At 50.4% G+C, this 66,572-nt stretch overlaps 8 protein-coding genes across 15 annotated transcripts in view; 4 read left to right on the forward strand and 4 right to left on the reverse strand.

Annotated features, from left to right (window-relative positions):
* The first annotated feature begins 2,177 nt into the window (after positions 1-2,177).
* Positions 2,178-4,325, forward strand: Retn (resistin). Its single transcript, XM_070002391.1, has 4 exons — positions 2,178-2,261; positions 2,439-2,563; positions 3,488-3,565; positions 4,112-4,325. Exons 2-4 carry the CDS (start codon positions 2,440-2,442, stop codon positions 4,246-4,248), a joined length of 339 nt encoding a protein of 112 aa, XP_069858492.1. The 5' UTR covers positions 2,178-2,261; position 2,439; the 3' UTR covers positions 4,249-4,325.
* Positions 4,326-6,169: 1,844 nt separating this feature from the next.
* On the forward strand, positions 6,170-8,203 carry LOC138813861 (resistin-like). The gene is made up of 4 exons (XM_070002390.1): positions 6,170-6,405; positions 6,558-6,688; positions 7,351-7,428; positions 7,988-8,203. Exons 2-4 carry the CDS (start codon positions 6,565-6,567, stop codon positions 8,122-8,124), a joined length of 339 nt encoding a protein of 112 aa, XP_069858491.1. The 5' UTR covers positions 6,170-6,405; positions 6,558-6,564; the 3' UTR covers positions 8,125-8,203.
* Positions 8,204-10,971: 2,768 nt separating this feature from the next.
* Positions 10,972-16,002, forward strand: Mcemp1 (mast cell expressed membrane protein 1). 2 transcript variants are annotated; one of them, XM_070001861.1, is made up of 9 exons: positions 10,972-11,161; positions 11,240-11,325; positions 11,417-11,582; positions 11,999-12,082; positions 12,796-12,933; positions 13,092-13,142; positions 13,236-13,382; positions 14,936-14,992; positions 15,096-16,002. In XM_070001861.1, the coding sequence occupies exons 3-9, from the start codon at positions 11,489-11,491 to the stop codon at positions 15,110-15,112; spliced, it is 588 nt and encodes a 195-aa protein (XP_069857962.1). In that variant the 5' UTR covers positions 10,972-11,161; positions 11,240-11,325; positions 11,417-11,488; the 3' UTR covers positions 15,113-16,002. The 2 variants fall into 2 exon arrangements, with proteins under 2 accessions (XP_069857962.1, XP_069857963.1); XM_070001862.1 differs by lacking the exon at positions 10,972-11,161 and having other exon boundaries at positions 11,302-11,325; positions 11,522-11,582.
* A 1,244-nt stretch (positions 16,003-17,246) lies between these two features.
* On the forward strand, positions 17,247-19,484 carry Trappc5 (trafficking protein particle complex subunit 5). Its single transcript, XM_070001863.1, has 2 exons — positions 17,247-17,306; positions 18,861-19,484. Exon 2 carries the CDS (start codon positions 18,873-18,875, stop codon positions 19,437-19,439), a length of 567 nt encoding a protein of 188 aa, XP_069857964.1. The 5' UTR covers positions 17,247-17,306; positions 18,861-18,872; the 3' UTR covers positions 19,440-19,484.
* A 1,464-nt stretch (positions 19,485-20,948) lies between these two features.
* On the reverse strand, positions 20,949-33,868 carry Fcer2 (Fc epsilon receptor II). Of its 6 annotated transcripts, none has more exons than XM_070002396.1 (12): positions 33,661-33,868; positions 29,406-29,565; positions 28,493-28,549; positions 26,819-26,938; positions 26,528-26,581; positions 25,326-25,388; positions 25,106-25,168; positions 24,925-24,987; positions 24,731-24,820; positions 23,420-23,571; positions 23,220-23,323; positions 20,949-22,578 (listed from the first exon to the last, which is right to left on the reverse strand). In XM_070002396.1, exons 3-12 carry the CDS (start codon positions 28,518-28,520, stop codon positions 22,389-22,391), a joined length of 927 nt encoding a protein of 308 aa, XP_069858497.1. In that variant the 5' UTR covers positions 28,521-28,549; positions 29,406-29,565; positions 33,661-33,868; the 3' UTR covers positions 20,949-22,388. The 6 variants fall into 6 exon arrangements, with proteins under 6 accessions (XP_069858497.1, XP_069858496.1, XP_069858494.1 ...); XM_070002395.1 differs by having other exon boundaries at positions 28,493-28,571; XM_070002393.1 differs by having other exon boundaries at positions 28,493-28,613.
* A 4,495-nt stretch (positions 33,869-38,363) lies between these two features.
* On the reverse strand, positions 38,364-42,633 carry Clec4g (C-type lectin domain family 4 member G). 2 transcript variants are annotated; one of them, XM_070001865.1, is made up of 9 exons: positions 42,558-42,633; positions 42,176-42,286; positions 41,383-41,436; positions 41,161-41,223; positions 40,475-40,579; positions 40,125-40,214; positions 39,797-39,945; positions 39,585-39,700; positions 38,364-39,116 (listed from the first exon to the last, which is right to left on the reverse strand). In XM_070001865.1, the coding sequence occupies exons 1-9, from the start codon at positions 42,610-42,612 to the stop codon at positions 38,978-38,980; spliced, it is 882 nt and encodes a 293-aa protein (XP_069857966.1). In that variant the 5' UTR covers positions 42,613-42,633; the 3' UTR covers positions 38,364-38,977. The 2 variants fall into 2 exon arrangements, with proteins under 2 accessions (XP_069857966.1, XP_069857965.1); XM_070001864.1 differs by having other exon boundaries at positions 42,176-42,322; positions 42,558-42,631.
* Positions 42,634-50,821: 8,188 nt separating this feature from the next.
* Cd209 (CD209 molecule) lies at positions 50,822-56,142 on the reverse strand. Its single transcript, XM_070001867.1, has 6 exons — positions 56,052-56,142; positions 55,074-55,163; positions 54,506-54,586; positions 53,977-54,128; positions 52,885-52,994; positions 50,822-52,253 (listed from the first exon to the last, which is right to left on the reverse strand). Exons 1-6 carry the CDS (start codon positions 56,077-56,079, stop codon positions 52,103-52,105), a joined length of 612 nt encoding a protein of 203 aa, XP_069857968.1. The 5' UTR covers positions 56,080-56,142; the 3' UTR covers positions 50,822-52,102.
* Positions 56,143-62,373: 6,231 nt separating this feature from the next.
* Positions 62,374-66,572, reverse strand: part of LOC138813439 (CD209 antigen-like protein E) — a 7,053-nt gene continuing 2,854 nt past the window's right edge. The window contains exons 5-7 of the mRNA XM_070001868.1: positions 66,376-66,527; positions 64,314-64,423; positions 62,374-62,923 (exon numbers count right to left, since the gene is read on the reverse strand). Coding sequence (XP_069857969.1) covers positions 62,773-62,923; positions 64,314-64,423; positions 66,376-66,527 — 413 coding nt within the window. The 3' untranslated portion in view covers positions 62,374-62,772. The remainder of the gene's footprint in view (positions 62,924-64,313; positions 64,424-66,375; positions 66,528-66,572) is intronic.

Consider the following 66,572-nt stretch of genomic DNA (forward strand, 5'->3'; position numbering starts at 1 on the left):
GAGCACAGGGACAGTGCCCAGGCCCAGAGTTCAAGCCCCATGACCGACCAAAAAAAAAAAAAAAAAAGAAAGAAAGAAAGAAAAGAAAAATAAAAGATCTCAAACCAAAACACAGGCAGTTGTCTTATCTCACTAACTGCACAGGGCTGGCTGAAGGAATCTGAGCCTGGTGGATTTGTGCTGTTGTGGGCTGTGTGGTGGAGGCTGGGGAGATGGGGAATTTCCTTCATTCCAGGAAACTGTGACCAGATGGCCTCAGCATTCACACTTCCTCATTTCAGGAGGAGAAGGGTTGCTCCATAAACTCCCCTTTTCCCCCAGTCATTTCTCGATTTCTTCAGTGGCTTAGAAAGGCACGAACACTTTTCTTTTGTAAATTTCTATATGTTTTCCCCCCTTGGGGCAGGAGGAGGCAGTACTGGAGCTTGAACTCAGGACTAGGTGCTGCCCTGGAGCTTTACAATCAAGACTAGAGCTCTACCACTTGAGCCACAGCACCACTTCTGGCCTTTTCTATTTCTGTGGTACTGAGGAATCGAACCCAGGGCTTCATGCATGCTAAGCAAGCACTCTACCACCAAGCCACCTTCCCAGCCCAAGATCTTAGCCTCTTGAGTAGCTTGAATTGCCAGCCATGAGCCACCAGAATCTGATACACAGCTGTGGCCACCCAAGAAACATCCCTTAACCCCCCGTACCCCTCTCCAACACACCTTATAGTGAATGAAACCAGACTGGCCTGGTGCTAGACTCAGACATGGGTTCAAATGTGACTTCTCTCTACACTGGCTTTGTGATCCAGTACTAGTTAATCATTCTGTCTGGAAGCAGAGATGATTATCACAGCTAACTCAATGGCTATTTGTAGTGATTAAATAAGGTCATTAGTCCTACACCACAGGGTTAAACTTTCCCCAAATAGCAGATAGGGTGATCGCAATACTTGCAGGGGTGGGACCAAGAAGGAAAGGTCAATCAGCTGACTGGTCAGCCTCCCTTTTCCTGGAAGAGTCCTTGGGAGACAGGAGGGGTTTGCGAAAGGAAGAATATTAAGATCTTCGTCCCCTGTTCTCGAGGTTTTCACTGAGCCCTGCCCCTAAGTCCTGCCTGGCTCCTTCAGCCCCTCCCTAGACCTCCCGCCACTCATGCCACAGCTCTGACTTCTTCCCAGGGCAAATTAGATCTTTTATTATTTGCCTAAAGGGACGGAGGAGGCTCCCTGGGTCCTTGGTAAGGAAATCTGGCATCACCCAAGGCTTTTGTGTTTATTTCTGATCATTCTCATTGGAGACAAAGCAAGTGCCCAACACTCTTCCTGATTTCCTAGAGCCGCCCATCATCACAGCCTGGTTACCAAGGCAACGAGTCATCTTCTGGCAAGGCAGCCAATCAGAAGCCTGAAGTTCTTGGGAAGATGGCAACAGCCTTTCCAGTGACTTAAAACAAAAATCCTCTTTGTTCAAATAAGGCTTCAAAGACAGACAGACATATACTAACAGTGGGAAAGAAACGAGCTGATAACACTTGTATTCACAAAGGAAAGCTATCTTTGCCCACAAAAATTCTGCCTTCTCCACCTCTTCTGTCTTGGTCTCTGTCTTTTTTGTCTATTTCTCTAAATTGATCTCTTTGTGTCTGTCTCTCCTCTCCACCCGCACCCCCCATCTGGTGCCAGTCATTGGGCTTGGACTCAGGGCCTGGGCACTATCCTTGAGCTTTTCTGTTTAAGACTGATTCTCTACCATTTAAGCCACAAGTCAACTTCCTACGTTTTTGCTGGTTCATTGGCATCTCATGGACTCCATCCTCAGATCTCAGCCTCCTGAGTATCAAGGATAACAGGCATAACTGCTGGTGCCTCGCTGTTCCATCCTAAATACAATGGGCAAAGCTCACAAAGTAGCAGCTGTTTCAGTGGAGTGGGGTCTCCCCCACCTCTGCGAGCAAACTCCTATTCTCTGCTGCTCAAATGCCATCAACTGAAATGACCCTTGTGCTTGAGCTGACCCAAGTGTGGACATGGGGGCCCTGGAAGAGGAGGCCGTGGCAGGGAGATGGCAGTGTCTTCCCCTCTGAGACCTCTCCAATCTCCTCCTTGGATTTCCTGTTGGCCCCAGAAGTGGGAAGGAAGCTAGAATGAAAGGGGCCAAGGAACTTATTGGCCAAGGCAGGAAGGTCCCCACCCTGGGGCCTCAAAGACACAGCTGTGGCACAACAATTTGAGTCCTAGGTTTGATCTGTGTCCTGCCGAGTCTCGCTGGGTAAGTGATCTGCGTTTTTCACTCCCATTTTAAGGGGCCAGGGACAAACCTGGACTTCCATCTGCTTCTTCCATAAGAGAACCAGGATTGCAGGTTCTGGTGAGGCAAGCAAAATCCTCTCCTTCCTGTAAGAGGCTGACTGGACCTGAGTCTCTTGGTTCCTTCTTACGGCAACAGGATGAAGGCTGTGTCTCTCCTCCTCCTCCTCCTCTCTCTCCTGGGTCTGTTTGTGTCCAGCAAGTCTCTGTGTACCCTGGAAGAAGGCATCAATCAGAAGCTGAAGGATGGCGTCACATCTCTAAGTGAGGAACCCCTTCCCCACATCCAGGGAATTAGAGGCCTCTGGTCTTAGACACGAATGTGACCCTGCCCGGCCCCAACTCTAACCAAATGTCAACCACAGAGCCACCACGGCCACAACTTCTGCCCAGAGTCAATTCCCACCATGCCTAGCCCTGCCTTGAGCCACAGCTCCAAACTCAATCCCAGCTCCCATGCTTACCCTAAACCTTGTCTTACTCAGAAATATCCAACTCCAGGCAAAAGGAACTCATGGCCTGGCACTGTCCCTGAGCTTTTTCACTCCAGGCTGGTGTTCTAACACTTGACCCATAGCTTGACTTCCAACTTTTTGCTAGCGAGCTGGAGATAAAGAGTCTCAGAGGCTGGGCACTGGTGCCTCACACTTGTAGTTGTAGCTACTTGGGAGGCAGAAATCTGAGAATTGCAGTTCAGGGCAGGAAAGTCCATGAGACTCTTACCTCCAATTAACCATCAGAAACCCAGAAATGGTGCTGTGGCTCAAGTGGTAGAGCTCTGGGCTTGAGCTGAAGGAGTCATGGACAGTACCAAGGACAGCATCCAGGCCCAGAATTCAAGCCCCACAACAAAAAACCCAAAACAAACAAATAAAAAAACCACCCAACCAACAACAAAAAAAGAGTCTCAGAGATTTCCTGCCCAGGCTGGCCTTGATCTCCTCAGATCTCAGCCTCCTGAGTAGCGAGGATTATAAGTGTGAGCCACCTGGCTGTGTGGCCAGGTCTCATTCCATACTGGTCTTGAATTCTCAATCCTGTCTCAGTCTCCCAGGGCTTGGGATTACAGGCATGTGTTACCATCCTAGTGCTGGGGAATCTGTTGATGTAATTGGGAGGATCTCCCAGTGTGAGGACTGAGGCCAGCTGGCAGCTGGTCTAAAGCCCTCCCCATTGTCTCCCTTGCAGTTTTAGAGGCGCTCAAGGACATTGGACTGGATTGTAAGACTGTGACATCTAGGGGGGACCTGGCTTCCTGCCCTGCAGGTGAGTACAAACATGTGTCATGGAGCCTCTCCACTGTGTCCCAAGACCCCATATGTATCCGGGCACCGGTGGCTCATGTCAGCGATCTTAGCTACTCAAGAGACTGAGATTTGAGGATCACAATACAAAGCCAGCCCGGGCAGGAAAGTCTGAGAATGAACTACTCAGAAAAACAAAACAAAACAAAAACTGGGAGTAGTGCTGTGGCTCAAGTGGTAGAGTACTAGCTTTGAGCACAGAGAGGCTCAGGGACAGATAGCACCCAGGCTCAGAGTTCACGCCCCAGGCCCAGGAAAAAAAAAAGGCCCTGTATCTCCCTCCTTTCACTTCCTGCCTCTGTAGCCCCAGCCTGCTCCATGCAACCTCAGTTCCCCTGAATCCATTTCCTCACAATACTGGGGTCCAGAAATGCCTCCCCCGCCTTGCAATGGCACCCTGCTCTCATTCTTGTGTTGGAGTCTCCGGCCACCTGGACCCCTTCCTCACCCCTGCTTCAAGTCCCAGTTCAGTGGTCCAATCTCTCTTCTCTCTCCCTGACCCCTGCAGGTCACGTTGTCACGGGGTGCTCGTGTGGCATGGGCTGTGGCTCGTGGGATGTGCGTGCCGGGAACACGTGCCACTGTCAGTGTGCGGGCATGGACTGGACTGGAGCACGCTGCTGCCATCTGGGGGGAACGGCTTGAGGTGGTTTGAGCGGAAAGGGGGCACAGGGATGGGGGGGCGACTTGGAGGCTGGAAATAAACCAAATGATGATGATGATGGTGGTGGTGGTGATTATAAGGGTGAGGGTGATGACAGGGGTGAGGAGCCAGGTTCCCATGTCCCAGGTAGTCAGGAGGCTGAGGTCTGGGGACCACAGTTCAAAGCCAGCCTGGGCCAAGAAAGTTTGTGAGACTCTTATTTCCAATGGATCACCAAAAAGCTGTAGTGGACCAGTGGCTCAGTTAGTACAGTGCTAGCCTTGGGTAAAAACCCAAAACAACAACAACAAAAAAAAACAAAAGCACAAGGACAGCACTGAGGCCCTGAATTCAAGGGCTAAAACTCTCTTTCACACACACACAGACACACAGACACAGACACACACACACACACACACACACACACACACACACACACACAAATGATGATAATGATCCTGATGGCAATGGTCCTGGGGCTTGAACTCAGGGCCTGGGAACTGTCCCTGAGCTTCTTTTGCTCAATGTTAACACTCTAAACACTTGAGCCACAGCACCACTTCCTGCTTCTTGTGTTCATGTGGTACTGAGGAATGGAACTCAGGGCTTCATACATTCTAGGCAAGCACTCTACCATTATGCCACATTCCCAGTCCAAGAAAGCAATCTTTGCACCCAAAAAATCCTGTCTCCTCTATCTCTTCTTTCTGTGTCTTGCTCTCTTGTCTCTGTCTCTCCTTTTGTCTCTAAATCTACCTCTCTGTGTCTTTCTCTCTTTGACTTCTCTGTATGTTTGTATGTATGTATGTATGTATGTATGTATGTATGTATGTATGTATGTATGTATGTATGTATGTATGTATGTATGTATTTACCAGTCCTGGAGCTTGAAGTCAGGGCTGGGTACTGTCCCTGAGTTTTTCTATTTAAGACTGATGCTCTAACACTTGAGCCACAGCCTCACTTTCTACAGCGTTTCACTGTCTTTCCATTCTAGGTTGGCTTTTAACCTTCATTGTAAGGTGAATCATCCCAGAAGCCACATTTTGAAATATAGAATATCAGGAGTCTTTATTATACAGTTAGCACACTGCAGGCAGCCAGTTGTTACAAAGGCAGGCAGCATGAATTTACATGTAACACAGCTAGGAAACATGCTAAAGAGGAAAGAAAGAACAAAAACAATACCAACAAGCCAATTCAGCTCCAATGGAGAGCTGAGTTGGGACATCATGATGACCAGAGATGAGCCATTACCTAGGGGGTAGGGGGTTTCCTTCCCCCAGCCAGAAGACAAGATGCCAGACATTAACATATAACCATGTGCCCAATATGGAGCAGGCCAGACCTGACCTCCTTACTTCATTCTCAGTCTCCTGAGTGGCTAGAATTGCAGGTGTCACCCCTGGGGCCTGGCTGCCCCATCCTCCACTGGGCATAAATCTGATGGGCAAGGCTCCCAAAGTAACAGTTGCTCCAGTAGGGTGGGGTCCCCCACGTCTGCAAACAAACTCCTATTCTCTGCCACTCAGATGCCACCAACTGAAATGACCCCTGCTCTTGAGCTGACCCAAGTGTGGACATGGGGGTCCCCCTGGAAGAGGAGGCCACGGCAGGGAGGTGGCAGTGTCTCCCGCTGTGAGACCTTTCTGATTTCCATCTTGGGTTTCTTCTTGGTTCTAGAAGGAAGAAGGAAGGTGGGGGGAAAGGGCCAAGGGACTTCTTAGTAATGACAGGAAGGTCTCCACCCTGAGGTCTCCAAGACACAGCTGTGGCCCGAGAATTGGAGTCCTGCGTGTTGACTCGGGTGGAGTCTTCCTGTGGAGGCCCGCATTCCACCTGCTCAAGTTCCCCCTGGCTTTCCATAAGTCAGGTCACTCTGCCTTGTCTGACCTCCTGGCCTGACCACGAACTCCAATTAGCGCTCCCAAAATGCACTTTCCACTCCCACCTTCTGGCAGGTCTGCCCCTTTAAAATTGCCCTCCCCAGCATAAGGGCAGCTGCTGGTCCCCTCCCTGTGCAGGCAGTCTGTCTGTCTGTCTGTCTGTTTGTCTGTCTGACATTCAACCTTTCCTCCTCTCTCGGACCTGTGTGCTGTGTTTTACCTGACCTAGACATCTAACATTAGGTTTGATCTGTGTCCTGCCGAGTCTGATCGGTAAGTGATCTGCCCCCTGGAATCCCATTTTAAGGGGCCAGGGACAAACCTGCACTTTTGTCTTCCTCTCCCACAGGACACCCAGGATGGCTGGTGTCGCAAGTGAAATTCTCCCCCTGACTGGACCTGGGTCTCTTGGTTCTTTCTTACAGCAACAGGATGAAGGCTCCGTCTCTGCTCCTCTTTGTCCTCTCTGTCCTGGCTCTGTTGGTGTCCAGTGAGTCTCTGTGCCCCGTGGAAGATGCCATCAATCAGAAGATAAAGGATGGTGTCACACCGCAAAGTGAGGACCCCTCCTTCCCCCCACAAACATCCAGAGATTTAGAGGAATCTGGTCATAGACATTAGTGTAACCCACCTCAAGGCCCAGCTCCTACCAAATGTCAACTACAAAGCCACCACAGCCACAACTTCTGCCCATAGCCCATTCCCCACCAGGCCTCACCCTGCCTTGGAACCACAGCTCCAAACTCAACCCAGCTCCCATGCTCACCCCAAACCTAGTCTTACTCAGAAATACCCAAGTCCAGGCAAAAATGGAACTTGTGTCCTGGCGGTATCCCTGAGCTTTTTCAATCTAGGCTGGTGCTCTACCACTTGAGCCACAACTCTTCTTCCAGCTTTTTGCTAGTTAGTTGGGGATAAGGAGTCTCAGAGATTTCCTGGCCAGGCTGGCCTTGATCTCCTCAGATCTCAGCCTCCTGAGTGGCTAGGATTCCAAACGTGAGCCATGGGCACCTGGCTGTGTGGCCATGTCTCATTCCATAGCTCAGGCTGGTCTTGAATTCTCAATCCTGTCTCAGTCTCCCCAGTGCTTGGGATTACAGGCATGTGTTACCGTCCTAGTGCTGGGGAATCTGCTGATGTAATTGGGAGGATCTCCAGCTTGAGGACTGAGGCCAGCTGGCAGCTGGTCTAAAACCCTCCCCATTGTCCCCCTTGCAGTTTCAATGGCACTCAAGGGCATTGGACTGGATTGTAGGACTGTGAAATCCAATGGGAACCTGGCTTCCTGCCCTGCAGGTGAGTACAAACATGTGTCATGGAGCCTCTCCACTGTGTCCCAAGACCCCATATGTAGCTGGACACTGGTGGCTCATGTCTGTGATCGTAGCTACTCACTCAAGAGACTGAGATTTGATGATCATGGTTCAAAGCCAGCCTAGGCAGGAAAGTCTGTGAGACGCTTATCTCCAATAAAATCCTCAGGAAAAAAAATCTGGGAGTGGAGCTGTGGCTCAAGTGGTAGAGTGCTAGTCTTGAGCACAGAGAGGCTCAGGGACAGTGCTCAAGCCCTGAGTTCAAGCCTAAGGCTCCCAAAAAATAATAGTTAAAAAAAAGGTCCTGTATCTCCCTCCTTTCACTTCCTGCCTCTGTAGCCCCAGCCTGCTCCCTGCAACCTCAGTTCCCTGAATCCATTTCCTCACTATATTGGGGTCCAGAAATGCCTCCCCTGCCTTGCAATGGCACCCTGCTCTCATTCTTGTGTTGGAGTCTCCGGCCACCTGGACCCCTTCCTCACCCCTGCTTCGAATCCCAGTTCAATGGTCCAATCTCTCTTCTCTCTCCCCGACCCCTGCAGGTCACGTTGTCACGGGGTGCTCGTGTGGCATGGGCTGTGGCTCGTGGGATGTGCGTGCCGGGAACACGTGCCACTGTCAGTGCGCGGGCATGGACTGGACCGGAGCACGCTGCTGCCATCTGAGAGGCACGGCTTGAGGTCGTTTGAGCGGAAAGGGGGCACAGGGATGGGGGGGGGGGCGAGCTTGGAGGCTGGAAATAAACCAAATGATGGTGATGATGATGGTGGTGGTGGTGATTATAAGGGTGAGGGTAATGACAGGGGTGAGGAGCCAGGTTCCCATGTCCCAGGTAGTCAGGAGGCTGAGGTCTGGGGAACCACAGCTCAAAGCCAGCCTGGGCAAGGAAGTTTGTGAGACTCTTATTTCCAATGGATCACCAAAAAGCTGTTGTGGAGCTGTGTCTCAATTGGTACAGTGCTAGCCTTGGATTAAAAATAAGAAACAAAACAAAAATAAACCTGAAGGATAATTCTGAGGTTCTGAGTTCAAGGGCTAAAACGGTGGGCATGTGCGTGTGCACACACACACACACACACACACACACACACACAAAGGATGATAATGGGACTGGGAAGGTAGTTTAGTGGTAGAGTGCTTGCCTTGCATGCATGAGGCCCTGGGTTCAATTCTTCATCACCACATAAGCAGAAAAATCCAAACTTGGTGCTGTGGCTCAAGTGGTAGAGCACTAGCCTTGAGCTGAAGAGCTGAGGGACAGCGCCCAGGCCCAGAGTTCAGGCACACACACACAAAAAGATGATGATGATGATGATGATGATGATGATGATGATGATGATGATGATGATGATGACGACGACGACATTCTTGGCGATGGTGAAATGATGATGGTATGGGCAATAAGGAGGAGGATACGGTCCTTATATATTGTATACTGGGATGAGAATGCAGGGGTGAGGATATTGAGGGGGGGTCCCCAAAGGAGCTAAGCATACAGATGCTGGACCCCTGCCCCATATTCTCAGCAGGGGAGAGGGAGGGCTTCCAGACTTTTCTGCGCCATACTCTCCTTCCATGGTGTCTCCCAACTCTTCCTCCATGCACAGAGCCTCAGTTTCTTCTAAGGAGCCCCCTCTCTGCCCAGGCTCACGGCCGCCTTTTTGTGGGCCTCCACTTTAATAGCGTTTTCTCAAAGGAAAGCCAGAGACTTACAGGTCTTTCAAGCAAAAGGAATAGGCCCAACCAAAGCCCTGCCCCCTGCCTCTGTCAATCAAAGCAAGCCAGCTTTTAATTGGTCCATCTTCCCTGGTGCTGATCCATCTGTAAGCAATCCCATTGGTTAAGGGCTGACTTCTGAGATGTGATACGGAGTCATCATTACACTGATCTTCCCTGAGGAGACAGGACTTGGCAATCATTTGGAAACAGAAGGTTATCCTTACTAGATTGAGGAAGCCATTTTAATATTATCTTGAATTTAACCGTGTGTGGGGGTTGGGGGTGAGCCAGGACAGGCTCATGAACTTACGGCCTGGGTGCTGTCCCTTAGACTTGATCCTCAGATCTCAGCCTCTAGAGTAATTAAGAATACCGATGTGGGCCACCAACACATCTTACACCTTTTTCGTATGGCTGTTAAGTCTCTCTGTGTGTGTGTGTAAGTGTGTGTGAACTAGGAATTGCACTTAAGCCTCACACTTGCTAGGCTGGCACTCTACCATTGAGCCATGCCTCTAGTCTACGCTAGAAAATTTTAAATTAAACATTCATGGGGCTGAGCTGGAGTGTTTGCCCAGTACATTTGACATCCCAAGACCAATACCCCGCATGGCACAAATGAATACATTAAGTAAACACGTGGCTCACAGATGTATTTTGAGATGGGGTTCTTTTGTCCAGAAGTCAGCAGCTTAGACTTCTAATCCTTGCTGCTTATGAAGTTGGGATCTGAGGATTGCAGTCCAAAGCCAGCCCAGGGCAGGAAAGTCTGCGAGACTCTTATCTCCAGTGAACCATTAAAAAGCCAGAAGTGGAGGTTTGGCTCAAGTGGCAGAGCACCAACTTTGAGTGAAAAAGCTAAGGGACAGTGCCCAGGCTCTGAGTTCAAATCCCAATACAAGCACACACACACAAACATTGCATCTGTTTTTCCATCTTACCATGGTTAAGTCAAATAAATACTAAAAGTAGTTTAAGACTCTGTTAGAAGATTGGCCATGTGAGATATGCCAATGTGCAGATGTGTATTTGTGGGTGTCATGCATTCGGGAAAAATGAGTGTGTATCCACAAGCAGGCTTGTGACTAACAGGATTTGGAATTACATGTCTGTACATGGCCCTGTGTGTGTGTGCATGTGTAGACACAGGGCACAAACAGACATCTGTGCTCATGTCCAGAACATGCATCAACTCACAGTGCACATGCAGGTACACATCGATGCACACACACTTGCATCTGCACACATTTGCTTGTGCATACATGCTCTCACACGCACATGCTTGTGCACACAGACACACATGCACAGGTGTGATTGCACAGGCATATGCATGCACACCTGCATGTATGCATTTGTTGTGGATGTGTGTGTATGCAGGGGCACGTGTGCAAGGCAGGTAGGGAAGCATTGAATGGCTGAGATGCAGTGTGTCTCTTTGTCTGGGGTCCTCGGGCTAGGGACAGATAGACGTCAGTGGTCCAACCTCAGTCTCAGCAGGAGCATGGAACTCAGTGGTCAGCCCTCCTTGCCACACATTTGTTCCTCTTCTCCTAGGGGCCTTGGAGAAGTTGAATCTTTGAGGCTGGGTGAAGCTGTGGGGTGACCTATGGGATGGAAGCAGTGGGGAACTGTAGAGTTCTGCCTTCAGTGTGACAGCCCATACTCGGAACATGTGAGGCTTTGAGGTGCCTCTCCACTTCTCTTTTTCTTTATTTTTTGGGTCAGTCGTGGGACTTGAACTCTGGGCCTAGGCGCTGTCCCTGCACTCTTCAGCTCAAGGCTAGCACTCTACCACTTGAGCCATAGCACAACTTCTGGTTTTCTGGTGGTTTATTAGAGATAAGAGTCTCAGGAACTTTCATGCCCAGGCTGACTTTCAACTGCAATCCTCAGAGCTCAGCCTCCTCAGTAGCTAGGATTATAGGCATGAAACACCAGTCCCGGCTTCCACTTCTCTATTGAAACAAACGACAGAAAAGACAATGAGCTGCATCCAGGTACATTATCTGTCTGTCAGTCTGTCTGTCTGTCTGTTTCTCAGCCACACCCCTTCCACCCACATCTTCCTGTAAAAGTCCCTCTTCTGGCTCTAGGTCTAGTGTCTTCTTGGTCATCCTTGAGGTACCACCTGTCTATCTTAAGTGCCTTCTTCATTTAGAAGGTAAGCCTGTCCCCAAGATGGGAATGTTGTAACTCTTCCCCCATAGCGGAGGCAACTCTCCTCTCCACCTCCACTCCCACCCCACCCCTAGATTTCCTCATCTGCCCCAGCATCTTCCGGTGGGTTGGGGACATGTGAGGACAGACCAGCCAGCCCGGGGACTATGGAGGTGAGAGAAATCTCTATAAATCAGCAGAACGAGATGCAGACAGCGGCTTCCAAAGACAGGATGAGGAAGAGACCAGGCCATGAGCAAGGTCAGAAGCCTCTGGGTGGCCAGAGGCAGGTGGAGAAGGGGAGACTGAGGTGGGAGGGGATGGGGCTGGAGGTGGGGAAGAGCTTCTTTTGCTCAAGGCTCGTGCTCTAATGCTTGAGTCACAGCAGCACTTCCCACTGTTTTTCTGAGTAATTTATTGGAGATAAGAGTCTCATAGACTTTCCTGCCTAGAATGGCTTTGAACCTTGATCCTTAGATCTCAGCTTCCTGAGTAACTAGGATTACAGGTGTGAGCCACTGGTGCCCAGCACTGCTTTATCTTGCACTGCTGCAAATTTTGTTGTGTTCATGGGTGTGTGTGTGCAGGGGCTGGGCCGAGGGAGGGGAGAAAACACGATTTCCAAGCCCTCCACGCCATGCCCTCCATGTCTGAACAGGTCTCACCCTCTCACCCAGGTGCTGTTGACCCTGACTATGAGAATATCACCTTGACCCGAAGTTGGGACCAGCCCAAGGGTGCTCAGCCAGCACCCAAACAAGGTGAGCCTGGTGGACTGTCTGTCTATCTCCCCTGCCCACCCTGTGTTTGAGAGTGGGGTCTCCAGCAAGCCACTGCCGGGACAAGGACTACCAGGTAGGTGGCAGGGAGTGGTGTAAAGTATAGTGGCCTAAAGCATGGGAGAGATGGGGTAGCTGAGGAATTGCTGGTAGTTGTGCAGGAAAAAAAATTGGGTGCTGGCATCCGTGACTGAGTCAGAGTGACAAGTTGGTCGGAAAGGACAAAGTGACAGGAGGTGGCCTTGGCCCCAGGGCTCATAGCTGCCTGTACTCATAGCTACTGAGGAGGCTGAGATCTGATCGTTCAAAGCCAGCCAGGGCATATAAATCTGTGAAACTCTTTATCTCCAATGAAATCACCAAAAAGCCACAAGTGGAGCTGTGGCGCAAGTGGGCAAAATGCGAGCAAAAAAAAAAAAAAAAAAAGCCAAATGAAAGTGCCTAGATCTGAGTTCAACACACACACACACACACACACACACACACACACACACACACACACACACACACACACACACACAGAGCAGCCCGGGGTGTAGATGCAACTTGCTAATGGTGACAGTGCTGGCCCATCATAGGCTGGGTGTTGGATGACACCAATGCTCTCATGGTTGCTTTTGGTACCAAGAAGCATGAAGTTGCCCTCGGCGCCATATTGGACCCTGGAGGTCACGTGACCTGCCTTTCTGTCCCAGTCCCAGCCCAACCCATGTCATCTGGGGACAGGGCTCAGGTCCCTGCCTGGTTACACAGAGCCATCATGAGCCTGTACATCTTCCTGGCCCTGCTTTTCCTGTTGTGCATTGTGCTCTCCGCCTTGGTCTTGGTGAAGAGTGAGTCCTTATTTATTGTTTTTTTTTGGGGGTGGTGAGGGGAGGGTGCCAGTGTTTCTACTTGCTTGTCTCCCCACTTCCCCCGCTCTTCCCCCCCACCCTGTCTCCCAGCTCTCTGGGGGCAGAGTTCCAGGCTCTTCCTGCTCTCTCCTAAACAGATTCTAAGATGTCCACAGAGCTTCTAGGCTTGAAAAGAGAGCTTGGGAATGGTGAGTGGAAATCCCCAAAGGAGACCCCGGGAGTTGTAGTGGGCATCCAAGGGGGAGCATGATCACTCAGACGCCGCAACTCCACGCCCCCAGTCTCGGACTCCTTGCAGAACTTCCAGGATGAAGAGAGGAGGACCTGGACCACCATCCAGCAGTCCATCAACATAGCCAAGAGTACCATCATCTCCAAAGAAGACAGAGTATATGCCGAGGTTCAAAAGCTGAGGATGATGTCCACAGGTGCTCTTGCACATCTGCCCTTCATGGGGGGAGGGGTTGTTATTGTTGGGAGGGCTGGAGATTGAACCCGGGGCCTCACACTAGCTAAGCAGGTGCTTGACCATTTGAGGCATGCCTCCCATCCTTTTTTGTGTTGCTTATTTGAGGCAGGGTTTCTCTGCATGCTTAGGTGGTTCTGGGCTGCAGTCCCCACCCCTGTGTTTTCCTTGTGGCTGGGAACCACTGTACCAGCCATTGATTGAGATGGAGTCTTGGAAACTAAAAATTCCTATTCTGCCCTCAGTCTTTGCCTTCCAAGTAGCTAGGATTATGGGGTTTGAATCACTGTACTTTTTTTTTTTTTTGTCAGTTGTGGGATTTGAACTTAGTCAGGGCATTCTCCCTGAGCTCTTCAGCTCAAGCAAGCACTTCACCACTTGAGTCACAGCGCCACTTCCAGTTTTCTGGTGGTTAATTGGAGATAATAGTCTCACGGACTTTCCTGTCCAGGCTGGCTTTGAACCACTATCCTCAGATCTCAGCCTCCTGAGAAGCTAGGATTATAGGCATGAGCCACTAGCACCCAGCAAGGCTTATTTTTTTTTTTGGGGTCCGGTCGTGGGGCCTGAACTCTGGGCCTGGGTGCTGTCCCTCAGCTCTTCAGCTCAAGGCTAGCGCTCTACCACTTGAGCCACAGCGCCACTTCCGGCTTTTTCTTTTTGCTTATGTGGTGCTAAGGAATCGAACCCAGGGCCTCAGGCATGCAAGGCAAACTCTCTACCACTGAGCCACCTTCCCAGCCTTTTTTTAAAAAATTACATTAAAGCTGGGCACTGGTGGCTCACACCTGTAATCCTAGATACTCAGGCGGCTGAGATCTACAGATAGAAGTTCAAAGCCAGTCTAGGTAGGAAAGTCCGTGAGACTCTTATCTCTCATTGAGCACCAAAAAAGCTGGAAATGAAATTGTGGCTCAAGTGGTAGAACACTAGCCTTGAGCAAAAAAGCTCAGGAACAGCATCCAGGCTCTGAGTCTAAGTCCCAGGACCAGCACAAAAAAGTTTGATTATTATTATTGTTACTATTTTGATACTGGTACTGGAGCTTGAACTCGGGATCTCTCACTCTTATTTGGTGGTTTTGCTCAAGCCTGGTGTTTCCCCAATTGAGCTCACCACAGCTCCGCTTTGGCTTTTCTTTTGCTGGTTATTTGAGATGAGTGTCACAGACTTTCCTGCCTGAGCTGGAGATCCTCAGATCTCGTGCCTAAACTGAGATCCTCAGATCTCATTCTCCTGAGTAGCTAAGATTACAGGTGGGAGCCACTGGTGCCCAGCTCAATTATTTATTTTTGATGCTGAACACCAGACTGGGTATTGGAGTTTGAGGAAGAAGGTATCGGTGGGTGGGAGGAGTGTGTGGAGAGCCATTGGGTAGAGTTTCTGGGAGGTGTGGTATTAAGCACAAAGTATAGGGATACTTCTGCACCACAGGTTGATGGCCCAATAGGGAGGTGGCTTACCATGAACATAGGGGCTCTGTATGAAGCTCCTTCTCTGTTTCCCCTTTACCAGATATAACCAAAATCAAGGAACAGGTACAGAAAATCCTGGAAACACTGGAGAAGACAAGTAAGCCAGGGTGTGGGGGAGTGGTGGGCATGGCTGGAGCCTTGGGCCTGGCCTTGGTTCTAATCTGCCTGACCTTCACATCTCCACATCTCCCGTTCCCTAGAACCTAATCCTTCATAGAGGAGAGGACAGACACGCTGGCCACTGCATGAGATGGGAATCACTCCTGCCAGTGAAGATGAAAAATGGGGGTCCCCCAGCTGTGTATAGAGGATCATGTAACAGGGAGAATGAATGTTGTAGTGTGTGTGTGTGTGTGTGTGTGTGTGTGTGTGTGTGTGTGTGTGTGTGTGTGTGTGTGTGTGTATCTGTACTAGGACTTGAACTCAGGGCCTTGCACTATTTTTTAGCTTTTTTTTTTTTTTTTGCTCCAGGCTAGCACTTGACCATTGAAACCATAGCTCCACTTCTGGCTTTTTGATACTTCATTGGAGACAAGAGTCTCATGGACTTTCCTGCCCTGGGCTGGCTTTGAACTGCGATCCTCAGATATCAGCCTCCTGAGTTGCTGGGATGACGGGCGTGAGGAAATATTTTTCAGTGGATGGGGGTTTTCTTTTGTCCCATGGCAGGTGTTCTAGGCATGCTGGTGCACTCTACACACACACACACACACACACACACACACACACACACACACACACGTGTGTGTGTATGTGTGTAAGCAAGATTTACATGATTACAGACATGTCCCAGACAATGGCTCTCAATAAAGACCCCAAGAGCAGGTCACTGGGAGTGTTACTGACATGGGACCCATGTCTCCCTGTCAGGCAGGAGAATGGTCTCCTTGTGCTGGTGTGTGGGGACCTGTTGTGAGGGTGCATTTCTGTAAATGTGGGCATTGTGGTGCCATACCTGTGTCAGCACGGACAGGCGTGTGTCATGTTGAGTGTGCTCTCTCACGTTGTCTTGTGTGTTCACAGAACTGGCACCCACAGCACCCACTGGACTGTTTCTCTTTTTGGACTCATGTTTTGTGATTCATAATAAATACAGATGAGACAGCATGACTTTGTTTGTGTTATGATGATGATGATGGTGGCTTTCGGACCTGCAGGTCTGCAGGTGTTTTGGAGGTGGAATCACGTGTGATAAACTCAAGTAAAGGCTCCCGTGCAGGTCTTTGTGTGTCTGTGAATGTGTCCCCCCCAGACTGTGATTGAGGGCTGTGCCCTGGCATGCATGTACACCAGCACACATGATTTCTCAAGTCCATGTAGCCTGGTGTGTGTAATGTTTCTTAAGTGTACCTAGGTCATCTACATAATATATACAATAATTACATTATATATTATATATAAAAATATTTTATATATAGTATATTATATAATGTATAGTATATACACACACTGGTGGCTTACGCCCATAATCCTAACTATTCAGGAGGCTAAGATCTGAGGATCACAGTTCAAAGCCATCCAGGACACAAAAATTCGTGAGACTCTTGTCTCTAATTAATCGCCAAAAAGCCAAAAAAGTGGAACTGTGGCTTAAGTGGCAGAGTGCTAGCCTTGAGCAAAAAGGCTCAGGGAAAGTGGGTCAGTGTGGCTCATGCCTGTAATCCTAGCTACTCAGGAGACTGAGATCTGATGACTATGGTTTGAAGCCAGCCCCAGCAGGAAAGTCTATGAGACTCTAATCTCCAGTGAACCACTAGAAAACCGGAAGTGGAGCTGTGGCTCAAAGTGGTAGAGAGCTAGCCTAGAGCAAAAGAGCTCAGGGACAGTGCCTAGGTCCTGAGTTCAAGCCCCACAACCATCACCACCACTAAAAAGTTCGGGGACTGTGCCTAGGCACTGAGTTCAAGCTCCATGATTGACAATAAATAAATAAATAGAGTATAATAATAAAAAATACAATATAATGTGTAATAATGTATATATATATATATATATATATATATATATATATGAGTCCCCTACATATGAACTCACTGGTGTCACTGCACAGCTGAGCGTCTGTGAAGCCGAGTGCATATTATGCCCACGGTTAAGACACATGTGCCCGTCGTCAAATGTGTGCCCCTGAGCAGGCGATCGTGCGGGCTGCTGTCCCCCCACCCCGCCACCCTGTCCTCCATCAACCAAAGCCTTCAGTCGCCCGCCGGGCTGTTGTGCAGGTCTCAGCAGATCGTAGAGTGGACACGCGCGCCCCCTGGCGGCCGCTCTCCGGACCGACCGGGCTGCCGAACACGCCCACAACACAAGACCACGCCCACAACACCCGGCTCCAGTTGCGCTTGCGCGTGCGCAGCTTTTTTACGACGGCGCTGTAAAGCAACTGGGCTGCACCGACGCCTTGTTAATTCTCGGTGAGATTTCCCCGCCGCCCGCGACCCCTTCACGCGTCGGGCCGGGTCCGTGCGTCCTGAGCTGGGGTCTCGGAGTCCGCGGTTACCCCCGAGTGCCCCAGCTCTGTCTCCATGACCCCTCCCCGCCTCCTGGAAGGGGAGGGGCTCGGCCTCCGCGTTCGCTTGTGGCGCCCGGGGGCTGCCGGGGCCCCGGCCCCTGCCCTTACGCACACCTTTTGGGGAGGGCCTTTCCTCGTCCCCGATCCCTTCCGGCGTCCCGTTCCTTGCATGGTGGGAGCGGGGACCCCATTCCAGCCCTGCCCCTGCCCCTAGTCTTCACCCCCCTCCCCAGGCTGGTGACTTGGGTCTGGGGATCTCCAGCAGCCCCCCCGCTGCGCCATCTTGAGGCTCTGCCAGGCATCGGGCGGGCCCCCTCTTTCCAGTTTCCCAACCACCTTCCTGAAGAATTTAGGAGTTGGGGGGGAGCTCCCAGCACCTGCCTGGGGTCTCCTCTATTCTTTCGAACCCAGGCCCATTTAGGTCACCCCGAAGTGAGCTTCCCGCGGGATAGATCGGAACTGACCCAGACCTGTGGGGTCCCCCGCCCCTCCGGGCTTGGCCTGTGGACACCCCTCTTTACCCAACTCCCCCCACCATCAGAACCCCCCAGTGTATCAGATCTTTGGTCTAGATACAATCTCTCCCCCCCCCCCCCAAGTCACTCGCTTTCCCCGGGTGTGTGTGGGCAGGAACTGGAAAGTTCTGGGGGTCGGGGGAGTCAGTGCTGGAGGTCACAGCCCCTTGGCAGGCCTCGTCCTGACCCCCTCCCCGCCCCCCAGCCCCACAGGGGCTAGGTTTTTAAATTCTTATTTTCTTGCCAGTTTTGGAGCTTGAAGTCAAGGCTCTCGCTTGGCTTTCTCACTCAAGTCACTTTTACCACTTGAGCCACAGCTCCACTTCCAGCTTTTTGTCGGTTCATTGGCGATAAAAGTCTCATGGCTTTGAACCGTGATGCTCAGATCTCAGTCACCCGAGTAGCTAGGATTACTGGAGTGAGCCGCCAGAGCCTGGCCCCAGCGTTGTCTGGGTCTCTCTGGTGGGTGGTGCCCTTTTCTGGTCCCCCCTTATCTCTCTTTTCCTAAACTCATCCAGCTAAGGTTATAAGCCTAACCATCCCTTATTTGTCTGTGACTGGCTTGGCACAATGGAGACTTTGTGTGTGTGTGTGTGATTGCCCGACCTGGGCCTTGAACTCAGGTCCTGGGTGCAGTCCCTGAGCTTTTTCATTGGAGGTTAGCGCTCTAGTTACAGATCCACTGCCAGTTTTCTGGTGGTTAATTGCTGAAAAGAGTCTCTCGGACTTTCCTGCCCAGGCTGGCTTTGAACCGCTATCCTCAGATCTCAACCTCCTGAGTAGCAGGGATTACAGGCATGATCTCGTTGCCTGGCTTTGGAGAGTCCCCTTTCCTTCCCCCCTCATCCCTTCCCTCGGTGGGAAGTCCTTGGGGGTCCTTCCCCCCCTCCGGGCTCCGTCCCTGACCCCCGCATCCCTGGCGCTCCGGATCTCCCCCGCAGGCCCCCCTCGGCATGGAGGCGCGCTTCACGCGCGGGAAGTCGGCGCTGCTGGAGCGCGCGCTGGCGCGGCCGCGCACGGAGGTGAGCCTGAGCGCCTTTGCGCTGCTCTTCTCGGAGCTGGTGCAGCACTGCCAGAGCCGCGTGTTCTCGGTGGCCGAGCTGCAGGCGCGCCTGGCCGCGCTGGGCCGCCAGGTGGGCGCGCGCGTGCTGGACGCGCTGGTGGCGCGCGAGAAGGGCGCCCGGCGGGAGACCAAGGTGCTGGGCGCGCTGCTGTTCGTCAAGGGCGCCGTGTGGAAGGCGCTGTTCGGCAAGGAGGCCGACAAGCTGGAGCAGGCCAACGACGACGCGCGCACCTTCTACATCATCGAGCGCGAGCCGCTCATCAACACCTACATCTCGGTGCCCAAGGAGAACAGCACGCTCAACTGCGCCAGCTTCACGGCGGGCATCGTGGAGGCGGTGCTCACGCACAGCGGCTTCCCGGCCAAGGTCACGGCGCACTGGCACAAGGGCACCACGCTCATGATCAAGTTCGAGGAGGCGGTCATCGCGCGGGACCGGGCCCTGGAGGGCCGCTGACCACCCCACCCCACGCAGGAGATAAAGGCTGCAGAGAGCCCCTTCCCCCTCCGTGTGGCCGTGTCATGTGTGTGTGTGTGGGGGGGACAGTGGGGGGACCCCGCGCCCAGCTGGGGGGGAGGGGCGAGAGGGAGGATAGAGGGGTGGGGCCGGGCGCCGGTGGCTCACGCCTGTCATCCTAGCTACTCAGGAGGCTGAGATCTGAGAATCACGGTTCAAAGCCAGCCTGGGCAGGGAAGTCCGTGAGAGTCTTATCTCCAATGAACCACCAGGAGACTGGAAGTGGAGCTTTTGCTCCCAGTGGTAAAGTGCTAGCCTTGAGTGAAAAGGCTCAGGAATGGCACCCAGGCCCTGAGTTCAAGCCCCCCCCCCCAAAAAAAAAAAAGGCTGGAGAGTGAGCGAGCAGGGTAGAGGTGGGCGAGCAGGGTGACACTAAGATGGCCAGAGACCGGCAGGGGGTCATGGGAGAGTGGGGATGCACAGGGATGGAGTGGGGGTGCTGGTCGCCTGCCCCGACCCCGCAGTGCGCTCTGGGGACCATTGGCAGCAGCCTGGGCGCCACCTGGAAGCCGGGCGCACGTGCAGAATCTCTGCCCAGTGTGCCGGAGACTTCGTTGAACCCGAGTCCTACCATCTCCAGGTCCCATCTGGATGGACCCCAGACTCCCATTCTGCAGCACTGAGGGTCCGTCCTTGCATTTGCATTTCTGGGGACCCTCCTTTTGAGAAGGCTGGCTGGAGGGACCCACCTCACAAAGGGGGAACATCCGGGGCCGCCAGGAGGCTTCCTAGGGCAATGCATCAGGATTGGAGAACACGTTCCCCTTGTTGAAAGAGAACAGATCACAGGCCAGCTGGCCTCCACCCGTGCTCCCTTCTACCCACGCTCCCCACTGGTGCTCCCTTCCAGGAAAAGTCCCTCCAGATGCTCTGGGGGAAAATTCGTCCACCTCCCCCAGGACCAGGCATCCCTCCCCCCTGCTTAGGAAGAGGGTGGGAGGACCCCTAGCTGGCTGCCAGGGGGCCCAGTCACCCTGGGGTTCAGGGGGAGGGAGAAGGCGGTGTAATGGGATAAATAAAACCCTTTAGCACCTCCCCTGCTCCTCAGAAGCAGCCAGTAGCTGTGGTCTGTGAAGGCGGTGGTGGGCTCTGGAATCCCGATGGGGCAGGGTGGCACAAGGTGTAGGGCTTGGGGGGTTGGAGGTGAGGAGGATTTGGGGGTCAGCGAAGAGAGGAAGCTTGAGACCACGAAGGGGGGGGACAGGGAGGGAGGAGCTGGGGTCCCCAGAAGCTGGCTTTTTTTTTTTTGGCGGAGGGAGAGGTGTAGGAGTATCTGGGCCAGGGGGCTGCTGCCGTGGAGGTGGGTGGATGGCAGGGGAGAGGGGCAGGAGGTCGGGAGGGTTGGCAGGAGGGAGGAGGAGGAAGGGCTCTGGGAGAGCAGGCCAGCTGTGAGTAGAGGACTGGGGGTTTTCTTGGCACTAGGGACATGTTTGTGGAGGAAACAAAGCTGTTCTGCAGCTCACATTGACTGGGGAGGGGGAAGAAGGCAAATGGGTACATAGATTGATTTATTTATTTTAACACCGGGGATTGAACTCAGGGCTTGGACTTGCTAGACAAGTGCTCGACTCTTTGAGCCACACTTCCAGCCTCCTTTGCTTTTGTTTTTTTTTTTTAAGGTAGGGTCTTGGGATTATTGTCCAGGCTAGCTGTAGACTGTGTTCCTCCCACCTTTCACTCCCGAGTAGTATGAACCACCTTGCCTGGAGTTTTTTTAATTTTTTTTATTTTTTAAATTTTTGGCAGTCCTGGGGCTTGAACTCAGCTGTTTTTGCTCAGAGCTGAGCTCTACCACTTGAGCCATGCCTCCAGTTTCAGTATTTTGCTGGCTCTTTGGAGATAACGTCTGAGATCTGTCTGCCTGCACTAACCTTGAACTGAGATTCTCAGGTCTAGCTCCTGAGTGGCTGCAATTGTAGGCATGACCACTGGTAGCTGGACAGATTATTTGTTGAGCTAAGAGTTTTGTTAACTTTTTATCTTGGTGTGCCTTGAATTACCATCCTCCTATCTCTACCTCCTTCCTGTGCAGCTGATGTGAGCCACCAAACCCTGCTAGCAAATGGTTTTCCTTTGTTTTGAGGAGAAAAGTACCATAGTGAGAAAGTATGGGGGAAAGAGGATGAGGAGTTACTTGGCACTGATGGCAATGATGTACAGAGCAAGCCATGGGGGAGCATGTGCAAAGGTCCCAAGGAGCAAGTGTACACGTTCAAGGAGTGGCAAGGAAGTGAGACGGACTTGCAGAGGTGGGATTGAAGGTAATTCTGCAGTCACATAGGGGTTGTATAGGACGTTTTGGCCTTTTCTCTGAGCCAGAAGGAAACTTCTGGAAGGCTTGAGGCAGTGAAGAGAAGACCAATCAGTTCGGGTGGTGTGAGCATGGTAGGGAAACCAGGCCAATGGCAGCAGGTGGAGAAGTAAGAGGATTCTGGGTGCCATCCAACAGCTGTGCCCTGGCTGTTCCTAAGAACTTAGCTGTGTCATGGAAGGGGAGAAGAGGCAAGGATGGTTTGAGCAACGGCAAAAGAGGCCAACCAGGGCCTCCTGCGATCCTGACCTGCACCCCGCTTCCCTCCCAGTGCCTTAGGGCTGTGGGCTGGCTTGGAGCCCACCCAGCCTCTTCTCTCCCCTCAGGGCCTGAAGGGGGTCAGTGCCTCCAGACAAACTGGCTGCGGGCAACCAGAGCCTCAGCCTGCCAGCATCCATTGAGCCCTTGAAGATGGGGACGGGGGGGGGGGGGTGGTGAGAGCAAGGGACAGGCTGTGTGGGGCAGGGACAGGACAGGAGGGCAGGGGTGAAGAGGTGTCCAGGCCTTCATGGGGAATCCTCAGTGCCCTGCTCTAGGCCTGGCTGTACCCAGGACCAAGGAAGGGGCAGACAGGGAGGTCAGAGGGTGTGTCTGGGAGTGGGTGCCTCAGAGGTGGGGAGGGCAGGCGGTCCACATGTGGCCAGCCGTTCGCACACCCAGGTGTCCAGCTGGCTGCGGCAGAAGGCGTCGTTCCAGTGCCCAGAACCCCGCATCATCACACAGTCCTCGTCTGAACCTGCGTTGTTGGGTTCCCCCTGAAGCCAGTTGCTGGAATAAAAGTCTTGGGTCAAAGGACCAGGCAAGGAGCCTTTTCTCTGTGTCCTGGGCTCAGCCCTCAGAGCCTCAGCCCATCCACCGGCCCTTTAACTTTCTGTGTGTGTGTGTGTGTGTGTGTGTGTGTGTGTGTGTGTGTTGAGGATACTGGACACTGGGTCTTGAAATCAGGGCTATCATACTGTCCTTTAACTCTTTTGCTCAAGGCTAGCACTCTACCACTTGAGCCACACCTCCATTTCTGGCTTTTTGCTGGTTAATTGGAGATAAGATTCTCACTGACTTCTTTTTGCTGTCCAGACTGGCCTCAAACTGTGATCCTCTAGATCTCAGCCTCCTAAGGTGCTAGGATTTATAAGCCCGAATACCTGGCTCTTTTCCTTCTTTCTGAGTCTGCCTGGATCTCCCCCATTTCGGAACCACATGTCCCCCAAAGCCCAGGAGTCCCCTTTGGCGTGTGCTTGAAGCTTTCTGAACTCTGCCTCTACCTCCCCAGTGGTCCATACAGTTCTCCCTTTAAGGCCTCAACCCCAGTGTTCCCTGCAGCCTTGCTTCCTCAGACTTCTGAGCCCCAGACCCTCCTCTATGGGGTCTCTGCCTCCTCTGCCTCCCCCAGACATGACCCTCCTCCTCACCTATAGCTCACAGGGCTCCCATCCATCCAGATGAACTCGCCCTCCACATCCAGGTCCTGAAGGCCAATCCAGGCATCCTTGCTAACATGTTTGTTCAGGAAGTCCTGCAGGATGTGGGGGGGGGGGAGAGGGGGTCAGGGCTGAGTCCCTCCCATCCTCTCCCCTGCCCCGCTGCCCACGGTCTCCAGAGCCCAGGCCACCTGTTCCTCCTGGCTGTGGATGCTGACGAGCCGCCCTTCCAGGTCACTGCAGGCAAATCGGGCCTGGAGCCACCGTTTGGTACCCTCACCAAAATAGTAGCACTTCTGTTGGAAATTGAGCCACCCCTCGGGGCATGTGTTGCACGTGGAGCCTGGGGTTCCATGGGGGGGGGGGAGAGATTCAAAGAGGCACTGGGGTGGCAGAGGGGGCAAGGTGGGGTCTGGTGTCTTCTCTAGAGGCCCTTGTGGGTCTGGGTTGAAACCAAACAATCACCCCCCCCCACCAACAACTGACTTCCCTCAGCCTTGAACTTGGTCACCTCTGGTCAGTTCCTAGTGAGACCATCTCAGCTACCAGCACCATCCCAACCCCAGGATTGGCAGTTACCAACTACCAACCATCACTTCTGCATCACCACCACCACCACCACCACAGAGAGCCAAAAATGCCAAGCAGCCCTCAGCCACCTCACCATCTCTTAGTAGTACTTCCTGCACCCCATCCGACTCCCCCCAAAAACATCAGGACTGCTGGGCACAGGTGGCTCTTGCCTGTCATCCTAGCTACTCAGGAGGCTGAGATCTGAGGCTCACAGTTTGAGGCCAGCCCAGGCAGGAAAGTCCATGAGACTCTTACTTCCAATGAACCACCAAAATACTGGAAGTGGAACTGTGTGTCAAAGTGGTAGAGCACTAGCCTTGCACACAAAAGCTCAGTGACAGTGCTCAGGCCCTGAGTTCAAGGCCCAGGTCTGGCACATACACACACATACCACCTCACACCTGTAACAACAACAACAACAACAAAAATCCCTCCAGGATCTCAGCCACACACAGCAGCCCTCTGTGGGGCTGTGGCTGAGGTATTCCACCCCCCCCCCGCCCCTGCTCCCCCATTGGCTGAGGGAGCAGGTGGCATCAGGAAAAGCATTCCTTGGGAGAGTAGGTTTAAACTCTTGCTAGGGGCGGTGCCTGTCACATCTCCAGTCTGGCTTTTTGCCTGAGAGAAGAATCAGGCTTTTCTGCCTGGGGTTGACCTTGAACTGCCATCCTCCAGATCTCAGCTTCCTGAGCAGCTAGGTTTAAGAGCAGCTAGGTTTAAGGCGTGAGCCACTAACGTCTGGCTTAGAAAGAGCATTCTTGTATACACCCCCTTCTGTCTTGTCATAAACAGAGACACACCTGCATCATCCACACATGCCCCCTGAGTCCTCACCGGGCTCCCAATCCACTCCACGCTGCCTGGTGCACCCATGCACGCGTGCGATCGCACACAAGCCCACGTGGGCCTGCCCCATCCCCCACACTCACCATTTGCCATCCTGATCTCCACCCACAGCTTTGCCACCTCTTCCTGGAGTTTCTCCAGCAAGTCGGAGACAGTGCGCCTCTCATTCAAGCCTGGGGTGGGGGGAGGGTGAGGCACAGGGTGAGTGCTCAGAGTCCTCCCGTTGGGTCCTCCCTCCAACCTCCCCCTCCCCATTCCAGCCCCTCCCAGGCCTTACTCAAGGATTTGGCTTGGGTCAGATCCTCTTGCATTCTCTGCAGATTCCTGACCAGATGGGAGTCTGACCAGTGTGAGGAGGAAGAGCTGGTCTTAAAGATGGGGACTATGGGAGGGGGGTGCTGGAGGGTTCCCCTAACGGGGGCCCAGCCTCCCTCCTGGGCAGCCCCTCTCAGTCTCACCCTGCGATTTCATTTGCTTCTGTTCAGCTTGGAGTGCTTGCACGTTCTGTTCCAGGTGAACAGCTGTTTGCAGGAAACCAACCATACACAGACACTGGAAGACCCCCTCCAACCCCCACACACCCTTTGCCCTCTTCTGCTGCTGCTTAGGCTGATGGAAGTGTGGGGACGTGGGGGGGACACAGCTGGCCATCCCAGACCCCAACCACTGGTGGCTCACCTTGCAACTTTTGGGCCATCTGATCACTCTGATATTTTTGCAAGTCCTTGGAAACTAGAGAGACTGGGGTAGAGAGAGAAAGCCAAAAAGAGACCCTTGAACCCCACACATCCCAGCCCCCAAGGGGTTTGTGCCACAATATCATCGTTTTGTTTTGTTTTGGTGCCAGTGTTGAGCTTGAATTCAGGCCTCATGCTCTCACTTGGCTTTCTGCACCTGAGCCATCCCTCCATTCCAGCATTTTACTGGTTCAGTTGGAGATGGAGTCTTGCAGATTTTTCTGCCCAGGCTGGCTTTGAACCATGAACCTCCAGATCTCAGACTCCTGAGTAGCTAAGACTACAAGTAGGAGCTACCAGTGGCCTTGATTTTTGCATACTTTTTTTTTTTTTGCCAGTTCTGGGGCTTGAACTCAAGGCCTAGACACTGTCCCTGAGCTTCTTTTGCTCAAGGCTAGCACTCTACCACTTGAGCCACAGCACCACTTCTGGCTTTTTCTATGTATATGGTACTGAGGAATCAAACTCAGGGCTTCATGCATGCGAGGCAAGGACTCTACCACTAAGCCACATTCCCAGCCCCCCCCCTTTCTTGTGGAGAGGGAGGGAGCATTAAATTCAAGGGCTAAATGACAGCCTGAGGTTGTCAAAAGCAGCAGGAATTTATCTGGGGGCTTAGCTGACCTTAACTGGCCTCACTTGACCCCTAAGTCAAAACCCTAGTCATGCCCCTCCAGAGGAAGAAACAGAGGACTGAGTTATCTTGAGGGGGGGGGGCGGGGGAAGAGTTCTTGGGGCTTGAACTCAGACTCTGGTTGCTGTCCCTGAGCTTCTTGGGCTCAAGGCTAGAGCTCTACCACTTGAGCCCCAGCGCCACCTCTGGCTTTTTGAGTAATTTATTGGAGATAAGAGTCTCCGGGACTTTTCTGCCTAGGCTGACTTTGAACCACAGTCCACAGATCTCAGCCTCCTGAGTAGCTGGGATTACAAATGTGAGCCACTGACATCGGGCTACTCCTGTCATCTTGCATGTATGAATGAACATGCAGGCAGCCTGGCTGGAGCATTTCTAGATGGGGAACACAGACCTACAGCAGGGAAGGGGCGCAGGTGGAGAGCAGCCCTATTGTGACCAGAGACAGAAAGGGGATGTGAATTGGGTGTCCCCACAGCCATCCCCCCCCCATCTTGGCTTCTCCATACCATTCTGGGCCGCAGTGTCTTCTACCTGCTTCAGATTCCGCACCGTGTCCCAGTCTGCGAGGGGGAGGGGAGGGGAAGAGAGCAGCCAGGAAAGGGTTAAATGCCCCTCACCCCCAAGCTGGGCAGAGTTGGGGGAGAGGCACTACAGGGAAGAAACCCCTCCCCGCCCCAGACTCAAGTCGGGAGGCAAGATCAAGACATTGGGCTTGAGACAGGGGGACAGAAGGGCACAGTGGATTTGGGGGTGCCGGGGTGAAGGGGGGAGTGCTGGGAGAAAGGGGGTGTCCTCACGCCACAGAAGGAGCAGGGTCATCAGTCCTGCCCACAGCGCCGCCGTCAGCAGAACAAACAGCGCGAACTGCGTCCCCAGCCTGCAGCAGCGCTTTCTGGAAGGTTCAGGTTCGAACACATCTGCCAGGAGGGGGCAGGGATGTGGGGTACAGGGGGGAGAATGAGTGGATGGACGGGCTCTCATGCAAAGAGTCCCAACATCCTGGAAGCCTGCCAGGGGTCCCGATGAAGCGGGGGGGGGGTGGCGATGCCTCAGTTGGACCCCCAGCTCCTTCTGTCCACCTCTTCTATGGTTCCATGTCTCTCCGTCTCTGTGACCCCTCTACCACCATGCCTTGCCTTTGTCCATCTATCTGGGCGTCTGTACATCTCTGAGCCTCTGCTGCCTGTCCAGCCTGGGTCCAGGTCATTTCCAGAGACTCAGACATGGGGAGCTATCATTTCTGCTTTAATGCTGAGCCCCCTTGCCCACCACCACCAGATTCATCTCCAGAAGTGCAGCTTCTCCTTTTCCAGTCCCTTCTGACCCCAGCCCCCCTCAATCCCTCTACCTGGCTCCCCAAGCGCCCCCCTCCCCCACCTCGGTGTCACACTAAGGGCCTCCATCCCTGCCCCTCACCTTGGCTTTGAGGTTCCATCCTGCTGAGTTGCACTTATGCAGGTTCCTAATCTACTGCCTATTTTATGGGGTTCCTGGCTGCCCAGCGGGGCTGCGATTCATGGGGAGGGAGACCCAGGGGGAGGGGCTCCCCAGCTTCCCTCTCCCGCTTGGCTGAGGACCAGGCCATCAAGGGCTCTCTCCACCCCGCCTTGTGGGTATTTCTTAAAATTTCCTGAGCTCTGAGGGTTCAAAACCACATGGGGCAGGAAAGTCCATGAGACTTAGCTCCCCAATTAGCTAGCAAAAAGTCAAAAGCAGGCTGGGAAGGTGGCTCAGTGGTAGAGCGCTTGCCTTGCATGCCTGAGGCCCTGGGTTCGATTCCTCAGCACCACATAAGCAGGAAAAAAAAGCCGGAAGTGGTGCTGTGGCTCAAGTGGTAGAGTGCTAGCCTTGAGCTGAAGAGCTGAGGGACAGCACCCAGGTCCAGAGTTCAGGCCCCACGACTGGACCCCCCCCCCAAAAAAAAAAAGTCAAAAGCAGAGCTGTGGCTCAAGTGGTAGAATACTAGCCTTGGGCACAAAAGCTTAGGGACAGAGCCCAGGCTCAGAGTGCATGTCCTAGAACTGATGTATAAAAAAATAAATAAAAGAAAGAAAAAATTCAGTGGGGCGCTGGTGGCTCACACCTGTCATCCTAGCTACTCAGGAGGCTGAGATCTGAAGATCTGAGTTCAAAGTCAGCCCAGGCAGGAAGTCCATGAGACTCTTATCTCCAATGATCCACCCAAAAGCTGGAAATGGAGCTGTGGCTCAAGTGGTAGAGTTCGAGCCTTGAGCACAAAAGCTGAGAGACAGTGCCCAGGCCCTGAGTTCAAGCTACAGGACTAGCACGCGCGCGTGCACACACACACACACACACACACACACACACACACGCCCTCCCCCCCCCCCCCCACAATTCACCCTCCTCTCCTGGCTAGTAGGGACTGGGGGACTCCTCCTTTTGCTCCCAGGTGAAATTAGAAGGCAAGAGTCTTTGTTTTTGCCACGACTAGTCTCTGAAAATCTCCCCACCTGAGTACTGATTCTCCTCTATGGCCATCCTTGTTCAGTGCCTTCCAATCAATTTGCCTGTCACAGATACAGCGAGGATCTGGGTTTTAAAACAGGGCCAGGGTCAGGAGCCAGACTCTAGCTGCAAGAACAGGACAGCATCTAAGCATTGCCAGTACGGACAGACAAATCAGAGAGAATTTTATCCCCAATTAATGAGTGAAAGAGCTGGATGGAGGCATGGATCAAGTGGTAGAGCACCAGCCTTCGGTGAAGAAGCCAAGGGAGTGCTTAAGGCTCTGAGTTCAGGTCCCAGTACTGGCACACGCACACACACATGCACATATATACACTACACTACACACACACACACAAACACACACACACACACACACAGACATGGAGAGAGCCTGACACAGTGGGTCATACCTGTAATCCCAGCCACTCAGGATGTGGGGATTAAGATTTGAGTTTGGGCATAGTGGCAGATTCAAATCTCAGATATTCTCCCTTCTATACTCAACCATCAAGAGGCTGCAGATACTGGCTTTGAACTCAGGGCCTTTTGCTTGCTAGGTAGGCATTCGAATCCTTTTGATCTTACTGTTATTCTTGTAAAAATATATGATCGTGCACCTTTTGCCTGGACCACCACAATCCTTTCATTTATACCCTCCTCCCCAACATCTGGGACTACAGGTATTACCTATGGAGCCCAGGCTTTTTTTTTTTTTTTATTGGCTGAGATAGGGTCTCAATAATCCGCCCCCCCCCTTTCCAGGTTGACCTCCATCCTCCTGATATCCATGTCCTGAGTAGCTGAGATTACAGGTGTGAGCTGTCATGCTCGGCTTGCACTTGTTTCTCTCAAGGACCCTCCAATGTCTCTTACAGACAGCTACACACACAGACACACACACAGAGTCACACTCACGCGAATTTGAAGTGTCCTCCTGGTGAGTTAGGGACAATCAGAGAGGTGAGCAGGGGCCAGAGTTTAGCAACAGGAGAGGTTTCTCTCTTCACTGTTGATTTTTATTTTCACAGACCCAATTATGGGCTCGCCACAGTTCTTTTCTGGTGCTCCCTAGAACCTGGGGAAGTCCAGGCTATAATTACCTTCTGTGCTCAGGTGATCACACTGCTTGAGACCCAGCCATGCGGACCCTCCCAAAAGCTGAAGGAAGGAAATGACCGAACAAAGACTGAATCAAAGTTGAGTGTGGTAACTTTTTCAGGTTAAATATGGTATTGTTTAATTTAGAAGCAACATAGGGCTAGGAACCATGCGTAGCGAGTGTCTTACAGGATTAAAACATTTATATTTTAGAATATCCTGGGAGTCCCTGCTTTGGTGAACAAAGTCTGGACCAAGAATTTGCAGCTCAGAGAGGTGAAGGAACTTACCCAAGGCTACACAGCACATAAACAAGTAGGGTTGAGATTTGAACCCAGGCAGTCTGGGTGAGGCAGCTAACCAGGCTACTTTCACAATATTTTGTCTACTATGCTCTTCTTCATATTTGTCCCTGAGCTGGGCGCCAACGGCTCAAGCCTGCCATCCTAGCCACTCAGGAGGCTGAAATTCTGAGGATCACAGTTCAGAGCCAATCCAGGCAGGAAAGTTGTGTGAAATGCTTTTCTCCAATGAACCACCAAGAAAGCCAGAAGCGGGGTGCTGTGGCTCAAATAGTAGAGCTCCAGCCTTGAGTGTAAAAGCTCAGGGACAGCCACACACAGGCTCTGAGTTCAAGCCCTGGAACTAGCACACACAGAAAATATTGTCTCTGATTCTTTGTTGGGGGGAGGAACGGGCTGGACATGGCCATCCACTGGGGTTGGATGTCTGTCTGCATGAAGGCAGAGTGACCAGGCTGGGATGTGTCCCTGATGGTGTGCTCCTGGTTAGGACAGCAGGCCCACGCTGCCCTTCCCACAAGCCCTCCGTACGTGTCTATTGAGTAAATGAGGTCATGGTCCCTGGCTGTGGACCTCAGCCTGCTCTGGGCTAAGGAAGGAGGTCAAGGCCAGGACACAGCTAGACAAGTGACTGGGAAGGGGACAGTAAGGAGGAGAGGGGGGTAGATTTCAGGATGGGGGCAGAGCAATGAGGTGGTGGTGTATTTTTTCGCCAGTCCTGGCGGCTGGAACTCAGGGTCTGGGCGCTGTCCCTCAGCTCTTCAGCTCAAGGCTAGTGCTCTACCACTTTGAGCCACAGCTTTGAGCCACTTCCGGCTTTCTGGCGTTTCACTGGAGATGAGAGTCTCACAGGGACTTTTCTTCCTGGGCTGGCTTTGACCTGTGATCCTCAGATCTCAGCCTCCTGAGTAGCTAGGATGACAGGCGTGAGTGCCAGGGCCCTGGCTAAGGTGTTTAAGGGAGGGAACTTCTTCTGCATCAGGGGATCTTGGTCTTGTGAGGGGGGCTGTGTTGGGGGTCCAGTGGGCATGCAGGTCAGGAAAGAGGCTGTCTCAGGGCTCAGGCAGATGGGAGGAGCCTTGAGAAGGGACTGTTAACCTGGCTCTGGTGTGGAGAAGATGAACTGAGGCGGTGGCTGAGGGGAGAGGTGGGCATGAGAGGTAACAGGTCATCAAGTTACTGATGGGTGAAATGGGGGGGAGCAGGAAATGGGGTGTCCAGGCCTTCCTTCCCTGGGGTTTCCAAGTATATGGTCAGTCATCCTAGAGACAGAGACATAGGAAGAAAGAGGAAGATTTTTATTTTTATTTTTTGGTCCTGGGGCTCAAATTCAGGGCCTGGGCACTGTCCCCAAGCCCCTTTTTGCTCAAGGCTAGTGCTCTACCACTAGAGCCACAGCACCACTTCTGGCTTTTTCCTGCAATTAATTGGAGATAAGAGTTTCATGGACTTTCCTGCCTGGGCGGGCTTCAAACACAATTCTCAGATCTCAGCCTCCTGAGTAGCTGAGATTACAGGTATGAGCTACTGGCTAAGGTAAGTGTGTATGTGTGTGTGTGTGTGTGTGTGTGTGTGTGCGCGCATGGGTGCACGTGCACGCGCGCATGCATGCAAGTTGAGCCGCAGCTCCACTTCCAGCTTGTCTGGTGGTTCATAGAGATAAGCACTTCATGGACTTTCCAGCCCCAGGCTGGTTTTGAACCACAATCTTCAGATCTCAATCTCCTGAGTAGCTGAGATTACAAGCATGAGCCACCAGCACCACCCAGAAAGGAGGAAGATATTTTAAGGGCATGAGATGGGACCTGGAAGAAGTTGCTGTTTCTAAGCTTCTTAGCCTGGCAAGATCTGATGTCTCAGCCTACAGCTACGCTGGGGGATGGAGAGGGAAAGACATGAACCCCTTCCCGACCTGCCCTGACTTCTCTCAGAGAGGATCATGCTTTGTTTGGAGTCCCTGGGGATCCAGTCACACTGCCCTCTTCCTTCGTGTGCCCTCAACCTACATCTCTTGTACCCTTCAGGGGACAACAGGAAGCAGGGTGGATGTGGCCCCAGGTCTGAGTATGTTGGTTCTCCTTTCAGGCTGGGGGAACCCAGAGTTGGGAGAGGAGGGATGGGGGCCCAGGCAGGGCCTGGCTTACCAAAAACATTCTAGATTCAGACTCACCAGGAGCCAGCTGGAATCCCAGCTGTGGAAAGGGGACAAAGGAATTGAACCCTGTCCTGACCCCCAACCCCTACCCATCACAGTCCTGGGCTCTCCCCTCCCATCTGTTCAAATTGTCTTGGTGCTTAAAAATGTGTGCATGGTGGTTGTTGTTGGTGGTGGGGTGGTGGTGTTGGGAATGACAGATACACCTCAAATCCAGGGGGGCTTCCAGGAGGAGGTATAATTAAATGTGAATGTCTCATCTTGGCTTCTGGGAGATGATTTCTTATCAGGGGACTGTCCTATGCACCGTAGGATTTTGAGTACTGTTTCTCCTCACCCCTTCTTGGTTAAAATCTATTCCTGGAGGGGTGCCAGTGGCTCACACTTGTAATCCTAGCTATTCAGGAGGCTGTGATCCGAGGATTGCAGTTCAAAGCCCACCAGAGTAGGAAAGTCCATGAGACTCTTATCTCCAATTAACCAGCAAAATGCTGGAAGTTGAGCTATGGCTCAAGTGGTAGAGTGCTAGCCTTGAGCACAAAAGCCTAGGGACAGCACAGGCCCTGAGTTTAAGTCCTAGGATCGGCACACACAGACACACATCCATGGCTGGCAAGGAGAATTCACAGGTGCAGAGGAAGAAATGGAGGTCTATTTGTGTTCTGTCTTGTTTAGACTATGGTAAAACACAAAATAAACAGTCATCATTCCCATATACTGGACTATAATTCAATACATTGAGCCCACTGATATGGCTGCAGCCATCCCCACCCTGCATTTCCAGAACTTTCCATGTCCCTCACACTGAAGTTTTGACCCCATTTAATACTAACTCCTTCTCTAGACCCTGAGCACCCATCATCCTACTTTCTATCCCCACTTCCGGTCTCTGTGGATATACTTCCGGTTTGTGGGTCTGATAATTAGTCGCTTCCTGTGGGTGGAGTCCTACGTCTATTTCACTTAAATGATGACCTTGGGTCCATTTGTGGAGTTGCATGAAGACGAAACTGTCCATCCCATAAATGTGTAGGCTGTTTTTAGGTGGTGGGAGGTAGTTTTAAGGCTGGGGAAGAGGTTTGTTTAGACAGGATCTTGCAGAAATCTAGGTTGGCTAGGAGGTGAGAGAGAAAAACAGGCTACTTTTGTTTACATCCTTTTAAGGGGTTCATAACACAGAACACCCCCTCTCCCACGTATCCCAAGCCAACTAGGGGATTGTCTATACCAAAGGCCAATAGCCCTGTGATCTGACCCCAGCCTTCAATCTTGTAGCTTCAACAACCCCTGTGGCCCTCAGGCCTCAGTTTCCCCTTCAGAGGAGGGCACTGCAGTGGCCTTCCAGGATGCTCAGGTGTGCTGGGCAGCTTGTCCCTGGAGGATTCCTGAAAACTCACAACCCCTCCGGGACCTAGCACAAGGAGGAAGTGTGAATTCTGAAGAATTAAGTTGGGGCTCACGTGAGGACTGCTATGCTTCAGCAGTGTGTGGAGTGCATGGCCTCCCCAACATACACACACACACACACACACACACACACACACACACACACACACACACACACACACACACAGAGGCAGCTGCTATAAGAGCACAAACAGAAAGTGGAACTTGCCTGTAATCGCAGCTACTCAGGTGGCAGAGGTAGGAAGATCATAGTTCTTCCTGCATACAACCTCCCATAGCTCCCTTCTCCAGGCTCAAAGCTCCAACTCTCTTCAGCTTGGAATGCCAGTTTGTGCCAAAGCCTCTTCAACCACTGAGGTTGGCTCAGGCAGCTCTTCTTGGTCTGTAGGGTTTTTGGGTTCTCTTTACCCAGCCCAAAGCTGTGCTCCCTTCCTAAAAGGGCCAGAAGGGCGTGTTCCTGACCTCATAGCTACATGCACCCCCTCCGTGCCTCCCCCACCCTTTTCACCCCCTTCAAAAGAAGATCAACAGGAAGAGAGAAGAGATCAGATCTGTACTTTTGCCTTCCTGAAGTCCAAGCCTGTTTTTGTTTATTTATTGGGGTGAGGTAGGAAGATGCTGGCTGAGGGACTGATTTGTGTACGTGTGTGTGTGTGTGTGTGTGTGTGTGTGTGTATGCACATGTTCACGTAGTGGTCCTAGGCCTTGAACTCAGGGCCTGGGTGCTGTCCCTGAGCTCTTTTGTTCAAGGCTGGTGGTCTACCACTGGAGCCATAGCTCCACTTCTGATTTTCTGGTTATTAATTAGAGATGAGTCTCTCGGACTTTTTCTGCCTAGGCTGGCTTTGAACCCTGATCTTCAGATCTCACCCTTCTGAGTAGTTAGGATGACAGGCATGAGCCACAGGCACTCAGCCAAGAATGACTGGTATTTTTGGCCGAGTCTCAGCAGTGGTACCCAGAGGTGGGCTTTTCCATACCCTACGCTCTGCAGGGCTCCCCAAGATGGTATCTCAGGCCCCCTTTCCCACCCCCTCTCTGCCTCTCTCAGGCCCCAGAGACAAGGCAGTAAGGGGCCCAGCTGGGGCTCCTCAGGTCAGCTTAGGGCTGGGCCAGGAGATTCTGGGATTTTGTTATACAAGATTATGCAATATTGTATGGTGACCTTTCCCAGAACTGGGCACCCCAGAAATGCTGGATTCTAAACTCTAGGAAGATCCAGGAAGCCAGAGTTTGGTGTTTTGGGCCAGTCCTGGAGCTTGAACTCAGGACCTGAGCACTGTCCCTGAGCTCATTTTGCTCAAGGCAAACTTGAGCCACAGCGCCACTTCCGGCTTTCTCTCTCTCTCTCTCTCTCTCTCTCTCTCTCTCTCTCTCTCTCTCTCTCTCTCTCTCTCTCTCTCTCTCTCTCTCTCTGTGTGTGTGGTACTGAGGTATCGAACCTGGGGTTTCATGCATGCTAGGCAAAAACACTCTACCACTAAGCTACATTCCCAGTCCCAGAGTTTGGGTTTTTATCCTCTCTCACAGATCATGAGCCATCTTTCTATGTCAGGACCCAGACCCCACCCTTGGCCAGGAGGCCAAGAGCCCACTTCCAAAGGACCTGGGCTGTTGGCCCTTTGCGGGTTGTGTGACTTTTCAAGTTCAGTCCGGCTGTTCAATTCCAGAGCTTCCTGGGTCAGCCAGGACAATGTGGATGCTGCCCCTTGCTGGACATACCTGGCCACTGCTTCATTGCGGGTAGGTGTGGATAAGGGAAGGTTGTGTACTCCTTTACCTGAAGGGTAATTTTTTTAACCTTCTCTAGGCTTCCGTTTCCTCATGTATAAGTAAGCATAAATCTCCCATAAAGGGGGTTTTGTGGTTGTTTTATTATTATTTTTTTGTGGTGTTGTGCATGCTAAGCAAGTACTCTACCTCTGAGCTCTACCGTGCCCTAAGCACCTTCCTGTCCCTTCCCTTCTCTTTTCTGTCCTTTTCCTTTCCTTCCCTTCCTCCCCTTCTCTGTCCCTCTCTCCCTCCCTCCTTCCCTCTTTCCTTCCTTCACTCACTCTTTCCTTCTCTCCCTTTCTTTCTTTCTTTCTTTCTTTCTTTCTTCCTTTCCTTCCTTCCCTTCCTTCCTTCCTTCCTTCCTTCCGTTCCCCACCCTCCCACCCCCACCCCCACCCCCTGCTCCTCCTCCTTTTTGAGATAGGGTCCTTGTGTGTTATACAGACACTTGGATCTCCTGGGTTTGAGGGATGATCCTGTCTTGGCCTCAAGTGTGAACACATTTGGTTTGATTGTGTATTCATTGCCTGTCCTCTACCAAGACATGAGCTCCAGGAGTGTGGGGTTACCACCATGTCCCCAGCCCATGGCCCAGAGCCTAGCCACAGTCAACACTCTTTTGGGTGTATGCCCATATTGGGGCTTGAATTCAGGGTCTGGGTGCTGTCTCTAAGCTTTATCACTTAAGGCTGGTGCTCTATCACTCAAACCACAGCTGCACTTCCAGCTTTTTGGTGGTTAATTGGCAGTAAGACTCATGGACTTTCTTGTCCAGGCTGTCTTGGAACCACAATCCTAAGATCTGCTCCTGAGTAACTATGATTACAGGTGTGAGCATCAGTATCCAGCTTGGTACTGTTACTTTCATGCCTATTTGAAAGATGTGAAAACTGATGCCCAGAGAGGCAAAGTCAAGGGCCCAAGCTCACAAAGCCAGTAGCCAACACAGGCTTCACACTCTGGGCTTTCTCTCCATGTCCTCAAAAAACCCCATCCATTCCAGTCATCTGCAATCCAGGAGAGGCTAGAGTCTGGGCCATCATGATGGACAGGGTAGGAGCCCAATGGGAAAGGGGCTGGAGGAGAATGTGTCCCACTCCCACCTTGGAGAGGCCCAACTGCTTCCCCACAGGCCTCAGTCTTCCTGGGAAGAAGTTTTTAGGGATCTGAGGGGCTTTCCTGGGGCCGGGAGGAGGGAGCTAGGAGGCTGGAAAGGCAGGATGCCCTATCTCAAGGCCATTTCCTTGGAAAGCAGGATGATATGAGGTCATGGCATCCAGGAAACCCTGACTTGGCCCTGAGGTCTCTATGACTTGCTGATTCAGCCCCTGAGGTCACTCTGGGGGGTGTTTGGGGGGATACTTGGAGATGGCCTTTCTGGCCTCCAACTCTGCTCCCCAGACCAAGCTCCTCTGGCCTCTCCAAGACACACTCTGTTTTGTCTTCTGGCCCTCCAATCTCCAAGCCAGAAATGGAGGGAAGGGAAATTTGCCATCCCAGAATGTTCCATCTTCTCTCACTCGCCACAGTGAAATGCCACCTGTATCCATCCTCATCATCTCCTGTTCTCTCTGTTGGACTGGAAGTGAGCCCCAGAATGGCAAAATCATCCCTGGTGTGAGCCGGGAGCTGGTGCTCATGCCTGTAACCCTAGCTATTCAGGAGGCTGAAATCTGAGGATCATGGTTCAAAGCCAGCCCAGGCAGGAAAGTCTGTGAGACTCTTATCTCCAATTAACCACCAAAAAAAAAGGCAGAAGTGGTGCTGTGGCTCAAGTGGTTAGAGTACTTGCTTTGAGCACAAAAGCTCAGGGACAAATTGTAACCCCTCTGTACAGTATTTTCACAATAATTAAAAAAAAAAAAGCTCGGGGACAGTGCCCAGGTCCTGAGCTCAAGCACCAGAACTAGCAAAGATATACAAAAAAGCTGGAAGTGGAGGTGTGGCTCAAGTGGTAAAGCACCAGTATTGAGTGAAAAAGCTAAGCGAGAATATAGACAGAAAAATAACCATACCATTTCCTTGGAATATATGTAAAACAAGAACAGTATATAGAAAACAAGACAGTGACCCACCACATCAACTATTGGAGAATTGTGACCCAAGACCTTATTCTATTTGACAGCAAACTTTGGCTCAGGCTGAGCATACCCGTCATCATCTGTGAAAGTGGGACTACAGAGCAGAAAATTAGCAACACAAAACATGATGCTAAAAATATTCAGACATAATAGGTCAGATGCCCTATGCAGTTCAGTGTATGTGGAATTTTAAAAAAGACAAGTCAAATCAGTTTATGGATTATCAGTGAAGTGGGTCAGTAGGGGGTCTAAAGGAATAGTAGGAAAATTCGGTATCATTCTGTACCTTGATTGTTACACAAGCTTTTCTGCTCCATGCTGCTGTGGGCAGGCAGTTGGAAGCAGAGAAGGAGGCTCAGTTCTGCATAGAACTAATAGATGCTGGCTTATCATTCTCTATTGTAGCTGTGTCCTGGAAAGTCTCAGAGAGCCCCCAGGTCCCTGGGATAGAGTCAGAAAACTTGGGGAAGTTCAGGGTGAAGTAGTGAAAGCCTGGCTGTCTGCTAAACCTCTGTGTGATTTCTGCTATATGACCTCATTTCCAAAATCCAGTCTTGCTGGCTTCTTGCTGGATTTCCTCAAACTCTGCCCCCACCAACTCTCCACCCCCCATTCCCCGGTGCCATCTTGTGGATCTCCCGTCATTCCTCAAAAATCTGTCTTTCCTGGGATGTGTTTCCTGGCTGCCCTTTCTAATGACCCAAGGAACTATATATTTCAGGCTGAAGGGACCAATCAGAGCAGTTTCTCCTGCTTGACTGAGATGCCTGTAATCTCAGCAATGGGGCTGAATGAGAGAGATTCCCCAGAGTAAGGACTGGCTATGATCCTTTTCGTGTGTCCCCAGAACTGAGCCAAGCCCTGCACCAGTGGCCAGGGAAGAAATAAACAGTGTAGACTGGGAAAGTGCCCGGTGGAGGGTCACCCACTGGGTATGGGCATCATGCAGCCAACTTTAGGTGGTCTCACTTATAAGGAGCTCTGGGATAAAAGCTTCAAACAGATTACCAGAGCTGGGAGCCTAGATTCATGTTTTAAGCATTTTATTAATGCCTCTTCTGGCTGTGATGACAGCTTCCAGCCTTAAGGGTGGGGAATGGAGGAAAATCAAACAGCTCCATCCTAATTGTTTAGGAAGAGAGGTGGGGTCAGATGACCAGAACCTGGGAGCTGGGATTTTTGGAATTGGTGGAAGTTAGGCTAAGTAGGAATTTAGGGAAAGTTTCGAGTTGGAGCAGAGATTGCTAATGCAGGAGTCAGGACTAGACAGGGCTTAGCTGGGCCCAGTGGCTTTTTCACCGTGATAGATAGAAAACAGATCTTTGAAAGTGAAGCTGTGGCTCAAGTGCTAGAACATTAGCTTCTAATGAAAAAGCTCAGGTAGAGCGCCCAGGCCCTGAGTGTAAGCCCACTACACACACACAAATCTTTGGTAGTGAACTCCACGAATGTGCAAGCCAAATCTGCCAAGTACACGAGTCTATCTACGGCAGTAGGCATGGTTTTGGCAGGGGTGTGGCCCTGCATGGTGGACGTGGCTCTGGACACAGGGCATGTCCCTGCACAATGGGCAGGACTCTGGATAGTGGGCGTGGCTCCAGACAGTGAAGCAGCTCCGGGTGGTGGGCGTGTCTCTCAGCAGTGGGCGTGGCTCTGGGACACTGGGCAGGGTCAGCAGTTAACCCTCTTCTTGCAGATCCAGCTGTCCTTCTCGCTGCTACATGGCGCATCGTTCCACAGCCCCGAGGGCAGCATCATGACACAGTCCTCCTGACCGCGAGAGTCATTGGGTTCCCCTGTGTTCCAGTGGCTGTGGAGATTGGGGAGGGGAGGTGGAGGGAGGGGGGAAGAAGGGGTGTGGTAGTGGTGAGGTGGAAGGTGGGTGTTATTGTTGGGTATGGACCAAGGGACCAGCCAACCTTCCTGGCTGCCCTCCCTCTCTCCCTCCCTCCCTCCTTTCCTCCCTCCCTCCCTTCTTCCCTCCTTCCCTTCCTTCCTTCCTTCCTTCCTTCCTTCCTTCCTTCCTTCCTTCCTTCCTTCCTTCCTTCTTTCCTTCCTCCCCAGAGTCTAGCCTTTTTATTGCTTGGATCTGTCCTAGACACCCTAACTTGAGCTTGGACCTGTGTATATCTTTCTAAGACTTATTTCCTGGAGTCTACCCTTCACACCCCTAAACATCTAACCTGAGCTAGGAAGTCTCTGAGTTAACACTTAAAAGCACGTGTGCTGCAGTGTGTGATCTGCCCCCATTCCCCCCCCCCCCAGTCTCTCCACTCACCTGAAGGTGAGCGAGACTCCATCCAACCACTTGTAGCCCTGAATCTTGCCCTGGAGGCGCACAGCCCTGAGGCCCAGCCAGTACCCCTGGCCACGAGTGTGCTTATTCAGGAAGTCCTGGAAAGGAGCAAAGATCTGACCTGGCAGGGATCTGCTGGCACTTCCCTCCCACCCAATGCCACCCTCCCTCTGCCACCCCTCCTCTCCACATACCTGCTCTTCCAGGTCCCTGATGACCACCAGGTGCGCGCCCTGGCTTGCACAGTGGTTTTGGGCCACCTTCCACGTGGCCTTTTGCTCTGAGAAATAGTAGCAAGAACCCTGGAAAGTTAGCCATGATGTGGGACACTGATCGCAGGAGCCTGTGGGTAGAGAAGATCAGAGAGCTCGAGTGTTCTCTGAGCAGGGACAGAGAGGGTGCTGGATCTCATGATGCAGGGTGTTGAGCCATAGTAACCAGGCTGTGGTTTGGTGGGCCGAAGAACCCCTTGCCCTCCTTCCCCCCCAGGGTCCGTTTTCTCCTCTTCCCTGCCTTCCTCACCGTTCTGGCATTTGGCAGCTTCCAGTTTCTGGAACAACTTGGTGCGGATGTCCTCACGGTCCCTGTCTGCTTTAGCCAAGCCCTGGGCCACTGCAGGATCAAAAAAATCAGGTTTGTTGGTGTGTGTGTGTGTGTTGTTTGTTTTTGCTTAGGATCAGGAAAAGTCAAGACTTCTGTGAGCAGTACACAGTGGGTGTCAGGATCAAGAATGGCTTGGGGACAGGAGAATGAAGGTGAATGAGACTGGGTCTATCCACTCACGTAGCCTTGCCTTGGGGGTTAGGAGTTGTAGGGAGGATCAGAGGTCAGAGATGAGGGTCAGGATAAGGGTCAGCACAACAGGCTCTCACCGTGCTCCTGTAGTTCATTCACGTTGCCCATCAGATCTAACAGCTTCACGTGCAACCCTCTGAGCTCGGAGAGGGCGGTGTGCAGCTCCGCCTCAGTCCACGAACCTGTACAGCGCAGTGGGAGTGGGAAGGGGAGGAGCAGGGCTGGACTTCTGAGACAGCCCACTCAAGTCCCCCCAGACTTTTCCAATCAGCCTATCCCGAGACCCACCCTCTCACTCCACGAGCCTCCATTGGCCAAGCCCCCTCATGAGGGTACTGGGGTTTGAATTCAGGGCCTTCCGTTTGCTCAGCAGGATCTCAAGCGCTGAATTTGACTCCTATCAATGGAGACTCGCCCTGACACTTAAGACACACTCCCTATTACCTGACTACCAGAGCCACGCCCTCATCACTTAAGCCTGGCCTGGACACTTGAGCCACGCCCTACCAATTAAGTTTTGTTCCATTGGTGCTGCCACACATCCCAGGGAGTGGATCCAGGCCCTCACTACCTAAGCCACGCCCTCACCCTTGAGCCACACCCCCAGCACTTGAGCCACACCCTCACTTGAGCCTCGCCCTCACTACCTAAGCCATGCCTTATCACTTGAGCCACACCCACAACAGCTTAAACCACGCCCCATTGCTGGAACCACGCCCCCACCAGTTGGGCCACGCCCCCAGCAGCCACGCCCCCTCCTCACAGCAGTTCTTGCAGTTTCCAACTTCCTCCTTCAAGGCATCCAGCATCACACTCTGCTCTGAGACTGGAGCAAACAGCATCATGACTGTCAGGTCACCCGGGGTGACTCAGGGAACACTCCCCCCCCCACACACACTTCTGCCCTGTCTCAGAATCCCAGGTCTCCCATTCCCCACTCCCCCCCCCCCCACTCAGGACCCAGGTGACACCACACTGCACTCACCGTTCATCCTCAGCACGTCCTGGTGGCTCAGCAGCGCTGTGCGTTCTGTAGAGGCTACAGAGAGAGGCTGCTAAAGCCACAGCCAGGCGACCCGGGGACCCACCTCACCCAGGCCTGCGAGGATCAGGTAAACACGCAGAACACAATGTGAGAAACACACCGGGGTATGCACCCACACAGGTGCACATCATGTGCACACAAGGCTGGGTACACACTGTAGTAACACTCACATTCAGACCCCGGCACTAGGGAGGTGGCAGGTTTATGTCCCCCCCCCTCCCCAAGAGGGAAGGGATACAATCTGCCTTCACTTAGAAGTCATTCACACCTGGCACTGGTGGCTCACGCCTGCCACCCTAGCCAGTCAGAAGGCTGAGATCTAAGGACCCAGGTTCAAAGCCAACCCAAGCAGGAAAGTTCATGAGACTCTTATCTCCAAATGGAGTTGTGGCTCAAGCGGTAGAGTGACAAACCTGGAGCAACAAAAGCTCAGGGACAGCACCCAGACCCTGATTGATTGATTGATTGATTTTTTTTTGTCAGTCGTGGGGCTTGAACTCTGGGCCTGAGCACTGTCCCTCAGCTCTTCAGCTCAAGGCTAGCGCTCTACCACTTGAGCCACAGTACCATTTCTGGCTTTTTTTCTGTGTATGTGGTACTGAGGAATCGAACCCAGGGCTTCATGCATGCGAGGCAAGCACTCTACCACTAAGCCACCTTCCCAGCCCTCAGACCCTGATTTAAGACCCAGTACCAGAACAACAACAACAACAAAAACCCAGAAACCACTCACCCTTTGACGTCAGAATGCTCAGGACGAAGGCCCACAGGACTGTGGCCACCAGGAGAGCCAGGGCCAGGAAGAAAGATCTTTGTCTGAAGTTTTCCCAGCGTCCCCAGCGCCCTAGTAGAACATAGATGTCTCCAGGCTCCTCCAGGACTGAGGTTCAGAGAAGTTAAGCAACTCACCTACCGGTACACAGCCCTCAACCGATGCTTTCTTTGGCTCTTGGACTAACTGGGTCTTATGGCTGTGGTTTTGTTGTTGTTGTTGTTTTCCTGCACCCATATCCTGGGTCCCCTGCCTCTTCCCCTCCCCTCCCCCATTAAAACCAAGACACTAGGAAAGAGGGACCAAAGAGAGGGGGTGAATGAAACAATTTTACGGATCATACCTATGGGGACCTCTTCGGGCCCACTGGACCACTTACTATATCCAACAGTATCCATGGTGGTTCAACTGCCTGGCTTTGGGTAGGAATAAATGTAGTTCCTGCCGGCACTCCAGCCTCCGCCTCCTTCCCATTTCCTCTTTTAATTCCTGAGGACAGGAACCCATTCATTGGGCAATCATAATGCTGGACTGGGCTGGCCTACTACTGGATGGCTGGGTGGGGTTGTAAGTAGTATATGGCTTCTAGAAACTTCTGCTTTCTCCTCCTCTGTGAAGAGGGGAGGATGATAAGGTCTCCCCAAAGGGACACCATGATAAAGACATGAGATCATGCATGCCAAACCTTGCCCTCAGACTCATATCAACACCCCCCCCCCCCCACACACACACAGAGGATGAACTAGGTGCCATAGCGGGCATCTGTAGTCCCAGCAACTGGGACTAGTTTGAGCCTAAGTTGCAGGTCAGCTTGGGCAACATAACGAGACATAATAAAAAAAATAATAATGTGTTGGAGGTGTGGCTCAGGTGATGAGCGCTAGCCATTGAACCAAATAATCAGATATTGAGTGTGAGTCGACCAAACAACAACAAATAAAACACACACCCTTGAGCTGGGAAGGTGGTTCAATGGTAGAGGGCTTGCCTTGTATGCAGGAGGCCCTGGGTTTGATTCCTCAGCACCACATAAGCAGAAAAAAAAAGCCAGAAGTGGTGCTGTGGCTCAAGTGGTAGAGCGCTAGCCTTGAGCTGAAGAGCTGAGGGACAGTGCCCAGGCCCAGAGTTCAGGCCCCACGACCAACAGCAACCTCCCATTCCCCCACCCCCCCAAAAAAAAACTCCACAAAAATCCTAAAACCTAAACCCTTATCCTGTCATAGGGTTTGTCAAACTTCACCATCTTAGAGTTTACTCTTAGCTTCAGTGACTCCATTTTGCTTGTGTGACTCCATCTTAAAGAAAAGACTGTATCCTGACCCATAAGACTACTTCCTTGTTGTTTGACATTTAAAGTTATATGTAGCCATTGTCCACTGTTCCGTTTATGGTCTCTAGATAACAATCATAGAGATAATCAGTGGGTCCTGTGGCCCTCCCTTGATGCTTTGCTGACAGCATTGTTTTAGCTTCTGTCACTTCACGCTTGACTTGCACCTGCAGGAAAGAACTGTTAGGGACTTTCCATCCCTGAGCAAATGAGGAGGTGGGGTTTTCTGCTTTAAAAGAGGCCACAAGGTCAAGCTTGGCACTCCACTTTTTGGGCAGTATAGTCCAGGCTGGTAATAAAGACTTTCTATTAGCTGTACTCTACGTCTGTGTGGTCTCTCCTACAAAAAATATTGAACACCTATCATATGCCAGAAATGACGCTGAAAATTAGAGCAAATCAATTAGCAAAATAAATTTACCTTGTAGCGGGGTGCCAGTGGCTCACACCTGAGAGGAGGCTGAGATCTGAGGATCGAGGCTCAAAGCCAGCCTGGGTAGGAAAATTCTTGAGACTCTTATCTCCAATTAACCACCAGAAAACTGGATGTGTTGCTGTGACTGAAAGTGGTAGAGCATTAGCTTTGAGCAAAGAACTCAGAGACAGCACCCAGGCCCCAAATTTAAGCCCCACACTTGACAAAAAACCCAAAAGCCTGCTCCTTTTGTCAATTCACAATACATACAGCTCTTTCCCTCATGAGATATTAATAGCTATTTTCAATCTTCACCATTCTACCTCAGACCTTATTTTTTTTTCTTTTTTTGGGTCTGGTCATGGGGCCTGAACTCTGGGCCTGGGCACTGTCCCTCAGCTCTTCAGCTCAAGGCTAGCGCTCTACCACTTGAGCCACAGTGCCACTTCCGGCTTTTTTCTTTTTGCTTATGTGGTGCTGAGGAATCGAACCCAGGGCCTCAGGCATGCAAGGCAAGCGCTCTACCACCTCAGACCTTATTTTTAATGGCATTCATGTCTCTCCCAGAATGGAACATCTAATTTTCAGGGCAAGAGGGGAAATATAAAGCAAATATATTCTCAGCTTTCTCAGAGAGTCATCATACAAGCATTTCATTATCCCACTGGCTGATTCTCTCTCACTCTCTTTCTTCCTTGGTCCTCTTATGCATCCCCATGGGATTCATCTCTAGTCAAACACCAAAAAGCTGGAAGTGGAGCTGTGGCTAAAGTGGTAGAGGCTAGCCTCGAGCAAAAAGCTCAGGGACAGCTCTCAAGCCCTGGGTTCAAGCCCCAGGACAAGCACACAAAAAGGCATAATATCATGGCATGAACAACAGGTAAAAATGAATTAGAACATGCAGACAACAATAAATTAAAAATAATAAGTAGGGGCTGGGAAGGTGGCTCAGTGGTAGAGTGCTTGCCTTGCATGCATGAGGCCCTGGGTTTGATTTCCCAGCACCACATAAGTAGAAAGAAGTTGGAAGTGGAATTGTGGCTCAAGTGATAGAGAGCTAGCTTTGAGTTGAAGAGCTGAGGGACAGCGCCCAGGCCCAGAGTTCAGGCCCCACAACCAACAAAATAATAACAATAATAACAATAATAATAATAATAAGAAGAAGAAGAAGAAGAAGAAGAAGTATGATTAGAACATGGAAGATCCACATGACAAGACCAAATATATAGAAAATAAGCATAGAAGAAGAGGTATGAGCTGAAGCAACATCAAAATATGTACAATAAGTAGGAGAACATTCTCCCAACTCTTATGAAAGAGGTAGACCTGCAGATATACCAGGCTCTTAAGAACACAAAAAAAGACAAGATCAGAAAGATCGTAATTTGAAGTCAGTCTAGTCAGGAAACTCTGTGAATCTTATCTCCAATTAATCAGCACACAAAAAAGCTGAATGTGGAGCTTGGCTCAAGTGATAGAGTATCAGCCTTGAGCAAAATAAGCTCAGGATCTGAGGATCATGGTTTGAAGCCAGCCCAGGCAGGAAAATCTACGAGACTCTTTTTCTCCAATTAACCACCCAAAGAGCCAGAAATGGAGCTGTGGCTCACATGGTAGAGTGCTAGGCACGCAGTTCAAGCCCAGGACTGACATACATACACTGAAAGAAGAAAGGGGCTCAGGCACCCCTAAGCGAAGACAAAGGGGAAGGAAAGTGGGTTTCTGTTGTTTGTACCTAGAGCTAAAATTGTCTTGAGGAACCATGATAGACTCTCCAGGTTGGCAAAGAAACAGGAAATTAGCTCACCCCTCCCCATGTCCAGAACTTTCCATGTGGCTTGTGGAAGCGAGAGGACCCAGGCTGGTCACAGATCACTGACCTCTATCCCTAACTAAGACAGTTAAGGGAAACCCATTTCTTGGAGTCATTATGGGTAGAGATTTTTTTTTGTTTTTTAATTTTTAACTATATTCAGGCTGGGTCTGGTGGCTCACACCTGTAATTCTAGCTACTCAGGAGGCTGAGATCTGAGGATCACAATAAGAAAGCCAGCCCTGGCAGGAAAGTCCCAAGACTCTTATCTCCCATTAACCACTTAAAAAACAAACAAACCCAGAAGTATTGCTGCGGCTCAAAGTGGTAGAGTGCTAGCCTTTAGCAAAAAGAACTCAAGGAGAGTACCTGGGCCCTGAGACCAAGCTTAAACACACACACACACACACACACACACACACACACACACACACACACACACACACACACACACACACACACACACACACACACACACACACACACACACACACACACACACACACACACACACACACACACTAGTTCCCCAACTATATTTAATTAGTTTCACAAGAAAGTTCCCTTTTAAGCATACACTGCTTCTTGATCAAAGCCATCTCCCTGCTGTTCTCCCTCCTCTTCCTCCTCCTCCTCTTCCCTCTTCCCAAATCAGTCTCAGCAAGCTTCCTTGTCCTATTTTCACACATGTACAGGGTTTTTTGTTGTTGTTGAGGTTTTGTTTTGTTTTTGTCAGGTGTGGGGCTTGAACTCTGGGCCTGGGCACTGTCCCTCAGCTCTTCAGCTCAAGGCTAGCACTCTACCACTTGAGCCACAGCGCCACTTCCAGTTTTCTGGTAGTTAATTGGAGATGAGAGTCTCACCAACTTTCCCGCCCAGGCTGGGTTTGAACCACGATTCTCAGATCTCAACCTCCTGAGTAGCAAGGATTACAGGCGTGAGCCGCCAGCTCCTGGCATGTACAGGTTTTTAAGACCATAATATCCTTCCTCCCCCCCACCTCTCTCTGTAGTCACCCAACCCCTTTCTGCTAGACCTTCCCTGCCTAGACAAGATATACTTCAGTTTCCTATCATTTTTTTTAAAAAGTGCCTGTAAATTGCTCAGAGAGGTTTCATCATTAGTCAGATTTTATATATATATATATATATACATATACATACATATATATATATACATATATATATACATACATATATATATGAGGAGAGAGCATATGTTTATATTTTATGTGTGACATATACATATGAGAACATACCACCTTTGTCTTTCTGAGCCTTGTTTACTTCACTCAACATGATGTTTTTTAGATCCATTTATTTCCCTGCAAATGACATAATTTCATTCTTCTTGATGGCTAAATAACATTCCACTGTATGTGTATGTGTGTGTACCCCCCACATATATACATATATAGTATAGGTGTATATTTGTATATATGTATATTTATACATGTATATGTATAAATGTATATATGTATATTTCACGTATATATACATACGAGTGTGTGTGTGACATATGTGTAAGTATGCGTGTGTGTATATCATATTTCTTGATCTATGCATCAGTTGTAGGGTATGAGGGCTGTTCTCATGGCTTAGATATTATGAACAGTGTAGATGCTTTTATTGTATCCTGACTTACATTCCTTCAGTAAATGCCTAACAGTAGTAACACTGGGCCAAAGGATAGTTCTTTTTTTTTTTTTGGTTGGTTGTGGGGCTTGCACTCAGGATCTGGGTGCTGTCCCTGAACTCTTTTTTTTTTTTTTTTTGGTTGGTAGTGGGACCTGAACTCTTGGCCTGAATACTATCCCTCACCTCTTTAGCTCAAGGCTAGCACTCTACCACTTGAGCCACGGCGCCACTTCTGGCATTTTCTGCTTATGTGCTTCTGAGGAATTGAACCCAGAGCCTCATGCATGCTAGACAAGCACTCTACCACTGAGCCACCTTCCCAGTCCCTCCCTGAGCTCTTTTGCTCAAAGCTATAGTGCTCTACCATTTACAGCCACAGCTCCACTTCTGGTTTTCTGCTGGTTCATGGGAGATAAGAGTCTCTCTAAGAGACTTTCCCCACTGGGCTGGTTTCAAACCACAATCCTCAAATCTCAGCCTCCTGAGTAGCTAGAATTACAGGTGTGAACCATTGGTGACTAGTTAGAGCAGTTCTTATTTTTCTTTGCTTGAGAAGCTTCCACATGGATGATAAGGAAGGACTTTGAAGAACCGAGGATGAATGTGGTCCTTGGGAACCGTGCAGCAGTGAGTGTGCCGGGAGGGTCTGGAGGGGCTTCCTGAAAATGTTGAGGCCCGTGGAGGCAGTCAGTGTGGTCCTGACGAAGATGAGTGGATTAAAGGATCTGCACAGGGGAGCACTGCGGTGGGGAAACAACAGGCCTCTTGGTAGAAATCAAGACCCTGTCAAGAAGCGGTAGTCAGAAGGTGTTGGCCGGCTGAGGCTGGATCATACACCGCTCCCCCCCCCCCCCCATGCATAACAGGGGTTTGAAATTCATGGGAGAAAGGGCTTCTAAGGTCATGACCTCCTGAACTTGATATTCCCTTTAGAAACTGGGGGTCACTGGAAGCTGGTGGCTCCTGCCAGTAATCCTAGCTACACAGGGGGCTGAGATCTGAGGATCGGGGTTCAAAGCCAGCCTGGGCAGAAAAGTCCGTGAGACTCTTAGCTCCAACGAACCACCCCACCCAAACTGGAAGTAGACCTGTAGCGCAAAATGGTAGAGTGCTACCCTGGAGGAAAAGAGCTCAGGGACAGCGCCTAGGCCCCAAGCCCTAGGACCACCACCACCACAACACCACCAACAAAAAGGAATCAGAGGCTCAGGAGGACCAAAAAACCCAGCTCAACGCATAGAGCAAACTACTTTTTTGTTTTTTGAATTAACTTTGATTGTGTGTGTGTGTGTGTGTGTGTGTGTGTGTGTGTGTGTGTGTGTGTGTGTGTCTGTGCGCGCGCACACACACACATTTACACCAGTCCTGGAACTCAGGGCCTGGACACTGTCCCTAAGTTTTGGTACTCAAGGCTAGCAGTCTATCACTTGAGACAGAGCTCCATTCCTGGCTTTTGGTGGTTAACTGGAGATGAGTCTCTGGAACTTTCCTGCCTGGCTTGGCTTCGAACCATGATCCTCAGGGTTCACCCTCCTGAGTAGCTGGGCTTAGAGGCATGAGCCACCAGTGTACAGCTCAGCATTGACTTTTCTTATTAAAGAAAAAAAAAGAAAGAAAGGAAAGAATGAAAAGAAGGAAAGAAAGAAAGAAAGACAACCAAGCATGCAAAAGATAAGACTGAAAGAAAGGAAAAGGAAATTTCTCTGTCTTCTCATCTGCTTTATGGAATTTTGACATCGTAACATATTTCAGATCCTCTTTGAAAAATATATATCCTAACAAGTGGTAGCATCCCCACCCTTCTATCTGTGGTTTGATTTTTCTATTTCCTTCTCTGCCCCTCTGGCCCAACTTCCCTTCCAAAGTTGGTGTTTACGATACAAAAGTAATATACGCGCGCGTGTGTGTGTGTGTGTGTGTGTGTGTGTGTGTGTGTGTACTCACAGACAATGCATTAGCTTGCTTTGCACATTTGGAAGTTTTCTAATCATATCCCATGGGCCGATATCCTTCCTGGCCTTATTTTGGTTTCCTTCACATGACAGTGAAGACACCTATCTAGCCAACACTCATTTCTCACTGAAAAAAAAACAAAAAACAAAAACAACAAGAAAGCCAAAAAGATATCCAGGAGAAAATACATGCTTAGACACAAAGAAGGCAGGAAAGCTTTGTTAGTTTGATAAGCAATCACTTCCAGGAACCTACAGGGATGTTTTATTTAGAAATGAAATAGGAAAGGTCTTACTTTTGTAAAATGAAGTGCCAGGCATTGGTGCCTTGCACCTTCAAGTCCTAGCTACTCAGGAGGCTGAGATCTGAGGATCACAGTTCAAAGTCAGCTGAAGCAGAAAAGTCCATGAGATGCTTATCTCCAATTAATCACCAGAAAACCAGAAGTGGAGCTGTGGCTCAAAGTGGGAGAACACCAGCATTGAGTCAAAACGTAGAGCTCAGGTCCTGAGTTTAAGCCCCAGTACCAACGTGCGCGCGTGCACGCGCGCGTGCGCATACACACACACACACACACACACACAATCACTTTGCTTATACTTACTAATTTCTAAAGTCTTACAGCTCAGACAAATGTGATAGATACAGCAAGAGAGAGCATCCCAGATGTTTACCACCCTCTGAACCCCAACTCCTAACAGAGCTGCTCTTTTAGGAGTTGTCCTTGGTAGAACACTTTAAAAATATGTTATTATTATTAAGGAGTTGTACAGAGGGGTTATAATTCCTCAAGTCCAGGTAATGCATACGATTCTTCTTGGACAATGCCACCCCTTCCTTCGCTTCCCCCTGCCCCCCACCATTTGCCCTTCCATCCCTGCCCGCAAGCTTCATAGTTCATTTTCCACATAGTGTCTGAATACTATGACTGCGTTTGTTCAACTTTCCTCCTTCCACTTCTGCTCCTGCTCCCAAGGCAGAATATTTTTTACTCTTTCTCTCTGTCTCTTTGTCTTTTGTCTCTGTCTCTGTCTCTCTCATCTCTCTGTCTCTCTGTCTCTGTCTCTCTCTGTAATGGGGCTTGAACTCAGGACCTGGGCACCGTCCCTGAGCTGTTCTGCTTAAGGCTAGTGCTCTACCACTTTGAGCCACAGCGCCACTTCCAGTTTTCTGGTAGCTAATTGGAGATAAGTCTTATGGACTTTCCTGCCCAGGCTGGTTTTGAACTAGGATCCTCAGATCTCAGCCTCCTGGGTTGCTAGGATTGCAGGCGTGAGCCACTGGTGTCGCCTTCAATAGTTATTGACTGAAGGATCTGTTACTTGGTACTTGCAGCTTTGGGGATGCACCAGGGACAATCCAAAAAGCTCCTGTGCACAGGTATGCAGGGAAGTGGGTGGAAGTCGACTGGGTGGAAGGTGTTAGGTTTTAATTAGATCTAGGAAACTACCATGTGGTCTTCAGGCAGAAAAAATAAAAGTTTATTCTGAACTGCCAGCCCTGCATGAGGTGGAGGTGCGCACAGAAGGGGGCTGACACCTAGCCAGATTGGGGTTAAGTGGGAGGGGGCGGGGAGGATGACGCTGATGTGATCTCAGAGTCTGGGACCCTCCTAAGGTCTGACGGAGGGGTGACCAGGGAGGTCCAGGATGTGACCTCAGAGAAAGGAGAGGTGACTTCCCCCAGGTATGCTGGTCACCTAGGTAACACAGGTGTTGGGCGGAGACTTCTAGAGTAGGGTACATGGGGGCGGGGAAGGGCTGTATTTAGTTGGATACCACTTGGGCTGGATGGTGATGGTACTTCAACAAGAAAGCAAACCCTTTGGTCCCAGCAAAGAGGGTGGAGCTGGTTTCATGGAACATACCCAGCGCACGTGTGAATCCCACCCCTACCTCTTCCACTGACCTGCAAAGACCTACAACCAGTAGGCCAAAAGGAACCTGGAAAGCAGAGGAGGAAAAGATCTCAGTGGTCCATCCCCTTGGGGGCCCAGGAGTCTCGCAGGGAAGAGTCCAGAACTGTGAGTTCAGGGTCCAGATCTCAACACAAATGGCGAGGGATTAAAGAATGGGTGGAAATGACAGATGTTTCTGCCACCACCCTGCAGGGAGGTTGGAAGGACCAAGCTGCAAGGGATTGTGGGAGAGGAATGGGCTGATCATAATCAAGGCAGTGCAATGGGATACTGGGTGGAAGAAAATTAGAAAAGACAGGGAGAGAGGGGGAGAGGGAGGGAAGAAGAGAGGGAGGGAGAGGAGGAGGGGGAGAGAGAGAGAGAGAGAGAGAGGGAGAGAGAGAGAGAGGAAAGATGAGAATCAGCAGGGACCAGGGACCCCGAATCCCCACAAGCAAGCATATTTAGTTGAGTTGACGCAGGGAAGGTTACCATGGATACATGCAACCCATAAAGCATCTAGATTAATATGACAACCAGAGCTACAACAGAGTTTGTGGGACACTCATTTCCTTATTCTTGTAGGACAAGAGACTGCAGCCCAGGGAAAGTCCAGACACTGTGTCCATATATTTAGCCCAAACTTAAGTTGTCAAAGTCCCTGGCATAGCTGCCAGCCCAAAGAAAGGGGTGGGTGGGGTGGCACCCCCGTCTCTTCACCCTCTCCAGAGCTGTCTGTTTTAAACCCTTGCACGGCAGCTCTCTGCATTCTGGGTGCTGTCTTAAACTGTTTGCGGGTTGCGCAGCTCAGGGTCAGAGTTCCCTGCAAGGGGCCGGCCGCCATCATTGGTTGGGGCAGGACGCTGCTGGTTTTTTACAGATCCAGAAGTTGTTGACGTCACAGTTGTCATCATTCCACCCGTTGCCGTCAAACTCCGCACAGTCTTCCTCCCCCAGGTTGTTGGGCTCCTGCGGGTTCCAGTACTTCATGAAGCTGCAGAGAGCAAGACCCTTAGAGGGACTGTGCCCGCGCATGCGCGCATGGAGCTTAACTCAGGGCCTGAGCGCTGTCCCTGAGCTTGTGTGCTCAAAGATGACGCTCTACTCCTTGGAGGTACAACTCCACTTCCAACTTTTCTGCTGGCTAACTGCAGATAAAGTCTCATGGATTTTTCTGCCCAGGCTGGCTTCGAGTCAGGATCCTTAGATCTCAACCTCTTGAGCAGCTAGGATGATAGGTGTGAGTCATTGATACCCAGCCAACATGCCATCTTGGGGAAGATTACCTATTAATGTGCTCTATTTCAGATCCTTTCACCCCAGGTACTCCTGCAGTTTTGACCATGGCAGTCTAGGCCTCTGCCACCCTATCTTCACCTGAACATAGAGACCTTGCTTGAACTCATGGGGCCTGGGCGCTGTCCCTGAGCTCTTTTTGCTCAAGGCTAGCGCTCTACCACGTTGAGCCACAGCACCATTGGGGGAATAGACTTTCTCACAAGGTCACGACTTTGTCAGAGGTGCCTGGGGGTTGGAATGGGGGACCCCCCCCCAAACATAGCTCAAAATCCCACCGGAGTATCAAAATCCCACCAGACTCGGTCAGACATTCGCACGAGACTTACGCAGGCAACAGGGGTGAACCATCCACCCAGCGCCATGTGGCTTCTGTGTTCAGGTCTGACATCCCCATCCACGTGTGGCCTTTATTCTTGGAGATCAGTTGCAAGAAGTTCTGGAAAGGGAGAGAGAGCACTACCATTCTAGTTTACCAGCTGGGCCTCCCTCTGCCCCCACCCCTTCCCCCTTCCTCCCGCAGTCTCTTCGTAGGAAGTTCTGCTTATAGTCTGACTTAAAGACTTCAAAGTGTTGGAAAACATAAATCTTCATGAGTGTTTTAGGAGGTCTGGGTCCCTCTCTCCCATGTGTACAGGTGTCCTGACTTGTACCTGGAACACGTGTGGTTTTTCACCTTACACACAGCCACATCAACAACATGGTATGTTTAATCTGCCCATGCACACTCAGATTTACTCATCCTTGGCTTTAGTGGGGATTAACCATGGCCTCAACTGTCACTGATCTCCAGCTGTATATTGAATGACAATCCCCTTGGAGGCTTGGCCAAGCTGGCCCTGAGGTTCCACAAGGAGGGGTGGTTATATAAAGGAAGAGAGACCCTCTCAATATTTATACCAAGGTAACTGGCAAAAGGTTTACTTTACTTTGTGTTACTTTTTTTTCTTTTGTACTGGTCCTGGGACTTGAACTCAGGGCCTGGGAGGGGCTGTCCTTGAGCTTTTTCACTCAAGGCTAGCACTCTACCACTTGAGCCATAGCTCCACTGCTGACTTTCTGTTGGTTCACTGGAGATAAGAGTCTCATGGATTTTCCCGCCTGGGGCTGGCTTTGAGCCACAATCCTCAGATCTCAGTCTCTTGAGCAGGTAGGATGAAAGGCATGAACCCCCGATGCTCAGCTGGCAATCCCCCCATTTAAAAAAATTCCCCCAGGGCATTCATTCAGATTAAAACAGGAATGGTCCCCCTGAAACAGAATTGGGACTTTTTCCCCATTCATTTTGTCTTCTCTTTCTACTTGCAGTAGGCTGCAGCCTTTCATCCAGAACGCCATGCCTGGACAGACAGCCAGTGTGACCCGATAAAGGGCCCCACAGGAAGATGGGGGTCCCCCACCCCCCACGAGCCCTGGTTTACCTGCTCCTCATGACTTTTGATGACAACCAGTTGGGCCCCCGTTTCTTTGCAAGCGATGACAGAATCGGTCCAGTTCCGGGTGGACTTGGAGAAGAAGTAACAGTTTCCCAGGAAGGACGTCCAGTCCCAGGGGCAGGGCCGGCACAGGCGGTCTGGGGGAGGAAGTGGAGGGTAGGGCTGGACTCCTACATGGACAGCTTTGTTCTGTGTCTGCCCAGCTTTCTAGGGCCTTCCTTTGACGCCATTCCCCACTCCATGTCCTGACCCCCTCCTTAGCCTGGAAAAACCTCAGAACCCTGGCTGCAGATAGGGACAAGTAAGGCCTTGCAAATCCAGAGCTGAAGGAGAAGATTAGTTGTGCACCTACTAGATGCATGAGCCCTGGGCACACTCCACCTGTTATGTTGAGTTCCTACTTCCCGGATGAGGGAAACTGAGGTTCCACAAGGAGGGGTGGTTATATAAAGGAAGAGAGACCCTCTCAAACTTTGAGACTCCCCCTCTGCTCCACAAGTGTCTGGCTACTCACCCACTCCAGCCTTCAGTTGAATCATCTCCTGGTAGATCTCCTCTTGCTTGGACTGTCCTTGATTGCTGGGGACTTTGAAGACTTGAGTCCCACCACCATCAAAAAAAAAGGAAGTGGTGCGGCGGCTCACGTGGTAGAGCGCTAGCCTTAAGCTGAAGAGCTAAGGGACCGCGCCCAGGCCCAGAGTTCAAACCCCGTGACCGACCAATAAATAAATAAACACCCACAAAATCAAACCCCACTGTGATCATAAAGCACCTGCTGTTTGCCGGCCTCCAGCTCCACCTCCTCCCCCCTCTCCCAGCCCTCAGATCATCATTTCTGAGATCCAAGGTTTTGTGTGATTGCATTTGAGGATGAAGAAATCTGGACTCCAAACTAGGCTGAAACCTTGCTCCTCAGCTCTTCCCTCCCTCCCCCTCCTCTCCTCCCCCACTCTCTTCCCAATCCCCCCTCCCTTCCCGCAGAAGCCCCCAGAAGCCTCTGATAGATTTGATCCCAGCTCCTGATTCACCTCCCTCTTGGCCCCACCAGGCCATACATCCCCAGCCCTCTGTCCTCTCCTCACCTTGGATCAGAATGGCCAGCAGGAGCCCGGAGAAGAAGATGAAGAAGAGCAGCTTCAGCACAAGAGGGGTGTGGCCGCGGCCTAGACACCCTGCGGGACACATAGAGGCCAGGGTCCAGTGACAGCGTGGCCACCACTGCATTCTCCTCCCAAGCCAGGAGCCCATGGCTCTTGCCTGTCACCCTAGCTACTCGAGAGGTTGAGCTCTGAGGATCATGGTTCAAAGCCAGCACAGGCAGGAAAAACTGTGAGACTTTTTTTTTTTTTTTTTGGTTGATCATGGGGCTTGAACTCTGGGCTTGGGTGCTGTCCCTCAGCTCTTCAGCTCAAGGCCAGCACTCTACCACTTGAGCTACAGCGCCACTTCTGTTTTTCCGGTAGTTTATTGGAGATAGGAATCTCATGATCATTCCTGCCCTGGCTGGCTTTGAACACCATCTTCAGATCTCAGCTTCCTGAGTAGCTAGGATTACAGGCGTGAGCCACCAGTGCCCGGCCTGTGAGACTTTTTATCTTCAATTAACCACCCAAAAGCTGGAAGTGGAGCTGTGGCTCAAGTGATAGAGCACCAGCCTTGAGCACAAAAAGCTCAGGGATAGCACTCATGCCTTGAGTTCAAGTCCCAGGACTGGCATGTGTGTGTGCACACGCGCATGCACACACACACACACAAAACCTCAGGAGTCCAGATCTTCAGCTTTCACTCTTCTACTACCCAAAGGTCCAGCATTTGAGTACTCAGTTCCAAGCACCCAGATATCCAGAGATCAGATTGTCACCCTCCCCCAAGAGCTAAGTAGCTGCCAAGGAGCTGTCCTCCTGCTCAGGCAGAGCTGCTCAAGGAATATTGGCTGCCATTGGTGATCAGCTTCTCCTCATCTAAATGTGGAAAGCATCCATCAAAGACCTGAGCTTTTCCCCCACTCCTGGCTCCAGAGTCCAGAGTGCCCCCCCCCCCAAGTCCCAGGCTAGCCTCACCCAGGGGGCCTAGCTGTGGCTCCTTCATTTCTTCAGAGTCATGCAAGGTCACTGCTGTTCCTTGGTGTCACCGGCTGCTGAAGATCACAGCTTTTATTCCCAACTCCCTGAATCTCTTCTTCTCACGGAGGAAGAGAAAGAAGGAACTGGGTACCAGCACCGGAAGAGGCTGGGGGGGGGGATGGGGCAGGCAAAGCTGACCCACCTCCGAAGGGGTCTCATGGTCCAGGAATTCCAGAGAGGGGTTGGCAGGTGCTGGCTCTTTAGCACTGAGCAGCGATGAGAGTTGGGTAGCTATGCCCACTCCTCCCGCATCCCAACATCTCCCAGTGTCTCCAGAAATATCTATGCTGAACCCAGGCTTCTGCCTTGACTTGCCATTTCCTTTTTCTTTTTGTTGGTTGTGGGTCTTGAACTCTGAGTCTGGGCACTATTCCTCAGCTCTTCAGCTCAAGGCGGGCACTCAATCACTTGAGCCACTGTGCCACTTCTGGTTTTCTGAGTGGTTTATTGGAGATAAGAGTCTCACAGACTTTCCTGCCCAGGCTGAATCTGAACCTCAATCCTCAGGTCTCAGCCTCCTGAGTAGCTAGGATGACAGGTGTGAGCCACCGATGCCCGGCTTGCCATTTTCTGACATGGGAATTTCTGCCGACTTGAGAGTGGAGATCAATTCAGAACCATTCATATTTATTTAATGCTTACCTTCTCTCTGCATTTTTAAATTAAAAAAAATGTGTGTGTGGGGGGGGTGCGCGCACGCCAGTACCTGGGGTTGAACACAGGGCCTGGAGCTCTCCTTGAGCTTTTATGTTCAAGGCTGGTGCTCTACCATTTAGTTGTAGCTCCATTTCTCACTTTTTAGTGATTATTGGAGATAAGAGTCTCATAGACTTTCCTGCCCAGGCTGGCTTTGAACAGTGATGCTCAGATCTCAGCTAGGATTACAGGTGTGAGCCACTAGCACCTGGCTTACTGGCATTTTGATTTTCATTTCCCTGATGACTAAAGCTGTTGTTCCTTCCCTTCCTTCTTTCCTCCCTCCCTCCCTCCCTCCCTTCCTCCCTCCCTCCCTCCCTCCCTCCCTCCCTCCCTTCCTCCCTTCCTTCCTTCCTTTCTTCCTTCCTTCCTTCCTTCCTTCCTTCCTTCCTTCCTTCCTTCCTTCCTTCCTTCCTTCCTTCCTTCCTTCCTCTCTCTCTTTCTTTCTCTCATGAAAAGCTGCTTGTCATGGTGAATCATTAGAAAATATGAATGGAAATCATTAGGTAGGTGGCTTGAGCAAAAAAGCTCAGAGACAGCTCCCAGGCTCTGAGTCCAAGCCTCACTACTGTCAAAAACAAAAACTAGATGGATGGCTCACACCTGTAATCCAAGCTACTCTGGAAGCTGAGATCTGAGGATCATGAATCAAAGGCAATCTGGGTAAGAAAGTCTGTGACACTCTTACCTGCAATGAACCACCAAAAAGCCAGAAGGGGAGCTGTGGCTTAAGTAATAGAGCACTAGCCTTGAACATAAAAGCTCAGAGACAGTGCCCAGGCCCTGAGTTCAAGCCCCAAGAGTGATATAAAAAACAAAATAAGAACAAAAACAACCACCAAACCCACAATGCAAAACAAAAAACTCCACTAGCTGCTACCTCTCCCCCGGCCTCCACAGGGACCATTCAATAAAAGCCAGCAAAGGGGCTGGGAAAGTGGCTCAGTGGTAGAGCGCTTGCCTTGCATGCATGAGGCCCTGAGTTCGATTTCCCAGCACCACATAAGCAAAAAGAAAAAAAAAGCCAGAAGTGGTGCTGTGGCTCAAGTGGTAGAGCGCTAGCCTTGAGCTGAAGAGCTGAGGGACAGCACCCAGGCCCAGAGTTCAGGCCCCACGACTGCCCCCCCCCCAAAAAAAGCCAGCAATTTAAAAAAAAAAAAAAAGTGTCCCAAGGATGTGGAAAAATTGGAACCCTTGCACAATGTTGCTGGGAACACACCAAATACTGTAGCTTCTGCAGAAAAACACATTTAGTTCCTCAAAATAATGCCAATGGAAATACCATCTGACCCTACGGTTCCAATTTTGGGTATCTCTACTCCCAAAGAACTGAAAGCAGGGGTTCTCGGAAATATTATGCCTCTGTGTTCCCAGCTGCATTATGTACCAATAGCCAGTAAGTAGAAGGAACAGGAGTCTTCACTGGATAGAGGAACAGATTAAGAGAATGGTATTTATCCACACAAGGGAATATTATACAGCCTTTGAAAAGGAAAAGCATTCTCATACATGCTACAGCATAAGATGAACATGGAGGGCAGTCATCAGTGAAAATCAGCCAGCTTGCATAGGACAAATACTGCGCTTGCATAGGGCAATACTGCATGATTCATTTCACAGGAAGCCCCTGAAAGTCATCACATTTACAGCACAGGATATAGAATTGTGGGGGGGGGGAGGAGGAAGACCAGGGATCTCTTTTATTTATTGTTTTCAGTTTGTATTTTTCTTATCTGTAAGTAGTGATCCAAAGGAGTTACCATTCAGTGAGCCCTGTTTATGAATGCAATGAATCTTAATCAGTGTCCCCCTTCTATCATCATTCATCCCTCCCAACCCCTCCCCTCAATTTCCCTAATTTTGTAGAATATGAATCGAATAGTGTGAGTGCATTCTCCCTCTCCTTCCTCCCCCCACACCCTGCTGCCCGAGGGATCTCTTGTTTAATTAATCGGCTCTATGAAATGAAGAACTCCGTAAGCTGATGCTGGTGGTGGTAATGTTTATTTAATAATACCACGGATCTACATACTCCTAGTGGAATAGAGAGTACATTAAACTTTTTTGAAGCTCACAATTAAGACACTATTTTTTATGGAATAAAAGATCTACACAGCTGGGCATGGCATCTTCAAACCTGTAATCTAAGCTTCTTCAGAGGTAGAGGGAAAAGGTGTGTTTGGAGGCCAGCTAGGTCATAAAAATTCATGAGACTCCATCTCAACTAATGTTCAAGTGTGGTGATGCCTGTCTGTTGGCCCAGCTATGGAGAAAGCACATTGTCTAGGTGCATCTTTTATTCCCAGCAATGCTGACAAGCACAAGGAGGAGATTCACAAGGGAAGACCAGCCTGGGCATGAAGTAAAACCCTTCCTTTATGCAGGAGACACGGCTCAAATGTTAGAGAGCTTGCCTAGCAACCAAGAGGCCTTGAGTTCAATTCCCAGCACTGAAAAACAAATCAGCACAGCCACTTCATCAAAGGAGTCGCCAACAGCAAACAAGCATATCAATTAGGTATATAAAAGGCTTTTTGTAGCTGAGGATGGTGGTTCAAAGCCAGCCTGGGCAGGAAAGTCCATGAGACTCTTATCTCCAATAAACCAGAAAACCAGAAGTGGTGCTGTGGCTCAAAGTGGTAGAGTTCTAGCCTTGAGTGAAAAAGCTTAGGGATGGCGCCCAGGCCCTGAGTTCAAACCTCAAGACTGACCCCCAAAAATGCTTTTATTTCCAAATAACAAGAAAAAAAGCAAGAACTGGAGGAATGGCTCAAGCAGTAGAGTTCTAGCTGTGTCCCAACACTAGGATAAAAGCAAAAAAAAAAGTCTTATTATTTGCTGGTGGTTTATCTCCTATCCACCCATTGGTGAAGAATTCCAGAACACGTGACAAAACAGTGTTGTTAAGCCAGGCACTGGGTGGCTTGCGCCTGTAATCCCAACTACTCAGGAGGCTGAGATCTGAGGATCACAGTTCAAAGCCAGCCTGGGCAGGATAACTCAGAGAGATTCTTATCTCCAATTAATCACAAAAAACTGGAAGTAGAGCTGTAGCTCAAGTAGTAGAGTGCTAGCCTTGAACAAAAGAGCTCAAGGACAGTGCCCAGGCCCTGAGTTCAAGCCCCAGTACCATCACACATACACCAGTGTCATTGATCACACACTCATCATCAGGTCAGGAGTATACTTCTGGGGGTCCCAAGAGAGTGGGGTCCCTCCTGGATTCCACAGGGAGTTGTGATTGGCTAGATTCAGTGATTTCATGGCTGCCAAGGATCTGTCTTTGGGGAGGATCGGAAGCTGAGTCAGGTTCCTCAGTAAGGAAGAGATGTCCAGGAAGAGAGCTAGAAGGGGAACTCTGTGGTGAGACCACATCAAAAACTTCCTGGTTTTTGTTTTAAATCAGATGTCAACACAACATATAATATTGGGTCTCTATTTTTCATCCTTAGTGAAGATAATTTGTGTGTGTGTGTGTGTGCGCACACGCACGCGTGTGCGCTGATCCTGGAACTTGAACTCAGGCCCTGGGCACCGCCCCTGAATTCTTTTGCACTCAAGGCTGGTGTTCTACCACTTGAGCCACAGCCCCACTTCCAGCTGTTTTGGTGGATCATTGGAGATAAGAGTCTTATGGACTTTATTATTATTATTATTATTATTATTATTATTATTATTATTATTATTTTGCTCAGGCTGGCTTTGAACCATGATCTTCAGATCTCAGCCTCCTGAGTAGTTAGGATGACAGGCATGAGCCACCATTGCCTGGCTAACGGTGAGAATTTTGAAGAGTAGGTGACAGCTTCCTTAGGAAAGGAATTACAGACTCGTGTTTTGAATGTAGCAAGTGACACACAAGCAAAGCTAATTCACACTTACACGTCTATATATTTTATCCAATAACAGAGTCCATAGCTTTTCCATGGGTCTATGATAGTCAACAAGATAGACAATAGGTAGGGCTATAAAACAAGCATCAAAGTTTTTAAGTGAATTTTATTATAGAAAAGATAGTGTCTGAGCCAGGAATGGTGGTTCACGTCTACCATCTTAACAATCCAGGAGGCAGAGATCAGGAGGATAGTGGTTCTAGGCCATCATGGGCAAAAGTTTCCTGAAGAGACCATCTCAAGCAATCAAAGCTGAGCATCATGGCACATGACTGTCATATGAGAAACTTTAAACAGAGCATTGTTACTATGCTTGCAGTCCTAGCTACTCAAGAGGCTGAGATCTAAGAATCCAGGTTCAAAGTCAGTCTGGGCAGAAAACTCTGCAAGACTCAATTCCAATGAACCATCCCAAGGCAGAAGTGGAGCTGTAACTTAAGTGGTACAGCACCTAGGCCCAGAGTTCAAGCCCAAGACTGGCATTTAAAAAAAAAAAAAAAAGGAGAATCGAGGCATAAATAAAAGACCTAATTAAAAAAAAATAAAGCCGGGTGTGGGTGGCTCATGCCTATAATCCTAACTACTCAGGAGGCTGAGATCTGAGGACCATGGTTCAAAGCCAGTCAGGCAGCAAAGTCTGTAAGATTCTTATCTCCGATCAACACCAGAAAACTGGAAGTGGCGTTATGGTTCAAGTGGAAGAGTGCTCTCCTTGAGCTGAAGAGTTCAGGGACAGTGCCCAGGCCAGAATTCAATCCCACAGCAGACAAGAAAGAAAGAAAGAAAGAAAGAAAGAAAGAAAGAAAGAAAGAAAGAAAGAAAGAAAGAAAGAAAGAAAGAAAGAAAGAAAGAAAGAAAGAAAGAAAGAAAGAAAGAAAGAAAGAAAGAAAGAAAGAAAGAAAGAAAGGCAGGCAGGCAGGCAGGCAGGCAGGCAGGCAGGCAGAAAGAAAGAAGGAAAGAAGGAAGGAAGGAAGGAAAAGAAAAGAAAAGAAAAAGAAAGAAAAAGAAAAGAAAAGGAAAAAAGAAAGAGAAAAAAAGATATTCCCAGCTTTGGGATTCTCACAGGGAAGTTTCCCGCCCCTCCCCCTTTTTTGGTGCCAGTACTGGGGCTTGAACTCAGGACCTGGGCATAGTCCCTTAGCTTTTTGCTCAAGGTTGGCACTCTACCACTTGAGACACACACACACACATACACACACACACACACTCAAAAGAGTTCTGAAATAGCCAACCCCCACCCCCTCCATGGAGATTGGTAGGTGGAGTTGAAAATTCTAACCCTTTAATCTTTCTGGGAACTAGCGCTATCTTGATCTTTTCTTATTCCAACCCAAGTCATCTTTTTTTTTTTTTCTTTGCGAGGTGGGGGAGACAGCTGTAGGGCTTCAACTCAGGGCCTGGATGCTCTCCTGAGCTTTTCTGCTCAAGGATAGTGCTCTACTACTTTGAGCTACAGCCCCACTTCTGGTTTTCTGGTGGTTAATTGGAGCTACGAGTCTCATGGCCTTTCATGCCTATGCTGGCTTTGAATGGTGATCTTCAGATCTCAACCTCCTGAGTAGCTAGGACTACATGGGCACCTGGCCCAAGTCATCTTATTACCATAAATTAAAGTAGCACCAGAAGGTTCACTATAAATAAAAAATACACACATCTTCATCACTGGGAAATCCAAATGAAGACCAAACACGTTTATTACATTATGGGAAAGAAGGCACCAGGCGGAAGGGCAAGGCCAATAGTAGGGTTCTGACAGCAACCCCAGTTTACCCTGAGGGGTAAAGAGTGCAGAGTAGATTTACAGAATACACCCCACCCAAAGATCTATCCCACACCCACTCAGTATATTAACTACAAATAGGAGACAGAGCAATGGTCACCATGCCAACAGGAAGTTGGGGGCATCAGAGGAAGTTCCGCCCACCACAGATGTCCAATAAGACCGAGGAGAGCCTAAAGATATTATTGGAACCACAACAGCCCACTCACTGGGTTAAGGATCTGGCATGCACGTGGGTAGAGTTCTGCCACTGAGGGAGAGGAGAACTTTGGGCTGTGAGGACTGGCCATTACTTGTGAGAGCAGGGACTCAAAGATTTTTTGCAGATCCAGAATTTCTTGTTGTCACAGTTGGAGTCATTCCAGCCTTCGCCTCTAAATTCCACACAGTCTTGTCCCCCATTATTGTTGGGTTGTCCTTTATTCCAATATTTCTTCAGTCTGTAAAGTACATCCACAGGTCAGTAAGTCTCTGTCTCACGCCTGCCCTCCCGTAGGCCTATGGTAGCCATATCTTGTTCAGGATCTACTAATATGCCTAAATCTTTTGACCTGGTACTCTGATTCTTGTGGTCTCCCCCTGGTTAGGAGAAATTATCTTGTTGAGGGTATGGCTTAGTGGTAGAGGGCTTGCCTAGTGTAGGCAAGGCCCTGGGTTCAATCCTCAGCATGATACGTAAATACAAACAAACAAACAAACATACATACATACATACATACATACATACATACATACATACATACATACATACATACATACATAAAAAGATGCTGGGCACCAGTAGCTCACACTTGTAATCCTAGCTGCTCAGGAGGCTGAGATCTGAGGATCATAGTTTGAAGCCAGCCTGGGCAGAAAAGTCCATGAGACTCTCATCTCCAATAAACCACTCAGAAATAGCCAGGAGTGGAGCTATGACTCAAGTGGTAAAGCACTAGCCTTGAGCACAAAGTGTCTGAGAAGAAGGAGGAGGGTAGGGGGAGGAAGAGATGGGGAAGGGGAGGGGGGAGGAGGAGAAGAAGAAGGAAGAGAAGAGAGAAGAGGGAGGGGGAAAAGGAGGAGGAGAAGAAGAAAGAAGAAGGAAGGAGAAGGAAGAAAGAAGAAGGAAGGAGGAGGAGGAGGAAGAAGAAAGAAGAAACAAATCAACCAATTTAGACTCTGCATCCTAAACCAATTCCCTTCTTGGTTGTAATTAAGGACCCTATGCACCTGTTCAGAGCTAAATGCCAGACAGTGACGACCACAGCCTATAGAACCCATTGTAATGATTCAAACTACTCAGACTCAGCCAGCATGCCCTGTCTCCACTACTCCTTTCCTTAGATACCACAGCGAAGGCCCCTGCCCACAGCTCCTCCTCCCTCCATGTGGTGAGGAGTCTTGGTCCCTGCAATATGGTCACTGTATAGAATGATGACTTGGGGCTACTTTCCATCCTTTTTATTTTTGGCCAATGGTGGGGCTTGAACTTGGTCTGGGCGCTGTCTCTGAGCTCATTTTTCTTAACGCCAGAGCTCTACCACTTGGAGCCACATCTCCACTTCCAGTTTTTTGTGTAGTTCACTGGAGATAACAATCTCCAAGGGGGTACTTTTCTGCCCCGGTTGGCTTTGAATGACGATCCTCAAATCTCAGCCTCCTGAGTAGCTAGGATGACAGGCATGAGCCATGGGTGCCCGGTGCTACTTTTCACCTTTATCTTCACCCTGGCATGAAGATGCTTCCTCTATGGAGAAGGCCTCACAGATTCTCATGTAATGGGAGGGCAGGAAGGACAGAGTTTCAGAGACAACCCCCCTGTCACTCCCTAGGGTGACATTCCGTGTTTACCTGTTGGACAGTGGTGAGCCATCCACCCAGACCCACGTGGCTTCCTGATTCAGGTCTGACAGCCCTATCCACGTGTAGCCTTTCTTCTTAGAAGTCTGTTGCAGGAAGATCTGAAGAAAGGAAGGAGGATTCAAAAGGAAGCTCTGTGTCCCATTTTCTATATCTATCTTGTATCGTGACCCCTCCCAACCTTTTGTGTGGTCATAGGACTTGAACTCAGGACCTGGACACTGTCCCTGAGCTTTTCTGCCCAACACTAGCATTTTACCACTTTGAGCCGTAGCTCCACTTCCATTTTTTGGTGGTTCATTGGAGATAAGAGTCTCATGGATTTTCCTGCCTGGCCTGGCTTTGAACCACGATCCTCAGCTCTCAGTCCCCTGAGTAGTTAGGATGACAGGTGTGAGCCACCAGCGCCTGGCTTGTGTCTCCTTTTTATAGTTGAGATATGACGTAGTCCCTTCCCTCTCCAAAGTTTTTTGTTGTTGGTGGTGGTCGTGGAGCTTGAACTCTGGGTCTGGGCACTGTCCCTCACCTCCTTTAGCTCAATTCAAGCGCTCTACCACTTGAGCCACAGCACCACTTCTGGTTTTCTGAGTGGTTTAGAGACAAGAGTCTCACAGCCTTTCAGGCCCAGGCTGGCTTTGAACCGTGATTCTCAGATCTCAGCCTCCTGAGTAGCTATGATTACAGGTGTGAGCCACCACACCTGTCCCCCTCCAAAGTTTTATGTGTTTGTTCCCTCTATGCTATTGAGAGTTGATTGTGCCTCTGTGTGTGTGTGTGTGTGTGTGTGTGTGTGTGTGTGTATTTATGTGTTGGTACTGGGACTTGAACTCAGGGCCTGGGTGCTGAACGTTAGCTTTTGTGCTCAAGACTAGCTCTCTACCACTTGAACCACACCTCCACTTCTGGATTTTTTTGTGGGGGGGGGTATTTAATTGGAAATATAAGTCTTCTGGTCTCTCTACCAGAATTGGTTTGAAACCATGATCTTTAGATCTCAGCCTTCCGAGTACAAGGTTCACCCTGGGAAGAAAAGGCAGGTTCCTCCCTCCTCTTGGCTAAGTCTACACCCCCTACCTGTGCCAGCTAAGTAACTAGCATACCTGGAGGTAACATCCGGGGCAGACCCCTTCTCCCCATCCTTACCATCCGACCAGGGGAGGGTCCCAGGCCCTGAGTTCACATCCGCATCCAGTGTGGCCACATCTTCCCTCATCTGGCCACAACTTCTCCCTTCCCCTTTCCTACTTAAACACAGGTCAGACCTCAGCCTGCCCCTTCCTTCAGCTTTGTGGTCTCCACCTTTCATGGAGGGGGCAAGCAGTTCAGTAAAATAAACTCTTCCTGCCTGAAAGCACATGGTATTCTCTTTAAGCACTGAGTATCTTGAGGCACAACTCTGAGCCACCAGCTCCAGGCTTATAACTGGCTTTGACCTGCTAGAGCCATATTGTACCGACTGGTAATGCATGATCATGCACATCACCTCTTTTCAGTTCTCCACTGAAGGATGAACCCATTGGTGGCTGGAAATCATCCATGTTGCGAGTATTTACATGAGGGAACTTGCCAAACATAACTCACCAGGACTTTTGAGCTCTCTATGGAGATTGCTTACACAGAGCCCAGCACACCAACAAAGATGACTGACATTTTAAAGTATTCTAGCTGGGGGCCAGTAGCTCATGTCTGTAATCCTGGCTTTTTCAGGAGGCTGAGATCTGAGGATCTCGGTTGGAAGCCAGTCCTGGCAGGAAAGTCCCCATGAAGTCTTATCTCCAATGAAACACTCAAAAAATGGGAGTGGCGCTGTGGCTCAAGTGGTAGAGCACTAGCACAAAGAGGCTCAAGGACAGCACCCAGGCCCTGAGTTCAAGAGCCCCACCACAACCGATGAAAAAAGGATTCACCATGTTCAGAACTTTTGCATGTCTCCTTTGCGAGGCACCCAGGCCATCCTCAACCACTTCCTTCTCCATTTCTGGAAGAAGCTTAGACTACCAGAGAACCATGTTGTATAGCCAGCCCATGTCCACCCCAGCTGGCCAGGGAGTACCTGCTCCTCATCACTTTCAATGCTGACGAGTTGGGCCTCCACTTCCTGGCAAGCAGTGACGGAGTCATGCCAGTTCCGTTGGGAATTGGAGAGGAAGTAGCAATGCCCTTGGAAAGATATCCAGTCCCAGGGGCAGGGCCGGCATAGATGGTCTGTTGAGAGAGATGGATCAGGCTTGGACCTAGCCCTTTTTATTG

Source organism: Dipodomys merriami, unplaced genomic scaffold (assembly GCF_024711535.1).
Source record: "Dipodomys merriami isolate MVZ:Mamm:240054 unplaced genomic scaffold, mDipMer1.0.p SCAF_6, whole genome shotgun sequence".
NCBI classification, from domain to species: domain Eukaryota; kingdom Metazoa; phylum Chordata; class Mammalia; order Rodentia; family Heteromyidae; genus Dipodomys; species Dipodomys merriami.

Excerpts from the sequence above, each read along its gene's own strand:
- Mcemp1 (XM_070001861.1), top strand. The coding sequence starts at position 11,489 with ATGGAGGTGAGAGAAATCTCTATAAATCAGCAGAACGAGATGCAGACA. Across the intron at positions 12,934-13,091 it reads CGCCTTGGTCTTGGTGAAGA|ATTCTAAGATGTCCACAGAG; the intron begins GTGAGTCCTTAT and ends TCTCCTAAACAG. Across the intron at positions 13,383-14,935 it reads GCTGAGGATGATGTCCACAG|ATATAACCAAAATCAAGGAA; the intron begins GTGCTCTTGCAC and ends CCCCTTTACCAG.
- Retn (XM_070002391.1), top strand. The coding sequence starts at position 2,440 with ATGAAGGCTGTGTCTCTCCTCCTCCTCCTCCTCTCTCTCCTGGGTCTG. Across the intron at positions 2,564-3,487 it reads GGATGGCGTCACATCTCTAA|TTTTAGAGGCGCTCAAGGAC; the intron begins GTGAGGAACCCC and ends TCTCCCTTGCAG. Across the intron at positions 3,566-4,111 it reads CCTGGCTTCCTGCCCTGCAG|GTCACGTTGTCACGGGGTGC; the intron begins GTGAGTACAAAC and ends TGACCCCTGCAG.
- Cd209 (XM_070001867.1), bottom strand. The coding sequence starts at position 56,079 with ATGAAGGAGCCACAGCTAGGCCCCCTGG. Across the intron at positions 54,587-55,073 it reads GCTGGCCATTCTGATCCAAG|TCTTCAAAGTCCCCAGCAAT; the intron begins GTGAGGAGAGGA and ends GTGGGACTCAAG. Across the intron at positions 52,254-52,884 it reads GGTTCACCCCTGTTGCCTGC|CTTCATGAAGTACTGGAACC; the intron begins GTAAGTCTCGTG and ends TGCTCTCTGCAG.
- Trappc5 (XM_070001863.1), top strand. The coding sequence starts at position 18,873 with ATGGAGGCGCGCTTCACGCGCGGGAAGTCGGCGCTGCTGGAGCGCGCG.
- Fcer2 (XM_070002397.1), bottom strand. The coding sequence starts at position 28,520 with ATGGCCATAGAGGAGAATCAGTACTCAG. Across the intron at positions 24,988-25,105 it reads GAAGCAAATGAAATCGCAGG|ACTCCCATCTGGTCAGGAAT; the intron begins GTGAGACTGAGA and ends CACACTGGTCAG. Across the intron at positions 23,324-23,419 it reads TCCACAGCCAGGAGGAACAG|GACTTCCTGAACAAACATGT; the intron begins GTGGCCTGGGCT and ends CACATCCTGCAG.
- LOC138813861 (XM_070002390.1), top strand. The coding sequence starts at position 6,565 with ATGAAGGCTCCGTCTCTGCTCCTCTTTGTCCTCTCTGTCCTGGCTCTG. Across the intron at positions 6,689-7,350 it reads GGATGGTGTCACACCGCAAA|TTTCAATGGCACTCAAGGGC; the intron begins GTGAGGACCCCT and ends TCCCCCTTGCAG. Across the intron at positions 7,429-7,987 it reads CCTGGCTTCCTGCCCTGCAG|GTCACGTTGTCACGGGGTGC; the intron begins GTGAGTACAAAC and ends CGACCCCTGCAG.
- Clec4g (XM_070001864.1), bottom strand. The coding sequence starts at position 42,612 with ATGGATACTGTTGGATATAGTAAGTGGTCCAGTGGGCCCGAAGAGGTC. Across the intron at positions 42,323-42,557 it reads GCCCGAAGAGGTCCCCATAG|TCCTGGAGGAGCCTGGAGAC; the intron begins GTATGATCCGTA and ends TCTGAACCTCAG. Across the intron at positions 41,224-41,382 it reads GGACGTGCTGAGGATGAACG|TCTCAGAGCAGAGTGTGATG; the intron begins GTGAGTGCAGTG and ends TGTTTGCTCCAG.